The 71,204-nt window shown below is 47.8% G+C and overlaps 1 protein-coding gene and 3 long non-coding RNA genes across 5 annotated transcripts; all 4 read right to left on the reverse strand.

The window, feature by feature from the left end:
• Positions 1 to 9,221: 9,221 nt before the first annotated feature.
• On the reverse strand, positions 9,222 to 13,904 carry LOC143166104 (uncharacterized). The gene is made up of 4 exons (XR_012996366.1): positions 13,845 to 13,904; positions 12,651 to 12,830; positions 12,289 to 12,398; positions 9,222 to 9,451 (listed from the first exon to the last, which is right to left on the reverse strand). It is a non-coding gene; the product is annotated as an uncharacterized LOC143166104 (long non-coding RNA).
• A 654-nt stretch (positions 13,905 to 14,558) lies between these two features.
• Positions 14,559 to 16,187, reverse strand: LOC143166141 (uncharacterized). The gene is made up of 3 exons (XR_012996371.1): positions 16,122 to 16,187; positions 14,941 to 15,128; positions 14,559 to 14,625 (listed from the first exon to the last, which is right to left on the reverse strand). It is a non-coding gene; the product is annotated as an uncharacterized LOC143166141 (long non-coding RNA).
• Positions 16,188 to 18,635: 2,448 nt separating this feature from the next.
• On the reverse strand, positions 18,636 to 38,729 carry LOC143166140 (uncharacterized). 2 transcript variants are annotated; one of them, XR_012996370.1, is made up of 3 exons: positions 38,388 to 38,729; positions 27,008 to 27,148; positions 18,636 to 19,100 (listed from the first exon to the last, which is right to left on the reverse strand). It is a non-coding gene; the product is annotated as an uncharacterized LOC143166140 (long non-coding RNA). The 2 variants fall into 2 exon arrangements; XR_012996369.1 differs by lacking the exon at positions 38,388 to 38,729 and adding an exon at positions 32,744 to 32,808.
• Positions 38,730 to 50,485: 11,756 nt separating this feature from the next.
• Positions 50,486 to 53,385, reverse strand: EGR1 (early growth response 1). The gene is made up of 2 exons (XM_076350022.1): positions 53,088 to 53,385; positions 50,486 to 52,777 (listed from the first exon to the last, which is right to left on the reverse strand). The coding sequence occupies exons 1-2, from the start codon at positions 53,320 to 53,322 to the stop codon at positions 51,480 to 51,482; spliced, it is 1,533 nt and encodes a 510-aa protein (XP_076206137.1). The 5' UTR covers positions 53,323 to 53,385; the 3' UTR covers positions 50,486 to 51,479.
• Between the last annotated feature and the right edge of the window lie 17,819 nt (positions 53,386 to 71,204).

Raw genomic sequence — 71,204 nt, forward strand, 5'->3', positions numbered from 1 at the left:
ACAGAAGTGAAAGAGAAGTGAGGGCAGAGAGGGACTGGGATGCAGAAGAGGGACGACACGGCCCCAAGGGGTCCAGAGCTCTACACAGCTCCTGCTCTTGGAGCTGCGGGAAGAATTTGACAGTTCGGACATGTCCTTCTCTGTGTCCCCCTCTCTCCCTCCTCTGTAGCTCCGGTCACTTGACTGTCCTCCACCTAAGAGAATGTCTTACAGCTCTTACAATATGAGGCTGCCCAGATACATAGCCTCACACGCGCACACACTACTTGGCCATACTGTGCTTTTGGTTATGCATACAGACCCTGTGGTGCACGCTGGTGATCGGATCTGCTGAGGACTACACTAAGAGGAATCCTTCCTCACCCAGAGAGGCAGGCTTTCTCTTGCCTGCAGCAGGAGGCAGCTGCCGGCCAGATGGCCTTTGATTTCTTCTTCTTTACCTTTCTCTGGCCTCTCCAGCTTCAGCCGTGGCAGCTCCTGTCCACAGCCAGTAAGTGCTCCGCCTGTCCCTTTCCGCCCATGCTGCTAGAAGAATGAGGCCAAAGGCAACCCACACAAACCTGAGCCAGCTGCAGTCAACAGCATCCCCAGAGAGGAACCGACAACTGAGCCCTCGGTGCTGCCTCTGGGAGAGGGAAAGAACAACTGTTATCCACAGTGATGACGGTAGCTCTCGTCAAGCAGGAACCCCTCCTTCTGCAGGAGCTGCTAAAGACGGGGGTTGGGGGCAGTCTGTGGCTACGGGACAGGCTTCAGGGGAGGTGCTGGAGCCAGGGGGGGAGCTGCATAGGGTGAGCTGGGCTGGAAGAGTTTTGCTGAGTTGGGGAGGCACCCAGCACCTTTTCCAGGGGGTGGGAAGGCCTCCAAGTATCCAGAGGGGTGGGGGCAGCCATCTCCTGCCCCTCTTCCTCTCCACCAGCTCTCAGAAAATTCCTGGGAGCTGCCCTGATGGGGCCTCACTCCAACTTACCATGAAGCTGTCAGAAACATCCTTGCAGCTCATCAGCATTCTCAGACAGGCATGCCCCAGCAGCACCACCTCCTGGGGCTGCAGCCCTTTTACACAGAGGGGCCATCACCATCAGCCTCACTGGCCCCACCTGGGGCTCCTCCAGCCCCAGCCCACAGCTGCAGCCACAGCCCCTGACACCCACTGCGTAACCTGCTCCCCTGGACTCTCTGACTCTCTGCCCCTCACCAAGTACAAAGGACTACAAACACAGCCATGAGTGCAAAGGAGACAGCAAGTGTTTATTCGTTAATGTGTATAAATCCCAGGAGTGAGTCTGCTCCAGGGTTCGGTGCCTGTACACTCACGCTTCCCCTAGGACAACTCGGCAGTTGTTCCTGGAGCAGCAGGTACAGAGAATGAAAACACAGTGATGGGGAGCAGGACAGAGGAACAGAAAGAGAAAAATAAAATGAGGGAGAAGGACTGAGGAGCAGAGAAAGAAAGGTACAGGGAAAAGGACAGTGAGATGGAGAAATCAATAAAAAAAAGAGATGAGGAGCCCTGCAGCAACATGGTGAAAGAAAAACAGGGTCAGGGAGCAGGACAGAAGGAAAGAGAGAGAAAATGATGAGCGAGGAGCAGAACAGATGGATCGAGAGAGAAATTGAATGAGAGGAATAAGGAAGGAGGGAGGGAGAGAAAAAGGCAGGGGACAAGCAAGAGGGATTGACAGGGCAGGCGAAGAGAGACATAGATCAGGACAAAGAGATGGAGAAAGAAAAACCAGCACTGGGCTGCAGGATGAGAGAAAAGGCCAGGGAGCAGGACAGAGGGGAATAATGGGACAGCGAGCCGGGCAGGGGGATATAGCGAGAAATGATGGGGCAGGCAGTGGTATGGAGATATACGGACAAAAAGTTAGGGGGAGGATGGAGGACAGAGAGAATAAGGGAAAAGGGACAGGGAGCGGGGCAGAGATGGAGAAAGAAACATTCGAGACAGAGAAAGAAGGACAGGTAAGACAACAGATAATTGGAGAAAGAAAGGAAAGGGAACAGCACAGAGGGTCACAGAGAAAAAGAGAGGGATGGCAGAAAGAGAATCATAGAATCATAGAATCATAGAATCATTGAGGTTGGAAAAGACCTCTAAGATCATCGAGTCCAACCGTCAACCCAACACCACCATGCCCACTAAACCATGTCCCTAAGCGCCTCATCTACACGTCTTTTAAAAACCTCCAGGGATGGGGACTCCACCACTTCCCTGGGCAGCCTGTTCCAATGTTTCACCACTCTTTCAGTAAAGAAATTTTTCCTTACATCCAATCTAAACCTCCCCTGCCGCAACTTGAGGCCATTTCCTCTCATCCTATCGCTTGTTACTTCAGAGAAAAGACCAACACCCACCTCGCTACAACCTCCTTTCAGGTAGTTGTAGAGAGCGATGAGGTCTCCCCTCAGCCTCCTTTTCTCCAGGCTGAACAGTCCCAGTTCCCTCAGCCGCTCCTCATCAGACTTGTTCTCCAGACCCCTCACCAGCCTCGTTGCCCTTCTCTGGACACGCTCCAGCACCTCAACGTCCTTCTTGTAGTGAGGGGCCCAAAACTGAACACAGTATTCGAGGTGCGGCCTCACCAGGGCCGAGTACAGGGGCACGATCGCTTCCCTACTCCTACTGGCCACACTATTTCTGATACAGGCCAGGATGCCATTGGCCTTCTTGGCCGCCTGGGCACACTGCCGGCTCATGTTCAGCCGGCTGTCGACCAACACCCCCAGGTCCTTCTCTGCTGGGCAGCTTTCCAGCCACTCTTCCCCAAGCCTGTAGCGCTGCATGGGGTTGTTGTGGCCGAAGTGCAGGACCCGGCACTTGTCCTTGTTGAACCTCATACAGTTGGTCTGGGCCCATCGATCCAGCCTGTCCAGGTCCCTCTGCAGAGCCTTCCTACCCTCGAGCAGATCAACACTCCCACCCAACTTGGTGTCGTCTGCAAACTTACTGAGGGTGCACTCAATCCCCTCATCCAGATCATCAATAAAGATATTAAACAAGACCGGCCCCAGTACTGAGCCCTGGGGAACACCGCTCGTGACCGGCCGCCAAGTGGATGTAACTCCATTCACCACAACTCTCTGGGCCCGGCCATCCAGCCAGTTTTTGACCCAGCGCAGAGTCCACCTGTCTAAGCCGTGAGCCGCCAGCTTCTCTAGGAGAATGCTGTGGGAGACAGTGTCAAAGGCCTTGCTGAAGTCCAGGTAGACCACATCCACAGCCTTTCCCTCATCCACTAGGCGGGTCACCTGGTCATAGAAGGAGATCAGGTTGGTCAAGCAGGACCTGCCTCTCATGAACCCGTGCTGGCTAGGCCGGATCCCCTGGTTGTCCCGCTCATGCCTTGTGAGCGCCCTCAAGATGAGCCGCTCCATAATCTTCCCCGGCACCGAGGTCAGGCTGACAGGCCTGTAGTTCCCCGGATCCTCCTTCCGGCCCTTCTTGTGGATGGGCGTCACATTGGCAAGCCTCCAGTCTTCCGGGACCTCCCCCGTTAACCAGGACTGCTGATAAATGATGGAGAGCGGCTTGGCGAGCACCTCCGCCAGCTCCCTCAGCACTCTCGGGTGGATCCCATCCGGCCCCATAGACTGAAAAAGAAGACAAGGGAAAAGGACTGAGGAGCAGAGAGAAAAAGGTACAGGGAAAAGGACAGAGATGGAGAAAACAAAGACAGACTAGAGGCAGAGCAAAGGGAAAGATTGACAAGGACAGGGAGCCGGACAAAGGGATGGAGGAGGAAAAAAACCAGTGATGGGCAGTGAATAGGATGGAGGAAGAGAGAGAAAAAGAGCAAGAGCAGCAAGAGAAGGAGAATGACAGAAGGATGTAGAGAGAAAGACCAGGACACGTAAAAGGGGGGGGAGGGGGGGGGGGCACACATCAGAAGGGTAGAAAGAAAAAGGGAGGGATGGGGAGCAAGACAGTGTGATAGAGAGGGAAGGAGGGAGTGGGATGCAAGGATACAGAAAAACAGAGGTACAGGGAAGAGGAAAGAATGACAGAGAGAGAAAGGGGAGGATGGGGAGCAGGAGAGAGAATGAAAAACGCAATGGGCAGAAGAACAGAAATACAGAGAATTAAAAAAATACTTCTAGGGAGCAGGACAGAGGGATAGAGCAAGAGGAAAAAATCAACAGGGAGAAGGACGGGTAACACACAGCAGGACACTGGGGGAGTGAGAGGGAGGGGACACAGAGCAGGACAGAGGGATGAAGAGAGAGAAAAAAAATAGGGACAGGAAGAAAAGCAGAGTAACCAAGAGGGGAAAAAGAACCAGGAAGGGAACTGGACAGAGATAAGCAGCAGGACAGAGAGATGGAGAAAGAAAAAACAGGGACAGGGACAGAGAGGTAGAGAGGCAAAGAGAGGGACGGGGACCAGGACAGTGGGATATAAACAGGGAGGGACAGGGAGCACGGGACACAAGGTTGCAGAGAGAGAGGTACAGGGAAGTGGAAAGAATGACAGAGGGAAAAAGAGGGGCAGGGAGCAGGTCAGAGAGCTGGAGAAAGAAAAAGTACTGCTGGGGAGCAGGACAGGAGGATAGAGCCGAAAGAGATGATGCAGACAGAAAAAATAACGATAGGCAACAGGACAGAGGGATTGACAGAGAAGTAAGGGACAGGGAGCAGGACAGAGGAATGGGAGGAAAAAATACTGATGAGCAACAGGACAAAGGGATGCAGGTGAAAAGGAGGGAAACGGAAGGAGGGAGAGAGAGAAAGATGGAGATAGAGCGCGGGACATGGAGAGACCAAAAGCAGGTCAAGGAATGGGACAGAGGAAGTGGGGATGGGGGAGGAGGGAGGGACAGATGCAGATCAAGACAAAGAGATGGAGAAGGGAAAAAAAACGATGATGGGCTGCTGGACAGAGACAGAGGAAGAAAAAGCAGGGCCAGAGAAGGGAAGAGAGAAAGGGAAAAAGGGACAGCTGGCTGGACAGGGGGATATAACTAGAAACAATGAGACAGGCAGTGGGACAGAGGGATAAAGGCAGAATAACCAGGGAGAGGAAGGAGGACAGATGGACAGTGAGAGGAAAAAAGGGACAGGGAGCAGGACCGAGAGATGGAGGAAGAAGCATTAGGGGCAGAGGGATAGAGAGAGGGAAATACAGGTTGGAGGAAGGACAGAGGGACAGAGAGAGAAAGAGAGGGACAGAGAGAGAAAGAGAGTGACAGAACTCAGAGAGCAAGAGAAAGAAAAAACAGTGACAAGCAGCAGGCCAGAGGCAGGGGGCCCAGGGGAAGGAAGGACAGGAGGAAGGAGAGAGGGATACAGAAAACAAGTGGGGGACAAGGGAGCAAGACAAGGTGATACAGAGAGAGAAAAAAAGGGAGAGTGGGGCAGGACGAAATGAAAGGCAAAAATAAGAGACAGGGAGCAGGACAGAGTGACAGAGAACCAAAAAACCAAAGAGGGATCAAGACAGAGAAACAAGGGGAAAGGCAAGGAGGACAGAGAAGCAGAGAGAGGTGGGGGTGGGATAGGGAGCAGGACAAAGGGATGGAAAAAACAGTGGTGGGCTACAGGACAGAGGCAGAGGATGAAATGAAAAAAAGGAGGGAGAGGGAGCAGGACAAAAGCGCAGAGAGAAAAAGAAAAGGGAGCAGTAGAACAGGAGAAAGAGAGGGAGAGAGGAAAAGGGAGCAGGACAGAATAGGGAGAGGCACAAGGAAGCAAAAAAAAAAGAGGTGGGGCCAGGGGCGGGGCAGGGAGGGCCCAGGACTCACCGCAGCTCTCACTCTCGGCGCTGCCAGGAGAATTTGCCAGTGTAGATGTTTCTTTCTCCTTCCCTCCTCCCTTCCTCTTCTGTAACTCCAGTCGCTTGGCTGCCCTCCACCTAAGAGAATACGTGGGTGTCTTACAGCTCTCACAAGATGAGGCTTCCTAGACACGTAGCCTCGCTCGCTTGTGCACTACGTGGCCATACCATGCTGCTGGTGACACATACAGACCCTGCAGTGCACGTTGGCAGCATGACCTGCTGCAGGCTATGAAGAAAGATCCTTCCTCACCCAGAGAGGCAGGCTGTCTCTTGCCTGCAGCGGGAGGCAGCTGCCGGCCAGATGGCCTTTGATTTCTTCTTCTTTACCTTTCTCTGGCCTCTCCAGCTTCAGCTGCAGCAGCTCCTGTCCACAGCCAGTAAGTGCTCCGCCTGTCCCTTTCCACCCATGCTGCTAGGAGAATGAGGCCAAAGGCAACCCACACAAACCTGAGCCAGCAGCAATCAACAGCATCTGCAGAGAGAAACCGACAACTGAGTCCTCAGTGCTGCCTCTGGGAGAGGGAAAGAAGCAACTGTTATCCACAGTGATGACTGTAGCTCTCCTCAGGCACCAACCCCTCCTGCAGGAGCTGCTAAAGACAGGGGTTAGGGGCAGTCCGTGGCTATGGCTTGGCAGCAGCGAGCGCGGTGTAAAGCTCAACTACGCATGTGCAGCGCTTGAGCTGCAGTACCGGCTTTTGATCGCCGGGCGGCAGCAGAGAGTGCGGTGTAACACCCCACTGCGCATGCGCAGTGTCCGTCCTGCAGTACCGGCTTTTGATCGCCGGGCGGCAGCAGCGAGCGTGGCGTAACGCCCAAATGCGCATGCGCCCCGCTCGAGTTGCAGTACCGACACTTGATCGCCGGGCGGCAGCAGCGAGCGTGTCGTAACGCTCAAATGCACATGCGCGGCGCTTGAGCTGCAGTACAGGCTTTCGATCACCGGATGGCAGCAGCGAGCGTGTCGTAACGCTCAAATGCGCATGCGCGGCGCTTGAGCTGCAGTACCGGCTTTTGATCGCCGGGCGGCAGCAGAGAGTGCGGTGTGACACCCCACTGCGCATGCGCAGTGTCCGTCCTGCAGTACCGGCTTTTGATCGCCGGGCGGCAGCAGCGAGCTCAGCGTAACGCCCAAATGCGCATGCGCCCCGCTCGAGTTGCAGTACCGACACTTGATCGCCGGGCGGCAGCAGCGAGCGTGTCGTAACGCTCAAATGCGCATGCGCGGCGCTTGAGCTGCAGTACCGGCTTTCGATCACCGGGCGGCAGCAGCGAGCGTGTCGTAACGCTCAAATGCGCATGCGCAGCGCTTGAGCTGCAGTACCGCCTTTTGATCGCCAGGAGGCGGCAGAGAGCGCGTTGTAACACCCCACTGCGCATGCGCGGAGTCCCTCCTGCAGTACAGACGTTTGATCGCCGGGCGGCGGCAGCGAAAGCGGCGAGAGCTAAAATGCGCATGCGCAGCGCTTGAGCTGCAGTACCGCATTTTGGTCACCCGGCGGCAGCAGAGAGCGCGATATAACACCCCACCGCGCATGAGCGGTGTCCCTCCTGCAGTACCGACATTTGATCGCCGGGCGGCAGCAGCGAGCGCGGCTTAACGCCCAAATGCGCATGCGCGCCTCTTGAGCTGCAGTACTGCATTTTGGTCAACGGGCGGCAGCAGAGAGCAGGCGTAACGCTCAAATGCACATGCGCGGCGCTTGAGCTGCAGTACAGGCTTTTGATCGCCGGGCGGCAGCAGCGAGCTCGGCGTAACGCTCAGATGCGCATGAGCGGTGCTTGAGCTGCAGTACCGCATTTTGGTCACCGGGCAGCAGCAGAGAGTGCGGTGTAACACCCCTCCACCCATGTGCTGCGACCGGACTGCAGTACTAGCTTTTGATCGCCGGGCAACAGCAGCGAGCGCGGCGTAACGCTCAAATGCGCATGCGCAGCGCTTGAGCTGCAGTACCGGCTTTTGATCGCCGGGAGGCGGCAGAGAGCGCGTTGTAACACCCCACCGCGCATGAGCGGTGTCCCTCCTGCAGTACCGACATTTGATCGCCTGGAGGCAGCAGCGAGCGCGGCTTAACGCCCAAATGCGCATGCGCGCCTCTTGAGCTGCAGTACTGCATTTTGGTCACGGGGCGGCAGCAGAGAGCGGGCGTAACGCTCAAATGCACATGCGCGGCGCTTGAGCTGCAGTACAGGCTTTTGATCGCCGGGCGGCAGCAGCGAGCTCAGTGTAACGTTCAGATGCGCATGCGCGCCTCTTGAGCTGCAGTACCGGATTTTTATCACCGGGTGGCGGCAGAGAGCGCGTTGTAACACCCAACTGCGCATGCGCAGAGCCTCTCCTGCAGTACCAGCTTTTGATCACCTGGCGGCAGCAGCGAGCGCGGCGTAACGCTCAGATGCGCATGCGCGGCGCTTGAGCTGCAGTACCGGCTTTCGATCACCGGGCGACAGCAGAGAGCGCGGTGTAACACCCCTCCACCCATGCGCTGCGACCGTACTGCAGTACCAACGTTTGATCGCCGGGCGGCAGCAGCGAGCTCGGCGCAACGCTCAAGTGCGCATGCGCTCTGCTAGTGCGGCAGTACCGCATTTTGGTCGCTGGGCGGCAGCAGCGAGGGCAGGGGCACGCGCTCTCGGGGCGCGGCCGCACGGCTTGTCGGGGACGGGCGCAGCGGAAAGCCCGCAGAAAACTACACGAAACCGGCAACAACACTACACCTCGTGCCGCGCCGCGGGGGGCGCGGCGGTAGCAAGGACTACGCCGCGCCGCACTCGCCCGAGAGCTATCCGGTTGCACGGCAGCCACGTCCGCGAAAACTACACCTCCCGGCACGCACCGGTAGAGATAGCACGGTCGCCCGGCAGCCGAGTGATGGAAGACTACACCTCCCGGCATGCTCCGGGGAACCAACATGGCCGACCGGAAGCTCCGTGCCCCCGGACTACAGCTCCCGGCATGCCGCGGGAGGCAGCTGTCCCTGCCCTCTGACCCTGTGGGGACACCCGTTCTCCCCGGCCGATGCACCCGGAAGCCCCGCCGAGCCCCCAGCGCAGCCCCGCGCAGGCACGGCTGCCCGGCTCCCAAACGGCGCGGCCCCCCCCGCCAGCCTCGCCGCCCACTCCACTCCTCCCTTGGCTCACACCGGCCCTTCCACGGCCACCCGGGGCACGGCAGCCCCACCACCAACCCCACAGCCTGCAGCTACTCTGGCAACGCAGCCCATTTAAAGGGAGGGGCCGTCGCCATCAGCCTCACTGCCCGCCCCTGGGGCTCCTCCAGCCCCACTGCCCGCCCCTGGGGCTCCTCCGGCCCCAGCCCACAACCGGAGCCCAACAGGAACAGGGGGCCATCGCCCGAACCCCACAGTGCGCCACCTCCTCCCCTGGGCTCCATCACAGCCCCTAGCCCGGTGCAAAGGAAGTGCAAACGCAGCCGCGCGGGCAAAGGACACAGGGAATGTTTATTCAGTCACACATATAACAAGTCCTGGGAGCGAGTCTGCTCCAGGGCTTGGAGCCTCCGACACTCCCCCTGCCCCTGGGACACCTCACCAGTCGTTCCCGGAGCCATGCTCGTCGGTCTGGTGGGGAACAGACAGTTGGTCAGTCAGCTCCTGGAGTGATGGGCTGCTGGGCAGAGGCCGCCAAAAATGAGGAGCAGGGCACAGGACACTAGAAGAGAAAAGTGGCAACCAGCTGAACAGTGGGGGTGTAGTGAGAAAGCATGAGGCAGGGAACGGGACAGCGAGAGAAAGATGGGGACAAGGAGGCCAACAGAGATGGAGAAAGAAGCAACAGGGAGAGAGGAAGAGAGGCAGCAGAAAGAGGGAGAAGGAGCAGGACAGAGACTGATAAAGAAGGATGGGGAGCAGGATGGAGATGCAGAAAAAAACAGGGATGGGCAGCATGACAGAGAGGGAGGAAAAAAAAAATAGGGGCAGGGAGCCAGGACAGTGAACAATGGAGGGAAGGGGCAGGGTGAGGGGAACAACACAAAACAAACCACATAGCTACACGCTACAGGGCAGAGAGGGAAGAATTAAGAAACAGGGACAGGGAGCCAGAAAAAAAGAGACCTGGAGAGCAAAAAGAACATCAATGTGTACAGAAAGAAGAGGGGGGGAATTCTAAAATAGGGTCATGGGGGAGCCAGAGACAGTGAGATGGAAAAAGGACAAAAGCGACAGGCTACAGGGCAGAGAGGGAGGAATTAACAAATAAGGACACAGAGCTGGCCAGAGAGAGACAGAGAAAGGCAAAAGATCACACGGGCGACAGGGCAGAGAGGGAGGAATTAGAAAACCAGGGACAGGAGCCGGACAGAGATAGAGGCAGAAATAAGATGGGGAAAAGAGACAGGCCACAGGGCAGAGAGGGAGGCATTGATCAATAGGGACAGGGGACCAGAGAGAGCACGATGGAGAACAGGAAAAAATAGCGGTGGGCTACAGGGAAGAGGGAGGAATTAAAGAACAGGGACTGGGAGCTGGACAGGGAGACATGGAGAAAGAAAAAAAAAAACAACCAGTGATGGGCTACAAGATGGATAGGGAGGAAATAAAAAATAGCAGCAGGGAGCCGGACAGAGAGAGATGGAGAAAGACCAACAAATAGTGTGGGGCTATTTCTGTATGGGATGGAGGAGGAAAAAAATAGTGATGGGGCAGTGAATAGGACAGAGGAAGAGAGAGAAGAAGAGCAAGAAGAGCAAGAGATGGAGAATGACAGAAGGATGTAGAGAGAAAGACCAGGACACATAAAAGGGGGGGCTGGGGGGGGACACACATCAGAAGGGTAAAAAGAAAAAAGAGAGGGATACAGAAAACAAGTGAGGGACAGAGCGTGAGAAAATGGGATACAGAGAAAAAGAGAGGGATGGGGAGCAGGACACTGGGATAGAGAGCGAGAGCAACAGGGAGAATGACAGGGAGATGAAGCCAGAGGAAAAACAGGGACTGAAAGCAGGACAGAGAAATGGAAAAGGAAAATTAGGGATGGGGAGCAGGACAGAGGGATGGAGAGACAATGAGGGATGCAAGGATAATGACAGGGAGGGAGGGAGGGAGGGATAGGGAGCAGCACAGAGGTGTGGAGAAAGAAAGAGAGGGATGGGGAGCGGGGCAGAGAAATGAAGAAAGAAAGTACAGTGATGGGGAGCAGGACAAAGGACTAGAAAGAGAAAAATAAGACAAGGGAGAAGACTGAGGAGCAGAGAGAGAAAGAAAGGTCGAAATAAAAGGTCAGAGAGGTAGAGAAATCAAGAAAAATAGGGACGAGGGGCCCTGCAGAGAGAGAGAGCAAGAAAATGTCAGGTCGGTGAGTAGGACAGAGGGGTGCGGGAGATTGGGGGGGAAGGAGAGGAAGAAGAAAGAAGGGTCAAAGACGGTGACAGGGCGCAGGACACAGAGAGAGAAAAAGGACAGGGAACAGGACAAAGGGATTGAGAAATAAAAAAAAGGGTCAGATCTGTACAAAGAGACCAAGAAGGAAAAGAAGAAAAAAAAAACAGCAATGGGCTAGAGGACAGAGACAGAGGAAGAGAAAAAAGGGCCAAGCAGGGCAGAGGAGGAGAGAAAGGAAAAATGGGAGAGCCGGCTGAATAGGGAGGTATATCAAGAAACAATTGGACAGGCAGCGGGACAGAGAAATAAAGAGAAAAAACAACGACAGGAAGCAGGACAGAGGGACAGTGAGAGGAAACAAGGGGCAGGGAGCAGGACGGTGTGAGGAAACAAGGGGCAGGGAGCAAGACAGAGGTGGAGAAAGAAGCATTGGGGCAGAAGGACAGAAAGAGGAAAAAAAAGGCAGGAAGAAGGATGGGGGATGATAGGGGGAAAAGAAGGACAAGGAGCAGGACACAGATTGTAAGAGAAAGACAGGGACAGGGAGCAAGACAAGGTGATATAGAGAGCGAAAAAAGGGACAGGGAGGCAGGACAAAGTGAAAGACAGGCAAAAATAAGAGAAAGGGAGCAGGACAGAGATGGAGTGAGAAAAAACAATGACAAGGAGCAGGACAGAGTGACAGAGAACCAAAAAACCAAAGAGGGAACAAGACAGAGAAATAAGGGGAAAGTCAAGGAGAAGGACAGAGAAACAGAGAGAGAGAGGTGGGGGAGGATAGGGAGCAGGACAGAGAGATGGAACAAGAAAGGAAAAAAGGACAGGAGGCAGAACAAAGGGAAAGAGAGACAAGGACAGGGAGCAGGACAAAGAGACGAAAAAGGGAAAAACAGCAATGGGCTACAGGACAGAGACAGAGGACGACATGAAAAAAAAAGAGGGAGAGGGAGCAGGACAAAAGCGCAGAGGGGAAAAGAAAAGGGAGCAGTAGAACAGGAGAAAGAGAGGGAGAGAGGAAAAGGGAGCAGGACAAAAGAATAGGGAGAGTTACAGGGAAGCAAAAAAAAAAATCACAGCAGCATGGGAAAGAGAGAGGGCCAGGGGAGGGGCAGGGAGGGTCTGGGATGCAGAAGAGGGGCGACAGGGCCCTGAGGGCCCAGGACTCACCGCAGCTCTCACTCTCGGCGCTGCTGGGAGAATTTGCCAGTTCAGATGCTTCTTTCTCCTCCTCTCCTCCCTTCCTCTTCTGTAACTCCAGTCGCTTGGCTGTCCTCCACCTAAGAGAATACATAGGTGTCTCACAGCTCTTATGAGATGAGGCTTCCTAGACATGTAGCCTCGCTCACTCGCGCACTACACGGCCGTACCATGCTGCTGGTGACACATACAGACCCTGCAGTGCACGTTGGTGGTCTGACCTGCTGCAGACTACGAAGAAGGATCCCTCCTCACTCAGAGAGGCAGGCTCTCTCTTGCCTGCAGCTGGAAGCAGCTGCTGGCTGGCTGGCCTTTGATTTCTTCTTCTTTACCTTTCTCTGTCCTCTCCAGCTTCAGCTGCAGCAGCTCCTGTCCACAGCGCTCCACCTGTCCCTTTTCACCCCCACGCTGTGAGGAGAGCGAGGCTGGGCAGAGACAACCCACACAAGCCTGAGGTGGGTGCAGTCAACAGCATCCCCAGGGAACAGACAACTGCGTCCTCAGCACGGCCTCTGGGAGAGGGAAAGACGAAGCAGCCACCGTTACTACCATAGATAGCCCCTGGCCAGACCCTCTCCTTCCGCAGGGGCTTCTGCAGATGCCGCTCTTTCCCCGCGCTGCTGCTAACGGCACCCGCGTTAAGGGAGAATCAAGCACATTCGACGGCCAGCTTGCGGCCTTCACGACAGGGCTTGGGGCGGCCTGGGGCTACGGGACAGGCTTCAGGGGAGGTGCTGGAGCTGGGGGCAGCTGCACAGGGCGAGCGGGGCTGGGGGAGGCTCAGGGGGAGCCCTGGCAAGTTGGGGAGGCGCCTGGCGTCTGTGCCAGGGTGGGTGTCCGCCTCTTTCCCCTCTCCCCTTCCGTCAGCCCTCGGGTAAGTCCCTGGGGCTGTCCTGACCCAGCTCGCCTGCAGTGGATCGGGAGCCTGCCGCAGCGGGCGGTTTGCAGCTTTTCGTCCCGCCATCCCCGGGGGGCCGGCGGGCAGGAGACACCCCCGCACCTGTTACCGTAAGTCAGCAGACAAAAAACTCTCTAAGACCCAATTTGGAGTTTTAGAAAGCAGGCATTCTTTATTGCGGCACCGGGTGCACAGGGGATCGCTCCACCTAGTGTGCGCACCGGGCTGCTCAACTATGGGAGTTATGTACAATCAGAATATACATATTCATTAAATTTCTAAGAAATGATTAGCATATTCATGTTATTTCTTGGAACTCATTAACATATGCAAAAGTCTTTAACGCATGCACTCTTATGTTCATTGGTGGTCTTCCAGGGTCCTCTGGTAGTCGTCGATAGTCTTCCTCACTGTGTCTGCCAATTGAACTCAGTCTTTTCACCTAGTTGCAGTAGCTGATTTCAGCATAACTTCCTTATCCATTCCACCCCTGTACACACAGCTTCAAGGATTCCTTTTATCTATGGAATGTCCAGTCTGCAGAACATTTAGCTACTTTGCTTCGACAAAGAAAACCGTATGTCTCTTTAGTATTTCGGTATCACACCCGCCGAAGGGCCTCACTCACCTCACCGGTGGCCAGCGAGCCGCCATGCTGCTCCCGGGCACCGCGCATGCGCGGGACGCCGACGGCGCGCCGGAGGGGTCAGAGCCGGCGTGCGAACGCCGGGTTGCAGTACCGCGCTTCGGCCACCAGGCAGCAGCAGCAGCGAGCACCCGCCGGGCGGCGCGTGCACGGGGGCGGCACCGGCGCCGCAGTCCCGCGCTTTGCCGAGCGCCCGCCGACACCGCGCACGTGGGGCGGCACCGGCGCTTCCTTAACAGGAGGCAGCAACGAGCGCGGCATCGCATCGCCGTTACCGGCGGGCGGCAGCGTGGAGCACGGGGACGCCTCCGCGTATGCGCTTTTCCCCAGCTGCAGTGGTGGTGCTTTCGGTGGCCGGGCGGCAGCGTCACCTGAACTGCCCTTTTCTGGGCGTTAGCGGGGTGAGGAACGACTGACGCCTCAGCCCCGTTTACACCGTCCCAGGACGGTCACGGCTGATGGGGGGTACAGGGCTTAAATTCCTCTGCCCTCTTCCCACCTGCGGCCCAGGCAGTAACCTTCGTTGCCTCTGTACCAAAAAGCATCCGAGCGGCTCGGGCACGTCAGTCCTTTGCGTTTGGCTGCTCTAAGTCTGGCAGTTGTTTCTGTCCATGGCCCCCACCCCATTACCTATGGAGGAGATGCAGTACGGGGAACCTGCCGAACACGGCTTTTTATCCCCAGTAGTAAGCCCCAGGGATTGCTGTATGGATCCGCATGTGGCATCAGGGTCGTGGGAGTGATGGCTGCGAGTCAACAGGTGCTGGTGAGAGATTTAAAAAAAATAAGGCAACATAGATGACACCCTGAAGGCAGGAGAGCAGAGACTGAAAGCTGCTTTGTGTGAGAGGGGCAGCTCTGTTTAGCAAGAAACAGCGTGTCCGAGCAGACCAGGTGCAAGTGGCTGATCTGCAAATGAGCAATAGGTATGCTGGTGATCCTTGGGCTTTGTTGTGTTGTTTGCACCTTTCCTCACCTCTGTGCTATCAGTGCTCTGCTCTCCTAACCCTGCATACACACGAGGCTTCCTGTGCAGGGCTTGTCGCTCAGATAAGAGATGCTGCACGATGTTACTTACCACCCTGCCCTCCAGCGCGCAAAGTAATTAAACATGAAGCAGGGAAAGCAAAGAAGCATGTTGGTATATTAGATGTCCTCAGCAGATGACCGCAGAGCCCTGGAGGTTCCATCTTTGCTCTGTACAGAAGCATAGCTCTGGATTCCTTGCCGCTCCTGCCAGTGAGCATGGCAGTCGCACTTTGCTGCCTGCAACACACAATACATGGTAGGCTGGATGGGCTGTTCTGCCAATGTGAAGGGTGAGCAGCTCAGTTCCTTTGGCTGCCTAATTCATCTCCTTAAAACAATCACTTCAACACTCAGTTTCTTTATTTCAGACCCCTCTAAATATCTACTGGCCTGGAAGCCATTCTCAGCTAGCAAACACAGCTCAAATACAGTGCTGATGGAAATCTAGCTGTCATTTTGCTTTGATGCCAAAAGGCTTTTGTAACTTGAACCCCTGATTGTTTTGGCATCAAGACTGCAAGGCAAGAAATACCCCTCTTCTTGAACAAGCAAGACACCTGCCAAATAGCTGTGCACAGTGATACGTGGCTGCCTGTGACTGACACCTTTTTCCTGCTAAAACCAGAGCACGGTTCCCTTGTGAAGAGCCATTGGTGGTGCAGAATGTTCCTCAGCTTTCCCTGCACTGGGTCCCCAGAGAACAGCGTCTTAGTTTGACTGGAGCGTGCAGCAGCCTGTTGTCCTGGCCCCTTGCCCTTGAGAAAGTGGCCACCTGTAGCAGTGGCAGAACAGCTGCTGCCCAAAGGGGAAAGGAATGACTTGGTGTAAAGCTCGCCAGGCTGCCTGTGTCCAGTGCAGAGTCGATGACCTCGGCAGCCTATACACAGGGTGAAGCTAACAATGTGAGAAGGAGTCACAGTGTGTAGCAGTTTCTGCAACAACCATACTTTCCAGCCTAGCTGGACAGAGTAAGAGGTGAGAGAAAGGGGCCTGCTGGGTGCCTTGGGAGGCAGAATTGCTGTAGATTGTGCCATGGCTGTTTCGCTCTTTGTCTTTGGTAGAGTTACTTCCCAGAGGCTGGGAGACAGGTACGTTTGCACGGCATGAGTACTGCTGCTTACAGAGCAAAAGGCACTATACAGCAGCCATGAAGAATAAGGATGGCCAATCAAGATGGTAGGGATAACATGGAGAGCCTAAAGCATTAGCCAGACAGGGCTTGCAACTAACCTTGTGTCATGGTTTAATCCCAGCCGGCAACTAAGCACCACACAAACCGCTCGCTCACTCCCCCCCTGCCCCAGGATGAGGGAGAGAATCAGAAGGGTAAAAGTGAGAAAACTCGTGAGTTGAGATAAAAACATTTCACCACCCACCACCCCCACCCCCCACACACCCACACTTGTAAGGAAAAGAGGAAAACAAAAATAACAAAGAGAAAAATAAAACCCAAGGAAGACAAATGATACAAATGAAAACAAGTGCTCACCACCAATTGACCGATGCCCAGCCAGTCCCCGAGCAGCAGCCCCCCACCAACCTCCCTCCTAGTTTTATTACTGAGCATGATGTCATATGGTCTGGAATATCCCTTTGGTCAGCTGGGGTCAGCTGTCCTGGCTGTATCCCCTCCTAACTTCCTGTGCCCCCCCAGCCTGCTCGCTGGCAGTGCGGTGCGAGGAGCAGAACAGCCCTTGACACTGTGTCAGCACTGCTCAGCAGTAGCTAACTCATCCCTGTGTTATCAACACTGTTTCCAGCACAAATCCAAAACGTAGGAGGAGGGAGAGTGGGGTGGGAGTGGGGTGTAGGGAAGTAGGTGGGGGGGGTGTTGGAGTTTGGGTGGGGGGCAGTGGGCAGGTGGGGGGGTGCAGGCAGCACTCCGGGGATCCCAAATATGGGGGGGTGGAGCAGGGGTGGAGGGGGGAGAGGAGGGAGGGGGGGCATAAGATAGGAGGGCAGGGGATGTGGGGGGCATGTCACAGGGAAAAAACTCACATGGGGGAAAACCTTGCTTAGGGGGATGTTTCAGTGGAAAGCATTTGGGAGGCCGGAGAGACACACAGAGGGGGACGGGGGGGAGGAGATGGACATGAAGGGGGGGACGGACATGGACGGACAAGGGGTATGTGTGGATAGAAAGGTGCATGGGGGGGCATGCGTGGGGATGACCTACACCAGGGGGTCCATCCAGGATAATCCACAGCAGATAACTCACCTGGGATAACCCGCAAGAGGTAATCCACTCCAGATAACTGACCCACACCAGATAATCCACTCCAGATAACCCCCAGCGATGCCCCTCAAACTCCCAGGGTTTCAGCCCAAATTTTCCCCAAATTGGTTTGGGGTTTGGTTGTGGGTTTTTTTTTTTTGCTTTTCCATAATATAAAAATTGGGGTTTTTTTGCTTTTCCAAAATACTCAATTCCGGGTTTTTTTGGTGCTTTTCCACAACATAAAAATTGGTGATTTTTGCTTTTGTGCATGAAAAGGGGAGGGGGTTTTTGTTTTGTTTTTTACTTTCTGGCTGCACACATCCAGGCAGATTTGGCTTTCCCGAGAGCCCCAAATTGAGGTTTTTCCCCCAAAATTGGGGTTTTTTTTCCCCCTTGCTTTTGCAGTATTTTTGTGCTGTGGTGGCGGCTCCTGCTTTGTGTGTGCAGCCCCACAGGGGAAAGTCCCTGTTTGGGGGAATCGGCCCCAAATCAAGATGGGAAAAGAGGGAAAAGGAGAAGGGGGAAGGGGGAGCTTTTGAAAGTGTTTTTGTATCGTCAATATAGATTGGGGGGGGGCAAGTTTTTAAATCCTTTCTATAAATAGGTTTTCTTTGCATTTTGAAAACCTTATATAGCATAGACATTTACACTTACACATCTGTTTACATATATATGTTTAAGGAATATGTTTTATATAATCTATTTATACTTACATAATTATCTGTTTAGACTTATATATTTACACTTTTATATATTTGCACTTACATATTATATCTATTTAGACTATTTACACTTATATAGAATATCTATTTACACTTATAAATCTATTTACACTTATATAGAACATCTATTTAGACTAGCTGTTTAGACTTATATTTTGACATTTTAATATCTTTTTGGACTTAGATATCTACTTACAATTATATCTATTTAGACTATATATACGTGTAAATAGATACCTAATCTCCATTTAGATTACATATATCTACTTAAGACTTACTATGTAACACACAGTAAGTGTAGCTAGCTCTATCTATTCAGATTTTTTCTATTTTAAATTCCTTCATATACCATCTTTTTTTACATTTTAAAGTCCTTTAATTTTTAATTTATAGATACATGAGTTCTTTTTTAATTTTAAAACCCTATATATCTCTATTTAGAATTTTTTATATTCTAAAATCCTTTATATAACATAGTAGATAGAGGGTTGTATTTTAAAATCCTTTTATATATATAAATGAATATTCTTTTTCAATATATATAAAAATGAGAGATTTTTCTCTATTTCAATGCCTCACACCCATATTTACAGTTTTTAATATTTTTTAAAACCTCCCATGAATTTTCACGCATTTTGGGGCTGTGGCCCCCCTTTTTGGGGAGGACTCCCCATCCTCCACTCACCTGCTCCTCTGCTGCATCATCACCCCCCCCAGTGATGTTGGGGTGCCCCAAATGATGTCATCACCCCCCGGCCCACCCCCCCTTTTTATTCACCCAAAAAAAAGGCACAAAACAAGGGAAACAGCCCCGACCAGCAGCTTGTTACTTTAATAACGCCACTTACATATGAACACACACCCCAAAAAAAGGGGAGCTTTGCTAGAAAAATAAAGGGGGGCAGCCCCCCAAACAGTTGCAGCCCCCCCAGCCCCTGTCCTGCAGGCTGGTGGCTGCCCCACGGAGGGGGAGTCTGCCAGAGGATGGTTCCACATCTCCTGCTCAGGCTCTGCTCCGCGATGTTCCCGCTCCGTTCACCCAGTGGGACGGGCTCCCCAGGGCCACCAATGTCCCCAGGCCCTGTCGGCCCCGGACTCTCCCCACCAGACAGCCCTCACCGCCGCACTTGCGGGGCACATGCTGGAGACAGAGCCAGGAGCCTCCAGACACAGGGCTGGCCCCTTACCGTCAGTACGCTTCACGACCAGCAGGCAAACCTGGGCTGGGGAATATCTATTGAGCAACACAAGACGCTTACCACAAGACATCTGAAAAACAAAAATCCCAAATTATATTTCAGCATATTAAAAAAATAGCACAGAAGAAAGTAGAGAAAGTCAGTCAGAATAAGGGACAGGATAGTAGTTGAGCTAAAGGAGGATTCTAGGTAAACAGGTCAGCCCAAAATACAACACATCCTTTAAAAGCTGGAGTGATTTGAACACTTAAAATCAGTATTAAGACTAATTGATACAATTTTGAACACATTCTTAGCATAAAAGTAAACACTCTTGCTGGTGTTGGAGCGTGTCTCGTCCCTTTCTTACAGCGCTGCTGCAGGGAGATAACCCTGCGAGGCTGCAGGACAAGGTTGTACCGTAATCAGAATCTACGCTTACAAATCCACCACAACAGCTACAGCCCTTGCGCTGCTGCTGCACATCTTGCTTGCTTGGTCAATAAAGCTGAAAGTGAAGTGTAAAACTTTAACGAGGAAAATGAAGGGGGGGGGGGAAAAAAAATCTCAGTAATTCACTTTATGCTAAAAAGGCGTGTTTATGTTTATATACATCCAATAAAAATACTTACACTATAAAAGTATTTGATTTTCCTTTTGCATTGGTTAAACTTGCATAGCTGTGAATTGATACCATTAAATTACCTATGTCCAAAATACACAGTTATAATTTGACTGGGGGGGGGCGGGGGGGGTGTTACATAATTAGGAGGGACATCTGGCCAGCTGCATCTGTCCAAGAGAGATGCCACTGCACTGCCAGGGAAACGCGCCATTGAAAGCAAGGCAGAAATAAAGTACTTCAGAGCACTCTGTCAAAATATTAAAAAAATGGGGACAACAAACTAAAGAAACTGAAACAAATAAAATTGAAAAATTGAGAGAGTACCCAACAGACAAGAAAGAATTGAAAAATAGGGACAGGAACTAGATAAAAGCAGACATAGGAAAAAAAAAAAATTAAAAAGCAATAAGATTAAGGAAATAAAGGAAAAGATTAAAAAACAGGAACAGCAAACGAAATAAACAAAGACATAGAAACAAAATTTAAAAAGTGACAGGGTACTGCACAGACCAGAATGAAATAAGAAATAAAGACAGTGAACTGGAGAAAAGTAGATATAGAAAAAAATTTAAAAGCAACGTGACACAGGAAAGACAAAATAATAAAAAAATAGGGTTAGACATCTTGATAAAAGTAGACATAGAAAGATAAAAGCAACGGGGATTAAAGAAATAAGGAAAAATTAAAGAATACCGACAGCGAATTAAAACAAACATAGAAAAGATTTAAAAAGCGATGGCACTAAGAAAAGACAAGAAAAAATTTTTAAAAAGACAGTGGGCTAAAAGTAGACAAGTTTAATAGCAACAGGAATTAAGGAAATCAGGAAAAAAAATTAAAAATAGCAACGGCAAACTAAAATGGAGATGTAGAAAGAAAATTTAGTAAGTGATGGCACTAAGGAAAGACAAGATATAATTTAGAAAAAATAGTGAAGGGAATAAAACTAGGCATAGAAAGAACATTTAAAAAGCGACAGGCATTAGGGAAATAAAGGAAAAAATTATAAAATAGGAACAGCGAACCAAAACAGAGATGTAGAAAGAAAATTTAAAAAGCGATGGAACTAAGGAAAGACAAGAAATAATTAAAAGAAAAGAAAGCGAAATAACAACAGCAAACGGAATAAAAATATACAGAAAATTTTAAAAGCAATGGGGATTAAGGAAATAAAGAAAAAATTAAAAAATAGCGACAGCGAGCTAAAACAGATATGTAGAAAAAAATTAAAAAGCAATGACACTAAGGAAAAACAAGAAAAAAAATTAAAAATAATGACAGCAAATGAGATAAAAGTAGAAAATATTAAAAAATAGTGACAGCGAACTAAAACATAGAAAACATTTTAAAAAGCAACGTCACTAAGGAAGGACAAGAAATAATTTAAAAAAGACAGCGAAGGGAATAAAAGTAGGCATGGAAAGAACACTTTAAAAGCAAGGGGGATTAGGGAAGTAAAGGAAAAAATAAAAAATAGAGACAGCGAACTAAATAAATGGAGACATAGAAAGTAAATTTTTAAAATTATGTGGTACATGACAGGAAAGAATTAAAAAATAGGGATAGGGAGCTTGATAAAAGTAGACATAGAAGGAAAATTTTAAAAGCGATGAGGTACAGGACAGAGAGGAAAGAACTAAAAATAGGGACAGCAAACTAGATAAAAGTAGACATAGAAACAAAATTTGAAAAGCCGAGGGATTAAGAAAGGAAAGAACTAAAAAAATAGCGACAGCAAACTATACAAATGAAGACATAGACAGAAAATATAAAGGTGACAGCACTGAAGAAAGACAAGAAATCACTAAAAATTGAAGACAGCGTACTGGATAAGAGTAGACATAGGAAGAAGATTTTAAAAGTGACAGGGATTAAGAGATGCGTGGTGGTTTGACCCTGTCTGGACGCCAGGTGCCCACCAAGACGCTCTATGACTCTCCCTCCTCAACTGGACAGGGGAGAGAAAAATACAACGAAAGGCTTGTGGGTCGAGATAAGGACAGGGAGATCACTCAGCAATTACTGTCACAGGCACAACCAGACTCTACTCGAGGAAATTAATTTAATTTCTTGCCAATCAAAAGTCAGAGTAGGGTAATGAGAAATAAAACCAAACCTTAAAACACCTTCCCCTCACCCCTCCCTTCTTCCTGGGCTCAACTTCACTCCTGATTTTCTCTACCTCCTCTCCCCTGAGCAGCACAGGGGTACGGGGAATAGGGGTTGCAGTCAGTTTATCACACGTTGTCTCTGCTGCTCCTTCCTCCCCACACTCTTCCCCTGCTCTAGCATGGGGTCCCTTCCTCCACAAACTTCTCCAACGTGGGTCCTTCCCACAGGCTGAAGTTCTTCACGAACTGCTCCAGTGTCGGTCCCTTCGATGGGGTGCAGTCCTTCAGGAACAGACTGTTCCAGCGTGGGTCCCCCATGGGGTCACAAGTCCTGCCAGCAAACCTGCTCCAGTGTGGGCTCCTCTCTCCACGGGGTCACAGGTCCTGCCAGGAGCCTGCTCCAGCGCAGGATCTCCACGGGGGTCACAGCCTCCTTCGGGCACATCCACCTGCTCGGGCGTGGGGTCCTCCACAGGGTGCAGGTGGATATCTGCTCCACCGTGGACCTCCACGGGCTGCAGGGGGACAACCTGCCTCACCATGGTCTTCACCACGGGCTACAGGGGAATCTTTGCCCCAGCGCCTGGAGCACCTCCTCCCCCTCCTTCTTCAACTGACCTTGGTGTCTGCAGAGTTGTTTCTCTCTCATATTCTCACTCCTCTCTTCCGGCTGCTGTTGTGCAGCAGTTTTTTCCCCCTTCTTAAATATGTTATCACAGAGGCGCTACCACCGTCGCTGATGGGCTCAGCTTTGGTGAGCGGCAGGTCCGTCTTGGAGCCAGCTGGCACTGGCTCTGTCGGACTGGACATAGGGGAGGCTTCTGGCATCTTCTCAGAGAAGCCACCCCTATAGATCCCCACTACCAACACCTTGCCATGCAAACCCAATACACCAACACAGACCGAATGCACAAGGGATATGATTCACTCTGTGGCTTGATTTGTGCAGCCTATCTTCCTACCTCTCTGGCCTGTGAGGTCTCTCCAAGCTATCATTCCCACAATATTTCTGATACTTACAACTAAACTACCGTATTTCCCTACTAAACTAACCTCAGACTACCCTCTCCTCCCCATTCCCGTTTAACTCTGAATCACACATTGCCCACTTCAGCCCCATCGTCAATGAAACTTGCGGGCCTCCCATCCGAACATTTTCTGAAAGGCGAGATGCAGCCTATCTTCAACTGGGGACGGGGAAACGGTGACATCAACAGCTAGGTGCATTATGCCACATTTCTTATGACTTCGTTGTCTCTCTCTTCAGCTGCAGTATGACAAGAACCAAAGGCACCTCATCATGACCCAGATTAGAGGGCAAAACCAACCTAAAGACAACCAATGAACCCATCTCCCTTTCCCAGCCATCGCACCACAGTACCAAGAAGTAAGAAACCCCTTGCCTTTTCATGGGCTGTCAAGAGATGGATTCACACTCCTTCCCAACAGTTCCTGTTGTTTAGCTGCCCCCCCGTCCCCAACCTGCTCTTTGGGAGCTCCTCTTCTGAGCTGTGCCCTATCTCCCACAGACACACGCCATCTTCTCTTGTCACACACGCTCCAGGTTCTGCTACATGCCCACATAGTAGATGAATTCTACACAGTTGTAACCTAAAAGCAGCCCTCTATAGTTCCCCAAGGCTCCAGGGACAACAAAGTACCCTGCAAGCAACCTGGAAAGGTGCCAAGCCATTCTGGTCCCTGAAAAAAGCAACTCCTTGTGCACCAGCCGCTTGCTTAGGATGCGAAGAAACTTCGGGTGCAAAAGTAGGGATCATGCTCATCCTGACCCCTACTATGTCCTCTTACTATCAGTCCTACAACAGAAGATGATGCCTCCAGCTTTCATAATTTCTGACAGAACAGGTGAAGGTGAGGAAGCAAGGTCCCTTCCACATCATACTTTATAGTTCCATAAAACACGAACTACATTTAAGAAAACTGGAGCTGCAGTTAAGAGCCATCTCCCACCCCAGAACACCCCATATAAAGTTACTGACCTGAGTTACTGAGGAAGGACTGCGTGCTATAATCGTGCTTTCTGCAATGCACGTTGCTCAGCTTTAACTCATCCTGTGGCTTTTATCTCAAATGGTGAACTTTGCTTCTCTGACCTTGGAAGCACATCTTCCCAGACATCATGGCTAACTTGAGAACTGCTATTCACCAAAGCAAATCCAGGCTACTAATCCCACAGGAGACCACAAACAGAATGAGCTCCCTAGGGTGAGAGCTGCAGTTGATATATGCCCTAGGGTCTGCCCACCACCCTACCCGCAATCCCCTGGGAAAGGGGACGGGTAAACCAGCAGGAGGCATAAAGAGAATGAGCTGGGAAGAAGCAAGTCTGTAACTCTGGCTTAGGTTTGCGGACTGTGGAGCACAGAGGAGAGAAAGGGTTTGTTATTATAGAAGATCATAGAATGGCTTGGGTTGGAAGGGACCTCTAAAGGTCATCTAGTCCAACCCTCCTGCAATGAGCAGGGACATCTTCAGCTAGATCAGGTTGCTCAGAGCCCCGTCCAACCTGACCTTGAATGTTTCCAGGGATGGGGCATCTACCACGTCTCTGAGCAACCTGTTCCAGTGTTTCACCACCCTCAGCGTAAAAAAATTCTTCCTTACATCTAGTCTGAATCTGCCCTCTTTTAGTTTAAAGCTGTTACCTGTTGTCCTATTGCTACAGGCCCTACTAAAAAGTCTGTCCCCATCTTTCTTATAAGCCCCCTTTAAGTATTGAAAGGCCGCAATAAGTTCGCCTGCTGCTCTGTTATTACAACAGAGGCAATGTGAGCACGTAGGTAATTAAGCTCCTTTTACTCTGACAAGCACAAACCTTTGTTTTAAGCTGTAGAAATTACTTGAGGTCACTGTAAGTTAGACGCAGAGCAGCTGATGAAAATTTGAAATGGTATCAGTAGAAGTATAATGCTTTCATTTTCTTTCCAACTTGTTAGAAAGAGAATGCTACACTATTGCCCTTCATTTCTAACCAGCCCTCACGTGTTATCAAAATTATATGGCTTTTACTCAGGTTAGCAGCCTGTTGCAAGCAGGGTCCCCCAGGGATTGATACTGGGTCCCACGCTGTTCAATATCTTCATAAATGACTTAGGTGATGGGACTGAAAGCACTCTCACCTAGTTTGCTGATGATGCTAAACTGGGTGGTGAGGTGAACATGTCAGAAGGGAGTGCCATCGTACAGAGAGACCTGGATGGGCTGGAAGAGTGGGCTAGCAAGAGCTGTATGAAGCTTAACAAAGACAAGTGCAAGGTCCTGCACATGGGTCAGAATAACTAAAGGGCCCAGTACGGGCTAGGATCTGTATGACCGGGGAGCAGCCTTGCCGAAAGGGACCTGGGGTCCTGATGGAAAACGAGCTGAACGTGAGTCAGCAGTGCGCCGCTGCAGCAACAAAGGCAATTCAGATCCTGAGCAGCATCCACAAGGGCATTACTAGCAGAGATAGAGATGTAATCATCCTGCTCTACTTAGTGCTTCGTCAGGCTGCACTTGGAGTACCATGTCCAGTTCTGGTCCCTGCAACTCAAGATGGATGTGGAGAGACTGGAAAGAGGGTCCAAAGGAGGGCCACAAAGATGATCAAAGGGCAGGAGAACCTGCCCCATAAGGAAAGATTGAAGGAGTTAGGTATCTTCTCCCTAGAGAAGAGAAAGCTCAGGGGGGACCGCATCACAGTATTCCGGTACTTAAAAGGGGGCTACAAAGAGGATGGAGGCTCCCTCTTCCCAGGGAGTCACATGGAGAAGACCAGGGGTGACGGGCACAAGTTGCACCGGGAGAGGTTTTATCTCAACCTAAGAAAGATTTTTTTTTACGGTAAGAACAATCAATTCACTGAAACAACCTCCTCAGGATTGTGGTAGGGTCCCCATTGCTAGGGGTTTTCAAAATGCACTTGGACAGGGTGCTAGATCATCTTTCCCCTGAAAGGTTGAACCAGATGATCTTTCGAGGTTCCTTCCAACTTGGACTATTCTATCATTCTTTGATTATACCAGGAGCACATTCTATATATCGCCAAATGAGATAGCAGAAATGTGTCCTGGAAGAAGGGTTGGAACACACAAAAAAATGCATCAGAAACTGTAGTTTACACCTTTGAGAACACCTGAGAGGCTAGAGGACCAATAAATAGAAATAGATAATAAGAAGTGCCACACCAGTGGTGTTCCCTGCCCTTTTTCACTCTTTCCAGTATACAGTGCATTTCTTCTCCATCATGATGTACAGTTATTAATGTGGTTTTGCTTTGTTGTTGTACTTTTTGTAATAAGGCTTTTAAGTGTCCATATTTCAGTAGCTTGTGAAGCAGCGTCAAGTTGATGGAGGAAGGCAGAAGGTCTTGACACAGTGTATAAGACTCCTTTAACAGTGTGTATGAGGTCACTGGGCCTGTAAAATTAAAGTCACATCCAGTGATGTTTACGAAGTTACAAACACATACATCTGATTGCTTGGCTATTTATGGGTAAGTTTTCACAAAGCGTTCTTATACAGACAAGTCTGTTCCCTATATAAACTAGCATAAAGTCAGTTGCTTCTTCAGGGTGGATTTCAAAATGACAGGTACTTTTTTGTGTATCTAAGCAAATATCCTGGGCTTTTATAGTATTGCCTTAGACATGGACAGTTCTACCCTTTTTAGGGACCATGGCGGGTTAAATATGACTTGTTGCTGTCCTGTACGTTTAATAGCATAAGGCCCAGTCGCAAAAATTTGTGGAGATAGCCACATAACAGTTTCATTGGGGATCTCGGAGGTAGTAAAATGCATTGTGTGGGCTAAAGCAGTAAGGGGATAGGTATTAGGATAAATGTCAAGGCTAATCTCTGTTTACCACTGCTGGTCCACCGCAGACACACTACCTCTCTCGGCAACTCATTGGGGGTAAAGTTAGTTACACGTATTGGGTGCTGCCAACGGCATAGTTCTAATTTTTGTTTCTGTCTGATTCAGCATTTTAAGAGTCAGAAGGGTGTTTCTGTTTGTGTAATTTAACACATCACATCTAATAGAGATGTCTCTACCTTGTGGGATAATAAAGTGGTATCTTCCTTTAGCCCCTTTCAGTTTTTTGTTCCTTACTGTATTGTTTGCTAGTGATTGTTACTGTTAAATTTTGTGTCTGGTTTCCTGCTACTCCTGTACTTTCATCAATTTTAAACATGTATGATGCAGAATATACTACAGTTACCGTATTGATTAGCACAAATAAAAGAAGTAAGGGCCTTCACCCCATGCATTGGGCTTGTCGAGGTGTAAACTGGATCTGGTTCATGCTGGCAATGATTACTCCCTTGAGAAGAACTAACATTCCTCCAGTGATCAATCTGATCTCCAAGGGAGGCACTCCGATGTTGTCCTGGGTGTTGCTCCTGAAAGAAAAGATAACACAAGTCTCGGTGGGGGGTTTCCAGACTGGTTACCTCTTTTAGTTATTAGCTAGGATATATCCACCTAGCGCTAATGCGATGTTTAGCTCCACTGAGCTGTAGTGGGTGAATGGTTATAGCCCTGAGGAAGTCTATTACGAGTAAATTGTACCCCATACCAGGTAAAAGCAAATATTCTTTTATCCTCCTTCCGCAGCAGCACCATAAAGAACGTATCTTTTACATCTAGTACTGCCATCCAGGCGTGAGCAGCAGCCTGGAGGGTTGCAGTTAATGTAGCAATGTTCTGGATGGCAGCTGTAAGAGGGGTGGTGTTTGCATTTAACTTTCTGTAGTCTATGGTTAGGTGCCACCTCCCATCTGGTTGTTTTAACTGGCCACACCGGGGAACTACACGGGGAGTGCATTCGGGAGATAATGTGTCTTTTTTTCTAGGTCAGCTATGACCGCGGCAACATCGGTCCGGGCAGCAGCTGAGATAGGATACTGGGGAACATTAGTTATTTTTGAGTCAGGCAGGGCAGGTGCAGCTCGCAGTAAGCAAACTATGCCAGTTAACTGATGCCCACAGGTAGCTGTTAATTTTAGCTCAGCTAAACAAGGCCACTTTGGGTGGCCAAAAGACCAAACACTACCATCCACCAATTTCCAGACTCGTCCTTGTAATACATCAAAGCCTAACACACTTTCTTTCGCTGAAACTACTGCTAACTGGTGTTTTGATATCCTTTTCTCCCCTGGCCATAACAAGTTTACTTTAGCTACAGGGCATGTTTTACCTTTGCCGGTAAATCCTGTTATTTTAACCCTTCATCAGCCAGGCTTACCTTAAGTTCTTTGGGCATCCAAACTTTAGATTATTGAAATCTGAGCTCCTGTGTCAATTAAAAATTTTACTAGCTGTCTTTGGGGGCTGACAGGGACATAAATGTGAGGGCCGTCTGTGTTATCCCATTGATAAGCTTCAATCCTCCGGACAGGCAGCCCAAGTTGCCATCTGGGACTCACTCATTTTTTGGCTTCAAGATTTGCAATTCCTCCCCAAGAAGTCTAAAAGGGTTATTCACAGGGTCTTTGGGGGCAGATGGCTGGTTGGTTTGTTCCAGATTCCCTGAGACCCCTTGTTTTTGAAAAGCCTGGATCACACTTAGTCCCAGTCAGTTGGCCCTGTATAGCTACTCAAGGTATGCCTAGCACTAAGGCTTTCTGCCACAGTTCATTACACCTTTTTGGGGGGTCCAATACCTCACCAGGGGGTTTATGAGATCAGCAAAAGTGTTGGGGATTCTGGGCAATCTGTTTTACTTGCCGGATCCATCTGCTTTAGATCAGAATGGCCCTGCTAGTGTCGGTTCGTCCCACCCCATCTCTCGACCATGATTGACAATGCACCAAGTTCTGCCCAGGTCAGGATGCGTCAAGGGCGGAGTTGGCCATCCTGACCCTCCTGGGCGTTATGTTCTATGTTTTGTCTTATTTTGTCCCTTTTTGCAATGAGTTATGGTTTTAAAACAGCAGGGGCTCCCCTTATAAGTGGCTTAATGGCTTGGGGGTCTATGGGGCAGAGATAGGGTAATTACCATACGCACCCCTGTCATTCGTTGCCTGAAGGCAGGCAGCTTTTGCGACGGTAGTGGAAAGTTAGCTTAACTGTTTAATTGGTATAGCAGTGAGCCCCCCTATCCCGAGGGTCTGTGACCTCTGCCCAATACGCTACTCGGCACATGATAGAGTGTGGTTCAGTTCCAATCCTCCAGTTAAGGAAACATGCCACATTCAATCTTGCTTTTGCCAGGCTTCTGCCCATATTTTTCTTGTGGATTGGCCAGTTGAAAGGAGCCCCAGAAAATGGTCCTTGTGGCATTTCTCTGGTTGCCCCCCTGGGGTCCAGCAGATACCTCAGTTTAATAATAGGGGCTACCTTAAATTCTAATTCATCTAACTCACTCTCATAGAATCATACAGGTTGGAAAAGACCTTTAAGATCATCCAGTCCAACCATTAACCTAGCACTGCCAAGTCCACCACTAAACCATGTCCCTAAGTGCCACATCTACACGTCTTTTCAATACCTCCAGGGATGGTGACTCAACCACTTCCCTGGGCAGCCTGTTCCAGTGCTTGACAACCCTTTTGGTGAAGAAATTTTTCCTAACGTCCAATCTAAACCTCCCCTGGCACAACTTGAGGCTGTTTCCTCTCGTCCTATCGCTTAGTTACCCGGGAGGAGAGACCAACACCCACCTCGCTACAACCTCCTTTCAGGTGGTTGTAGAGAGCAATAAGGTCTCACCTGAGCCTCCTTTTCTCCAGACTAAACAACCCCAGTTCCCTCAGCTGCTCCTCATAAGACTTGTGCTCTAGACCCTTCACCAGCTTCGTTGCCCTTCTTTGGACATGCTAAGTTCTTGGTTGAGGTACTTCCAAATATCTTCATCCCAATATTCCGAGGACACGATTAGTTTATGGATTTTTACAGTATCTGGGAGGTTGGGGGCCCGAGTTATCAGGAGTTCTAGTTTATCATCTACCTTCCTGCGTTTTTCCTCTTCCTCCCCCAGTTGTTTCTGCAATTGTTCTATTTGCAGATAACAGTATTTCTTGTCGCTTTCTTTATTCAACCTTGTCTTGTAACATTCTCATTTCCTGTTCTTTGCGTTCCTTATACTGACATGTTGCTTCTAAATACATGCACCAAAGGCAAATGGAGGGGTCCTGAGGGGATCACAGGGAAAACTGGGAATTTAGTGGGATGAGAGTACAAACACAGGAGTCTTGATGCTACCAGAGGGCCCACAGAGCTCAAAAAGCAAGCAGAGTAATTTTGCAGGCACTAGAGTGAAACAGAGGCTTCTGAGGGAACAAGAGGACAAGTGAAAGGAGTGGGGGGGGGTTCAAAGGGCAAACAGAGTGCCCCAGGGCGCACATAAAGTCAAATGAATGGGTCCTGAGGTGACATGAGGGCAAACTGCAGGCTGCTTACCCCTGCGTAATCATCTTTCACTTTCCATCCACAGACAGCTGTAGTATCAGCTCAGCACACAACTTGAGGGTACCTGCCCAGGCAGTCGTGATCCACACCACCATGTGCACAGAACAGTTCTCAGGAAGTTATGTAGTTTTGTAACTTGAATATTGTCACCTGGGGACAACCATGCCTGGTTCCACCACAGGTGGGAAACAGCCTCTGTTCCGACCTGGGAAAAACTGAGGATACTGTTATGAAAATTCCCTTCCCTAATTATTATATCAATCAGTCTTTATAGTATGAAAGTGTATTAACTTTGTTAATATATATATTAGTTCACATTATACACTGTAATGTAATGAGGTGGTGGAATTTTACTAGAGACTTTGGCATTGTTCATGCTTAAGTAAAACAAACTAAAGGACAGCCCGGCCCTGGAAATAAGGACTTTGCTTCTTGGAAGCTTTGAGCTGTCCATGAAGGAGAAAGGATACCCCAGGACAACCAAGATAACACCAGCATCCTAGCTCCTCTAATATGTCTTTGAAACCCTCCCAGCGTCGTTTGGCATCATAGAGAAGTAACTATAGTAAGACTGACTCCAGGGACATCTGGATCAATAGACGAGCAGCAAGAATGCTGCAGAAATATAGTTGCTTTGCAAAGTTTTACTATGATTAGTAATCAGTAGTGTGGGTGTTAGTGATTAGTCAAATAGTGTGGTACCTGAATGTTTGAAATGTTAGAAATTCTCATTCCCTAACTATTGTACCAATTAGTCTTTATAGTATAAAATTGTATGAACTTTCTTAAGAGAGAGAGAGAGAGAGATTTTACATTGTATACTGCATAGTCATGGTTAAGTAAACATGACTAAAGGACCCCAGCTCATTGCAAGGAGGAGAAGAACAGCCCCCACTCTGAAGATAAGGACCTTTGTTGCTTGGAATCTTAAAGCCGTCCATGAAAAATAAAGGATACCCCTGGCCTACCGAAATAACACCAGCATCCTAGTCCCTCTAACACCTCTGTGAAACCCTCCCTTTATCTGGCATCATAGGTTAAGTCGCTGTAGCAAGACCGACCCCAGGGACGTCTCGATAAAGAAAGAAGAAGATGGATGATGATGCCATAGAATTATAGTAGCTTTTCAAAACAGTAATATGTGTGTATTAAGTAATGACTGGTCAAATCATGTCGTACCCAAATGCTTGAAAGGTATTAGAACCACATGTAAAACAGCATTCAGGATGGCCCAATCTGAATGGGACACCTCATCTGTGTGAGTAAAGAATTACTCTTGTAATTCTATACTTTGCGTCCTAGCCTCTCTCCTTGGTTGGCACAGGCCAGTTGTGAAATTTTCGTCACAGAAGGGTATAAGAACCACATGTAAAACCACATCTGGGGTGCCCCAATTTGGCTGGGACACCTCATGCATATGAATAAATATTCACCCTTGTAATTCTATACTTTGTGACCTAGCCTCTCTCCTTGGTTGGTACATGCCAGTTGCAAACTCGTCACAATACCCCACTGTCCCTGACAGTCAACAGCAACTCTCACGTAAGTGACATATTTCCAGTAACGAATGGACATGCCAAGCCCCTGCCATGGGGCAGAGGCTGCATGGGCACCAGGAACCACAGCTCCCAGTTTCCACAAAGTGCAACATAGCCCACCTGAACTCTGCTAGCGGAAGACTACACCCCCCGGCACGTCGCGGGGCACAACACAGCCGCCCGGAAGCACGGTGCCTGAAGACAATGCCTCCCGGCATGCCCGGCAAAATAACATGGCTACTCGGCAGCCCAGTGACGAAAAACTACAACTCCCGGCAAGCCCGGCAAAACAAGAGGGCCTTAGGGAAACTCGGTGCCGGAAGACTACAGGTCCCGGCATGCCCCGCGGACGAATATGGTCGTCCGGCAGCCCGGTACCAGAAAACTGTAGTTCCCGGCATGCCCAGCGGACATGTCCGCCCGGAAGCCGTGACGGAAGACTTCAACTCCCAGCAAGCCGCGGGCCGCAGCGTTCCGTGAGTTTTAACCCTATAGGGACGCCATCCTTTCCGCCCGCCCGCTCACCCAACGAGACCCGGAAGTCTCCGCCGAGCCCCGACCTCGGCCCCGCGAACTCTAACGCTGGCCCAGGGCTCCCCGCGATCGGCTCTGGTGCAGCTCCGACACCGCCGCAGCCGGCACACACGCTCCCCCGCTACGTGTCCGGCGCCGCCCCACTCTCCTGGCGCGGCCCCGACCCAACGCAGTCCCCCCCGCACACGTTCCGGAAGTTCCGTAGGGCTACCTTTTCCTATGGATTCCCTCCCTCGGTACGTCCGCGACCTGACTCGGGTCGCTCCGCAGCACTACAACGGCCCCATGGCACCCTCCACCCCGACCCAAACCCCCTCCAGCTGGTCCCTACGCCCGGGCAGCCCTGCACGCCTGGGAGCGGCCTCCGCGCTGCCCCCGTGTGCCACCTTCCCCCACCACGGCCCCGAGCAACCAGGTGCGGCTCCCCTCTCCTCGAGCATCATCCCGGTAGGATGCCCCTGCATGTGCAGGGCCTGCAGCTCTGAGGACAGACCTTCCCCAGTCCCCGCTCACCTTCTCCATGGTTGCAATCTTGGTCAGTGATGCTCGGCAGAGGCTCCGTTATCCCAGACTGCCTGCAGTACAGGCCCATCCGGCACGCCCTCTGCGAGCAGCATAGCCTTCCACCCTCAGCCACAACCCCTCCCACCTGCCCTGTCACCCACAGCTGAAGTCCATGGGGATCACAGAGCCACCACCACTAGCCCCATTGGGGACGGCTGGGGCTACCTAGGTAGCAGAGGTGTGCTCCAGCTCCTGAGAGCAGCTTGCTGAAAGCAAAAGGGAGAGCCCTTGGGTGCACAAAAAGGGAAAAGAGATAGTATTAAACAGTAATTAAGAGAACAAATGGAGAGCTCTGCTGAGCAACAAAAGGAAAAAAAGAAAAACACCAGGGGATGACAGGGAAACGGAGGACTCCGGGGGCACAGAAAGGTAAAGGGAGTGGCCTGGGGCACACTGAAAGGAAAACAATGGAGCACTAAAAAGTACCTGGAAAAGTCTTGGGACAGGGGAGAAGGCTAAACGGAAAACTTTGTGGCATACTGCAAGACAAACCCATGGGTCAGGGGCATGCAGAGGCCTTGGGGGCAACCTGAAATGCGAATTGAGGGCTTCAGAGGGCAAACAGAAGGCTCTGGGGAACACCAAAAGGGCCATAAGGCATGCTGCGGGCATCAATGTGGCTGATGGGAAGCTGAGTGCAGGCACACCCTGTCCCTGTGGAAACACCATCTCTCGGCACCACCGACATAGGCCTCAGCCCCAGGCACACTGAGGACATCTCGGGTTGCCGCAGGCAAACTCAGGAGCAGCCTGCAGGCCTCGCACAGGCCTGGAGGGGCCCTGGCTACCCCCACAGCAATGGGAAATGCCACCAAGAGCCCCGAGTGTTCACAGCAACGCAAAGAAAATCCCCCACAGCCATGTGAATGGCAGTGGGGTTCTCTGGGAACCCCCAGGGACCTCAAAAGGTTCCAAGAGACCTAGGCACCAGCCCTCACCCCTTCAGACCCAATGGATAACCTCCTTCTCTCAGGAATTGTCTTCTGGCACTTTCAAGTCTAAAGGGACTGTAGGAACCACAACCAAGAGTGCAAAGAATAAAGCAATTGTTTATTATTTAATGCACATAAAAAACACCTGGGAGTAAGTCTACTGTAGGGCTCAGTGCCCTCTTCTCTTTCAACACCTTAAGAGTCATTACCAGATCAGCACTCATTAGTCTGGTGGGCAAGGATGGACTCCTGCCACTGCCTTTGAAGTAGCAAGTTACTGAGCAGCTGCCAGCCTCCCTCGGCGTTTTCCTTCAGGGATAGGATTCAGATCTTATGTTTGAGAGGAAAATCCTGCTCTTGCATGTCTGTGCTTCTGCCCCACCCCTAAGGCCACAGCCCTGCAAGAAACTTTCACTGCTCTTAGGTCACCCGCCACCTCAGCAGTCTAACTGAAGAGGTCACGCTTCCACTTTATCAAACCTTGGAACCCAAATGGTCATTGGGGATTTGAAGTTTACAGATGAGGTTAGATTTTAAATCCTGTGCCCTGATCAGTAAATGAGTAAACTGCAAACCCTGACTGGTAAATAATGAGCCCCACAAAACAGAGTAATAAACCACAGCTCCTGAGTGAGAAACCTTCAAGAACAAATTCCAAACAATAAACCGTAAGTGAAAAATACTGAACCTTCAGTTTTTAAACACGAGTAGAATCCATTTATGGATCCAAAGCTATATCACTAATTCAGTACTGAGGCATGGTCAACACCCGCTGCAAGATCCTGGGCTCCCTTTCCCACCAGATCTGTGCATTCCTAATCCTTAACTGCACAGGGGTCTTATTCTCACCCCGATTCCCTGGTGGCCTACCCAGTGCTCCACTCCCTTACCTTCACCCACCTCCAGAACATACCCCTGCATACATCTTTGTGTTCTGATTTTGGCCAGGACTCGAGCTTACCAACTTCCTGGCACCTTCTCTCTCTCAAAGTCATTGATCCCTACACTGGTCCCCTGCCCTCGTAAGCAAGGTCAGACTTTTTTTTCTTCTGCTCAGAAGAAATGACTGTCCAGTGTTACGTGGCCAACTCATCTGTGAGAAAACACACATGCAGAGCACATCCCAAGACACCCTGCTGTACAAATGTTGAAAATGCTGAAATGTTGCACCTCAGTAAGAGTGTCGTTGAAACTTTTCTAATGAGGCAATGGTTTTATATAGATACTGCATATAACACGTTAAACAAAAGTGATGGCCATCCCAACAGAGCACTTAGAACAAAAAGCGTCCTCATCATGCCAAATTGCATCAGCATTAGAAGCTTACTGCCTCACACCTTTCTCTGGACTCCTATAGCAGCATCAGGTGGCTCAGTAGAAGTTATTTTTGTACACACACATCAGGACATTCGAAACTGCTGTATTTGTCAGGGTAGCCGTTAACTTACGCACACCGTTGTGTGCACTTATGCTGGATTGCTAAACATACAGAAAAAACTTCCACATGCTCTTAAAGCAGCAAGTTAGGGACAGATCTGCTACCAGGCACCATATGTTTAGGCTTGTCAATGTGACGCCCATCTACAAGAAGGGCCGGAAGGAGGATCCGGGGAACTACAGGCCTGTCAGCCTGACCTCAGTGCTGGGGAAGATTATGGAGCAGTTCATCTTGAGGGCGCTCACAAGGCATGTGTGGGACCACCAGGGGATAAGGCCCAGCCAGCACAGGTTCATGAAAGGCAGGTCCTGCTTGACCAAACTGATCTCCTTCTATGACCAGGTGACCCGCCTACTGGATGAGGGAAAGGCTGTGGATGTGGTCTACCTGGACTTCAGTAAAGCCTTTGACACCATCTCCCACAGCATTCTCCTGGAGAAACTGGCGGCTCATGGCTTAGACAGGTGTACTCTGCGCTGGGTCAAAAACTGGCTGGATGGCCGGGCCCAGAGAGTTGTGATGAATGGAGTTAAATCCAGTTGGCGGCCAGTCATGAGTGGTGTTCCCCAGGGCTCAGTTTTGGGGCCAGTCTTTTCAATATCTTTATCAATGATCTGGATGAGGGGATTGAGCGCACCCTCAGTAAGTTTGCAGACGACACCAAGTTGGGCGGGAGCGTTGATCTGCTCGAGGGTAGGAAGGCTCTGCAGAGGGATCTGGACAGGCTGGATCGACAGGACAAGGCCAACTGCATGAGATTCAACGAGGCCAAGTGCCGGGTCCTGCACTTCAGCCACAACACCACCATGCAACGCTACAGGCTTGGGGAAGAGTGGCTGGAAAGCTGCCTGTCGGAAAAGGACCTGGGGGTGCTGGTTGACAGCTGGCTGAACATGAGCCGGCAGTGTGCCCAGGCGGCCAAGAAGGCCAATGGCATCCTGGCCTGTATCAGAAATAGTGTGGCCAGCAGGAGTAGGGAAGTGATCGTGCCCCTGTACTCGGCACTGGTGAGGCCGCACCTTGAACAGTGTGTGTTCAGTTTTGGGCGCCTCACTACAAGAAGGACATTGAGGTACTGGAGCGTGTCCAGAGAACGGCAACAAAGCAGGCGAGGGGTCTGGAGAACAAGTCTTATGAGGAGCGGCTGAGGGAACTGGGGTTGTTTAGCCTGGAGAAAAGGAGGCTGAGGGGAGACCTCATCGCTCTCTACAACTCCCTGAAAGGAGGTTGTAGTGAGGTGGGTGTTGGTCTCTTCTCCCAAGTAACTAGCAATAGGATGAGAGGAAATGGCCTCAAGTTGTGCCAGGGGAGGTTTAGATTGGACACGAGGAAAAATTTCTTTACTGAAAGAGTGGTTAAACATTGGAACAGGCTGCCCAGGGAAGTGGTTGAGTCCCCATCCCTGGAGGTATTTAGAAGACGTGTAGATGAGGTGCTTAGGGACATGGTTTAGTGGGCATGGTGGTGTTGGGTTGACGGTTGGACTCAATGATCTTAGAGGTCTTTTCCAACCTTAATGATTCTATGATTCTATGTTCATTTCATGTTTTATTTGTTTGGAAAAGGTGCTCACAAGTGTTAATTCATTGTTTTGAACTACTTCCTAAAAGGGAAGAAATTATTAAAAATTCGTATGCTCATTATGCTTTGAAGAATGAAGCTGATGGAGAAATGCATAGAAGAATTCAACTTGGGAAGAATTAATACAAAAGAAGAAGTCAATACAAAAATCATTACAAAAAGAACATTGGAAAATAATTTTTAAGTGTTCCTTTCCTTTTCTCTTCCCTGGATTCAAAGCTTCTCATTACAAACACAAGGTTTAATACTCCTGAGTCTATTTGGGAGCATATTCCTAGAAGGTCCATATATGACTGCAGGGCAGCATCAAGGTAAAACAAGAGTTAGATGTTAAAATGTATATACTTCTTTGAATTTTGAAGCAGTGGCATTTATATGTTGGTTAATCAAATTGACACAACACATGATGACAAAAGCTGGAATAAAAAAACCCGTTAACTTCCCTTTTGAATAAGGCAGAAGATAGAAAATGACCTTTGGGTTGAGGCAGTAATCGAGCTTTCTTTTAAAAAAAAAAAATGGCTAGCTGTTACTTCCTTTATCCCCAGCCTTAGCCCCTAGCCTTTACAACTCTCATCTATTACTATCAAGAGGTGTTTGGCTCTCCTAACTGCAATAATATGAGTATTTGTAATTAGAAAAAAAAAAAATTATTTCTCATCTAAGATCTTGCCTACAGAAACTCTTCATAATGAAACAAGGAACCCCCTGGTATTAATACAGGCTGGGGGATGAAGGGATTGAGAGCAGCCCTGCCGAGAAAGACTTGGGGAACTGGTGGATGAAAAGCTGGAGCCTGCAGTGTGCACTCACAACCCAGAAAGACAACCGTATCCTGGGCTGCATCAAAAGAAGCGTGGCCAGCAGGTCAAGGGAGGTGATTCTGCACTTCTACTCCGCTCTGGTGAGACCCCCCCTTGCAGTACTGCATCCAGCTCTGGAGCCCTCAGCATAAGACAGACACGAACCTGTTGGAGCAGGTCCAGAGGAGGGCCACAAAAATGATCAGAGGGATGGAACACCTCTCCTATGAGGAAAGGCTGAGAGTTGGGGTTATTAAGCCTGGAGAGGAGAAGGCTCTGGGGAGACCTTATTGCAGTCTTTCAGTATTTAAAGGGGGCTTATAAGAAAGATGGGGACAGACTTTTTAGTAGGGCCTGTAGCAATAGGACAAGGGGTAATGGTTTTAAACTAAAAGAGGGTAGATTCAGACTAGATGTAAGGAAGAATTTTTTTACGCTGAGGGTGGTGAAACACTGGAACAGGTTGCTCAGAGACGTGGTAGATGCCCCATCCCTGGAAACATTCAAGGTCAGGTTGGACGGGGCTCTGAGCAACCTGATCTAGCTGAAGATGTCCCTGCTCATTGCAGGAGGGTTGGACTAGATGACCTTTAGAGGTCCCTTCCAACCCAAACCATTCTATGATTGTAACTGACAGCAGACCAAACAGTCAAGAGCCACCAAATAATGCTGATAACATCTTTTCAACAGGCATCATCCGAGTTCTTCAGCATTTGAAAAACAGAAATTGTTTTCATCCTTCCTCAGCCATGCTGCAGATTTTTCAGTAAAAACAGGAGGATGAAAATTTACTGCCTGTACCCAAACTTTTTTTTTTAAATAATGTTTCCATACAATACCTTGTACGGTGCCATTCTGTGTCACAGTTAGGGCTTCCATATACTGTAGCACTGCCAAAGCTTCTAAGTGCAAACCAGGTCTCTATACAGAGCTGTTATCTCTTCAAGAGCTGTCCCCTTCACCGACTACTATCTGCAAAATACAGTAAAAATAGTTTGTTTTGAAGCCTCCCCCCCGCTTTCTCTTTAACTTTGCTGCACTGCTACTACAGGAGGACTGTGAGCAATATTAGCTCCTCAGTTTGGAAGTCTTATGACAAGGCTCTAAAGCACCATGGCTGGCTTGAACATGACAAACAGTAACACCAAATTCTGAGTTACTAGATCAATTTACTATAAATTGCTGAAAACTCAAACTTTAAAAACACAAGTATCATCTATGAATGTGAAAACAATGCAGAACTTCAAATTAAAATCTGATTTACCAAAAAAAAAAATCCTGGTCTTTTTACTGATTTTTCACCTGGTATCAAATCTTTATCATTGTATCCCGAGCTATGGTTATGTATATATGCAGTTCAACATGGAGAAAAGCTTCTATGAATGCCCTCATGTTTTCTCCACTGCATAAGGACGCACTTAACGCACAGGCTACTAGATCTCAGTGCAAGATGAAGAAATCAAAGGAAAAAAGCCAAAGTTTTAATTCCCTTCTTTTCCATTTTCTAGGATTAAAATTCATAGCTTTAAGCTAAAAATCAAGACTCTGAATACAACTTTTCTTCACAGAAACTGGACTTAAAATTATTTAGCATTGTCCGTGTATATTAAGCACAGGTGTGTACAGTTCACCACACAGCAATTCTGCCTGAAACAGAACTAGTTATTAGTTTATCCATCGCAAATGTTTAAATCATCTAGCAGAAGGAATTCAGAGAATTCCAAGGTAAACTCTTAAATGCTACAAATGTACAACTGTACAATGACAGCAGCGCTATTTTCACTTTATAACAGTTTAGGTGGTGCATAAGCCTTATGCAGGCTTGTCCTCCTCTACCTCAGAGTGGATTCCATCATTCAGGATAAGCTTTCATTACAGGACAGCTAGAACATCTGGCAACGCACCACAGGAAGTTGTAGCAAATGCAGTATGATCATACAGTGTTTCATGTCTGGAGTAATTTAAAAGCGGGGCAGGGGGTGGGGGTGTCCCACAAAAACAGCTTTCTACTCCTTGCGAGTTCAGGGAGGAATTGGGAAGGAGGAATAAATACACACACAAAAATGGGGGGGGGGGGGGGGGGGGAAGGAGGGGTGAAGAACCCAAACAAACCCAAAAAACAACCAAGAGCCTTAGTCTCAGATTCCTAAAGGAAAGCAAAGGAACCCAAACTGCATAACTTTACATGATTGTTTTCATACTCAAGACTAGACCTACAGTTACAAGGTCATTATACATTACACATTATTAACATAGGTATTTCCTAGTAAGAACATCCCAGTTGTTTTTGTTTCTAAACATAAGGTGGCAGCATACGGACACTAGTATCTAAAGCCTATTAGCGCCATCTCCGAAAAAGCCAAATAGCTCAGTTACACGAGTATGACACAAGCTGCTCTCTCTTAGTTGAGAGATTATCAGAAACCTCTAAAGCCTGCACAAAAGAACTTTGAGCATAACTCTTTCATCTACTACCACTTGGCTATGCCTGCCCTCAAAAGCAATCATAAGCTACCACCATCCTAGAGGAAAAGTGCAAAATCCCTGGCACTTCCTGTCCTGCCAGTCACTGCAGTTAGGTAGCCAGCCTTCCAACTCTGTGAACAGACGGTGTGCATTAGAACGACTTTCCTTCGCCTCTCTTAGAACTGCAATAGCCCCTGAAAAGATATAAAAAGCAGCCCTAAAAAAAACCCCAACAAACAAAAAACCAACAAATACCACCTCCGGAAGACCTTTCTTTCTGTCCAGCATTCCTGCTTCAGAAAAGGAAGCATGTTCCCTGCTTCTGAGCATTTGTCTCCTTCAGACAGAAGAGCTTATAAAACCCAACTTGCAAGAATACTGCGTGGTTTGATATTTCTAATGGAACCTATATGCATTTATGTCCTGTCAAATTCTGTTTAAGCAAGAGAGCATCCTCTGGTAGATCAAGAAACATAATAGCAAAATGGCAAAATGTGTAGCTAGCTAATTGGAGGAGGCATTCAGTTTTCACTATCTCTTCTAGCTTACTTTACTCATTCTGGGTAGAGCCAGCTTTGTTCTCTTCTAGAGCTGATTTCTGTTTTAAAAAAAAGCAGATTTCTTTATTATTTTTTATATATATTTTATAAACCCATCCACCTTCTTTGACAATTATGGGCAAAACCTTAACTGTGCTGACAAACTTCCATTATCATAGCTTGATCATCTAAATGACTTTGATGCAAGACAGACACCTGTGCAACGGGGAAAAAAATGGGTATTACAACTCCCAGTATCGCCTCCATCACATCACATCAAATGGATTCAAAATCCATTGCACCAACAGTTGTAGAATTACCAGCCCCAAGGGCACAGGACACAGGCAGTGCAGGATCCTCATGGAAAAAGTCTGGATCTTGAGGCCAAGGAACTCTGGGAGACTGTTCAATGACATCTTCGGTGACAGCAGCTTAAGCTGGCAACACCTGTACTGTGAAAGAGGAAGAAAGTCCTGTGGTAAGAAAGTGCAAGCCTGATGACAGGGAACGATTCTGGGGCAGAGCCTCCTCAGGAGGCAAAGGCTTTATCGCTGAGGATACCACCTGAGGGCAGGGATCCTATCATAAGGGAGACAGAGGTAGGCTGCAGTGACATGCAATGTGATTATCAGCAGTATGACTACCTAAGATTATGACTTGTCAGCCAAGTGCAGAAAATAGAAACTGAAGAGGAGTTTGGGCAGACTTTTTAGAAATGCTATGGAAGCTGCATTAGTCTTTATTTGTGTGGATACAAACGGGTGGAAAAAAAGGGGACAGTTTCTGGAAAGAAAGCTTAGTCCGTTTAAAAAAAAAAATTGTCAGGGAGGCCTTAGTCTTCAATTTCATATTTTGGCTAAGGCCTCCCTGACAGTTTTTGCTTGTTGTTTGTTTGGGGTTTTTTATGCTCTCACTACCAGAGGACCAGAAATGCAGAGTGACCATGCATGGCTAGAAAAAATGGTGCAAGAAAGAGGGATTCAGAATCACTAGGAACTACAGAAATCTTTAAAATAGAAGGACCCTATACAGGAGGCACGCCCTTCATCATAAGCCACGTGCAACCAGGATGCTGACATTTACAATAAAAAAAAAAAGGCACAGGAAAGTTTAACCTAAAAATCACAGAAAAGCCAACAAGTGTTAAAAAGCACATGGTTTGGGGTGATACACACAAACTTTTCTCTTTTCCTAAGTAAAGCATAGAACAGCATTCATCAAAACACAAGAACAGTTCAACGTCCTTGCAAGAGCAACAAAACCCAGATATCTACTACAATGGGGCATAGTTTCAAAAAGGGAGTTAACAAACTTCTTTACTTTTAAATAAAGAGAAAGTAGTGGTGCATCTAGAAAAGTAAAAATATTTTCTAGTGACAGGAAAACTATCTGAAGACATCATATCAGCAATCGTGCTTTATTGCCCGTTAGGAAAGGCTAAGAACCAATCCAAAATAATTATTTTGACATGGGGGGGGAAGAACGACATCCCTCAAAAAGCAGAAGTTATGCTGAAATGCAGAAAATAGATGTGGTCACAAACTGTCGTATTAAAACACAGTATGGCAGGCCAGAAATACGGCTTGGGGAAAACAACTTGCAGACAGGAAGAGAACTGATGACTCCTTTCTTAGCTGCATCAGGGACTGTGAAACTATCAGAGAGTTCATAAGGCCAACTGATGGTCAAAACATAAGGAGTGCACCAAAAGTGATTTTTGCAGTCATTTTGTTTCAGACAAACTTGGAAAAGTTCCTGTGCCAAAAATTTCCTTTACAGGAGTTGCGTTACAGAATATTTTAAACTGAATTGTCTGTAGGATAGTTTACAGAAGGGAATAAGCCATCAAAATGAATAACAACAAGTCATTACACCATATGGTATCCCTTCAAGTGGCTTGAGGATGAAATAACAAGCATAATAGCTGTGGTGTTCTACCTCAGTATCAGGAGACTGGATGGTACCATACATAACATGAATTTTTATAAAGGTTTCAGAAAGCTTCAGGCTTATAAATCCTATGTCCATTCCAGACATGGTAGTAGAAGCATACCAGTAGAAGCTAGCTAGAAGAATTCGTGGGTACATGAGTAAGTAGTAAATGTAGATAAAACGTCAGCACGGTTTTGGTAAAGGAAATTCATGCCTGACAAATCCTTTAGAATTATTTGGAATAATCAATGAACATGTGGACATGAGACATGCACCCAATGAACTGTATTTGGATTTCCAGAAACTGTTCAGTACAGACCCTTGCCAAAGGCTCTTAAGCTATGTTGTGTGGGACAACAGGAGCAGTTCTCCCCCAGAGAAGCAACTCGTTAAAAAGGCTGAAAGAACTGGAATAAATGGTCAGTTCATAGTTGGGCAAAACTTGCCAGCAGACTTGTGCAGAGATCTCTGCTTAGCCCTAGGAAACCATACTTACGGAGGATTTGAAAAAGTCAGGTGAATAGTGAGGCGACAAGAGATTTCTAACAATGTCCCTCTGTGTAGTTAAAAATTGCTCCTGTAGAGTTGCTGCAAGGGCTAACAATAATGTGGGAACAGACAGTAAAGCTGCAGATGAATTTCAGTGTGGATAATGCAAAAAAAAAAAAAAAAAAGCCCGAACAAACAGGCATAGGGGATGGGGGTTCAAAGTTTGAACATTATACATTGTATGATGGTCTCTGAGAGAACTGTTATGACCCAAAGAAGATCTTGATAATTAATAAGTTTAAAAGCTCATTGCTCAAAAGCCAGATAGAAGGTTTGGAAATACTTGGAAAAGAAGAGAAAACATAGAAGGGAAAAAAAAAATTACATCACAACTAATGCACATCGTTCCTCCATCTTAAATATGGTGTATGGTGCAGGCCTCTACCTCTCAGAAACGAGAGAGCAGTATGACAAAAGGTACATAAAAGGATGATATGAGATACAGATCACCTGCTGTACAAAACAGACTCTCCTCCTTCAACCAGAAAGAGACAAACTGGGAAAGGACTGACAGTTCTGTAGCTATCGTGGAAGTGGTATTATTCACCGCCTTCTGTAATAGAAGTCTTAAGAGGCATCAAATGAAGTTATGAAGTAGCAAGTTTAAACACACACACCCCTCTCTCCATGCAGCACCTGGATATGCTAAAATTCACTTTTCCATCAGATATTGTGAATGCTAAAACTTTGTATAGCTTAATAAATCACTTGGACAAAGTTAGATAAATGTGCAAAGACACGGGCTCTAGCTCATGAAATTTATCAGCCACAGGTCACAATCACCAGAAGAATATTCCAGGGCTACCTCAGACAATAGACTAGAGACTGAACTTCTTTTGATTGAGTATGACAGTTCCTTTAACAAATGTCATCAATGTTTCCTTGCTTATTAACTACTGTATTTTAATGTAGGCATGCTTTTTAAAAAAGATCATCATGTGTTCACTTTATGACCCCAGAGATCTCTGACATATTACAACCACAGTTACAACACCTAAGGTGGCCTGGTTTTGTCCACAAAAGGCCCTCCTCCTTGAGGAAAAACATGAGATATGTGGACAGCTTCTGCCATTAAATTCAATGCCTCACAGCTGCTTTCCAGTTCATTTGAATGCACCTGGAGTTTCTTATAATTCTCAAGCTTATTTACACAAATAGAAGTTAAGAACCATGGCCAAGATCTTTAATCACAAGAATCTTCAGATCAAAATGCTGCTGTTGTACATTTCCTTCAACTTTGTGTCAGATTTCCAACTATATGTAAAGATATTTCCAAGTTCAGTTCTCCAGCTAATTAGGAAGAAACCTTTTAGACAGTATTCTAAGAACCACTGTTGATGTTTTGTTCTAGGAAATCTGTAATAAGATTTACTCAAGTCTGTCCGTTCATTTCTTCATGCTCCAGTGTTTTTTCAGGTATTCCAAAGACAAACGTAGTCAAAACTATTAAAAGTGGTAAAACTAAACTCATTCACTCCAGAACATTCATTTTCCAGGACTTAATCACATTTCTTTGACCAATGTTTAGGTTTTACTAAGGTGTGTTTACAGTATTTTGAAGGTTCCCCAAGGCTGCCGTGACTAGAATTGCTGTATATGCAGACAAACCTGGAAGCATAGTTCCAGTTCACACTCTCAGCCCACAGAACACCACAGAATGCACCAGGCAGCTCAGTGACTTAGTACACAGCTGGGCACATTCAGGTAGATAACCTGAGGGCTACCCACAGCTGTGCAGTCAAAGGAGCACAGCAATTGGGATAAACACATTTTAGATGTTCATTACCTAACATGTTTTCAAGGGCTTCTAAAGTCATCCCCAACCAATCTTGTCAGATTGAAGAATAGCCACCACCAGATAACAAGTAATGCTCAGTCTGCTTAAAAGTTTTAACTGCATCTTCACAAGAGGCTGAAGGCATTCACCACCTTTTAAAGGTCAAATCAAACTTCTGTCTCTCTGTCCCTCCAACTCTGAGGTCCGCAGGTCTATTTGTGACCAACAGTTGTATCGTTACAGGGGAAGCCCATTATCACAGTAGTCAGAATAACAGAAGTCAGGTCATATTACTCAGGTCAACCTTACAGAGGACACTGGATAGCAGAACTTTTAGCTATTGACATTTTTACTGGTAGTGTCATTGTGTATCATCATTTGTGTTCGGAGATATAAAAAAAGTAGTATGAAAAGCTCACAGAACAAAAAGATAAGCCTATATGCTTATTAAAAAAAATAGTTCAAGAAGGATGCTTTAATAATGCTTTTTGTAGTTATGTAGTTACTTCTGCCTAACTACCCATCATTTTCACTATGGCAGTGCCAAAGAATGATCAGAAATTGAATCCTGCAAAGTGCTAGACACTATGTATAAGCATCAGCCTATTATTTAAGAGGAGAGAGCTTCATTAATCAAGTAGAGACCATAAATCATTAAAGTCTATCAGTCAAGGTTGGATTTTTAAGAACAAAATCACTTTGATTACAGTAGAACAACTTAACTATTTAAAAAGTTCTTGTTCTTTAGCTACAGCTCATATTTCATCCTAGAGTCTCAATGTACTTTAAAACACACAACCTTCCTTCTAGGTCTAACTAGTACTTATTAGAGTTACATTCAAATAATGTACACAGGTAAAAACATGGAATGTTTAGCTCAAGAATCAGCCAAGCTCTCTTCATAATTATATTATGTCCACTCATAACTCTTGAGAATTCTAGAGTCTACTGGGCCACAAATAGAAAAATTTTGAAAGGAACAGCCACTTATACCAAAAAGGTCAACCAATACCCTGGACCCAGTTAACAGTTTGCTTTAGAAGGGGCCAAAGACATTCCTCATGAGCCAGCCTTCAACTGCTCCACCCAGCTTTAGTCAAACTCGACAATGGTAAGGGCGTGCTTGGGGGCAGGTCTTCTAAGGGCATCAACTGCAGCTCAGATCACCTTCAGCCCCCAGCTACCAGTTTAGAGTCTACAAACTTATTTTTCTTAGGGTTCCTTGAGGTCTTACTTGGATGCACACAATCAGTCCCTGTGGTCCAGACATGTACCAGTGAAAGCCCCAGAGGAAAGAAAGGCCTGTGATCGCATACCTCTTCACTCCAAAGTCTCTGTCTACAGCTCTCTATTCTCCTTGTTAAGTCTCATCTCTTCAGTCAGCCAGGGCCCATGACCTACTTGGTAAGAGCAATTCACAGTTGCAACAGAAATAGCTTTAACAGTTGCATTTCACCAGTTTTATATGGATTCTCCAGTAGCATTTCCAGAACACAACAGGACACAATGCAACAGGCCACACAGCATACCACAGGTGATACCAGGCTCTTTAAGTATGCCTGAGCTAATTTTTATCTCCTTATTTCTAAAGGGAAAGAAAAATGAAGAATCAGTTTTTCTAGAGTAATTAAAGCACAAAACAGCCACTTAGGCAAGGATTGTCCACGCTTCCCCACGCAAACAGCAGCTCATGGAAAGGCTCTACAGAGAAGCCTGGGTGGACAAGGGCACTGGCCTCTTCAGCATTCCCCAGGTCAAACTGCATCCTACCTACTTCGGAGGCGTGTAGACAGAGCGACTCAGTCCCTATTAAAGAAACCGCAACGGCACCCAGCAGCGAGGGAACGCTAGAGGCCTGCCTGCCCTCCAACGGTCCTTGGGAGCGCAGGCACTCCGACGGCAGCGCCCAGCCGCGGCGCGAGCGGGCGTCCGAAAGGCCCCAGGCCTGCCGCTCGGCCCTGGGCGGTGCGGAGGCTTCCCTCGCCCGGAGCCGTCAGCCGGGCCGCCCGTGGCTAGCGCGGGACCCGGGCCGGCCCCAGCGCGCGGCCCGCCAGGGCACCCCGGGGAGGGGAGGGGAGGGGAGGGGAGGGGAGGGGAGGGGAGGGGAGGGGAGGGGAGGGGAGGGGAGGGGAGGGGGTCAGCTCCGCGGCGGGCTCCCGGCAGCTCCGCGGCGCAGCCCCGGGAATGCGTGAGCAGGAAACGCCTTTTTTGGGCCTCGGAAGTGCCATAAAAGGCGCGGAGGAAACGCCAAATATGGTCGGCACGGTTCCGGCCGCCGCGGGAGCGGCGTTTCCGCTCGGCCTTGGCCGCCCCGCGGCCGCGTGATGGGGCCCCGCCCGCTGGCGCGCTCCCGGCCCTCCGCCACGGCGGCGGCGTGTCCCCGCGGTGCCCCCCGCGACCAGCTGGGCTGCCGCCAGCGGTGACGCACGGCCTGTCCCGTCGCTAGTGGTCAGATCTGAAGCTGGGCTTCAAATCACAAACAGCCGAGGTTTAGTTCAGGCAAATGGATTTTCCGCCAGTGACTGGAAAAGCAAGAGGCCTTTGCTTCCTTCCCCCCGCGGCACATCCTGCGCGGCTTCGGGCCTTTATCTGCACGGAAGGCGAGGGGTTTCCCCGGCCAATGGCAACATCTGCTGTTTCCCTGGGAACAGCCTCCTTGAGGCTCCCAGTTAGACTAGGGGCAAACTTTTTGAGAATCAGAAATCCTGCCTTCTTCAGGCCAACGGCAAACGAAAAGATCTCGTAGAAAATGTACAGTCGATGCTTTCTCAACCCTGAAATCTGCTTTGATTTTATGGGACGAAGGCCATGGAAAGAGTAGGAGCAAAAGACCCCATGCATTTTCTTTTCTTTATGTTATAAACAGGGACGGCAAATGCAAAGCACAAGTCGCTGCAATTTAGACCAAATGCCAAAGCTTAAATTATGAGTGCTTTCTAGGAAGTTACACCAAAGGGTATCTGCATGAAAGTGGCCCTGTTTAGCATATGTCAACAGTTTTTACACTTTTTTTTTTTCCCCCCAAACCAGAGGCTCCATGGTACTGGGGAGCTTCCTGCAATGAGATGCAACTGTGACAAGTGACCCCCCAGCTGGACGGGAAGCGTCATTTGCCAGCTTGCAGGCCATGACAGGCAAGCTACAGTGCACAGGAACTGAGCCCTTCCCTCAGAACACTGCTGGCTTGCACTACTCAGCTATGCTGCTTTTTGAATCAGGGGCCAACGGTAACCCTACACACCTGGTTCAGTGCCTCTGAACATCCCTGCAGTTGGACACTGCTACCTGCGGAGTGCCAGTGACCAATGCCCACAGCTGTAAGAGGACAGAATTCTTCCATTTAAAGGAAGACTGCAACACCCTCAAAAGAAGGCCTAAGGAGGTGACCGGGCAGGGGGGAGAGGATTAGGGTGGATTTCTGGAGGCCTCCACAAGTTGAAAGGATCTACCTTCACAAAGTAGAGAAAGCACGGAGCAAGTAGGACCAGCGTTTCTTTGAGCTAGAGCAGCCTTGCATCATCTCCCTTGCACTGCTGCCTTGGCACCCACAGGCCAGTCTTGTGTGCAGAGGTGGCTAGCCAGACATCAGAGACATGCCCTGCTGCTAGAAAGGGTGCTCTGGTCTTCATTCCTGTATAGCCCTGCAACACTGCCTGACTCGGTCCACTTTGCACACGATGCACCAAAAAGCACCTATCTTCTTTGCTGCCCCTTTAGGTGTGGCAATTACCACCACTGCTCATTTCTGTACAAAGCGCTCTGGAGAACCTGGGGCACCCTCAGGCTCATCAGGCATTGCTTGAGAGCCCACTTGGTCAGCACAATCACAATTCCAGAAGGCTAGACCAGGAGTTAGTGGAGCCCAGCTTGAAAAGATAGCAACATCTACAGCTTCCTGAGGAGCGGAGGTGGAGAGGAGGGGGTGCTGATCTCTTCTCCCTCATATCCAGTGACAGGACAGGACACATGGGACTGCTTCAAATGTGCCAGGGGATGTTCAGGCTTGACGTTAGGAAGCATTTCTTTACTGAGAGGGTGGTCAAATGGAACAGGCTTCCCAGAGAGGTGATCAATGCCCCATGCCTGTCAGTGTTTAAGAGGTATTTGGACAGTGCCCTTAATAACATGCTTTAACTTTTGATCAGCCCTGAAGTGGTCAGGCAGTTGGACTAGATGATCGTTGTAGGTCCCTTCCAACTGAAATATTCTATTCTGTTCTGTTCTATTCTATTCTATTCTAAATATCTGAGCAGAGCAGTGCCCACAGATCAGAATGGGCTTGGGCTGAGTCCAACTGTTTATTTTGCCATTGACTTTGGGAACCGGAGGTGGGGAAAAAATGTTGTGGTTACCTTTACATAATATTGTTTGCTTCGTTCTTTGAAGCATCACATTTGAAGGCCCTTCTTCATTGTCTCATCTCCCATAAGTGGATTTCTGTGGCTTCTGACATGGGTTACGTGCTCAGACAGTGTGAAGCCACATATTCAGCTTGCCCAGTCAATCTGTGTTGGCCGGAGGCTGGAGCCCCTTGGGTTGAAAAGAGCTAGTGCTTTTCTCCGAAAAGGTCCAGCAGGGCCAGCTGCAAAGTCACCGTTAGCAGTTTGCAGACCACACCTGGCACTGCAGGCACAAACCAGCAGAGAGACAAAGCAGCACAGGCCCTTCCTCACAGCTTGTCCCAGCCCGCTGAGGACAGTCCTGCCTGAGAGACAACAGACTGGGATTTACCGACTGCTCAGCTCTTAGGTACCTTCCAGAATTGCTGCCATTTGCCAGGGTGGGCTGCATCCCCAAGAAGGAGGACTAGCCCAGGGGCTTCAGCAGGTTGCCCTTCCTAGCCAGTGGGGTCAATTTTGGCAAGCATTAGGGCATGCTGTGTCCGACAGAGACTGCTTGCCAGTTTACACTGTGCCGGGTGCATTCACCAAGGGCTAGATCTGCATCCCAGCTCCTCACAACCCTAAACATTAGTGATTTGTAGAGGGCCCACCTGAAAGGTCTGACACCAGAACCCTCCCCTGCACCTGCACCACCAATTCTCATGGGTGCAAATTCCTCTGAACTCGCTCTGCAGAAAGTTCACATACTCCCTGAAATGTATTTGAAACCACCATGTAAGGAAGTGCTTTCCTCCTATAAATGCTGAAACATCTGTACTGAAGGCTATCAGGCCCGCGCACTTATATGCCGTATGTTGTGTCAAGGGGGAACTTATGACAGCCCCCAGCTAGGCAGGGCTACCTTCCATCAGCCAGCCATTTGGACTGAGCTTATTGTATTTCCAGCCTAGAAACTGCTCTATTATCTTGCCATCCAGTAAGATTTCTGACTACCTATGAACACACAGTTGAGATTCTTATTTTCAAACCTCATTTTCAGCACTGGGAGAATTGTTTTTCTTCCTAAGAATAGCTCACATGCTTCTGGAGAAGCCAGAAAACAGGAATTGTGGCTACTTCAAAAGAACAGGTGATACACCTAATGCAAGGACCTGCATGCTCCCTCCATGCCTTTGCAACTGTACTTAGGAGTGATTGGTCTCCCCTCCTTTCTTTAAGTGGGTATTTCTCCAGGAGACAAGCACCACTTGTTACTTCCCAGCCACTCAAGGAGTTAGGGTTGCTGCAGCACAGTCTTCCTATGTAGCAACTTAAAGGAAAATGTGGAAGTCTGCAGGATTTGATATTTTATTTATTTTTTTCTGAAGGGTATTGTACACCAAATATCCCATTGGCAGGAAAGCGCATTCGATGTGTTTAGAAGCCAAACAGTCACTTTCATTTTAACAAACACAATTACAAAGTAAAAATAAACCACAAAATAATGAACCGCATGTTCATAACATACAAAAATTGCTGCCTACTCAGTAGGTAACTACAACATTCCAACTCCTGAATATATATATATATATATATAAATTTACATTTTTGTAACAAAAATAGACTTTGAGAGGTGTGGGGGTTTTTTTTGCTTACATTCCGTCCCCCAGGGCTTTCTCGTGCTCCCCTCCCCACCCATTCCCTGCTTTCCCTTACATTCTTTGAGTAACATCCCTTTCACTTTAAGGCAAGATGCAAAGCATCCATTCACACAAATGCATGACGTCAGCAAGGCTTCACAAAAAGGCACCAAGACTTCTAACTTTAAAAACAAAACTTCTGCCACATGTGAGTGTCTCATCAGGTGATATTTACATAGCATCACTCTAACATGCTCAAATACAGTAAGTGCTGCTCCCAAAGAAGTTTGAAACTCATTACAGCATTGTCACTGAAATAGAATTAACATTTACAAAATATGGCCCTGCAAATTCCAAATAATACAATATGGATATGCAAAGATTTTTCACATCAATAGTACCTAAAGGAAAGCAAAACCATGGCACATGTACAATTTACATCGGCTACATACTTAATGAAAAGTCCTTTCTTCCTAATAAAAGACTATTGTTTACAGGGAAAATTATACTGAACTTATATCCACAATCCATGCAAATTAAGTCATTCAACAGAGGTGGAAAACTTAAATGGCAGTTGTTTCAGGCAGCTGAAGTTTAAAGAAAAGTTAAATAGCCTTGCAACGTATGGTGTTGGGGGAGTAGTTGGAGACTCCATGTCTGATAGTACCAATGGAAAAGGTGAATTCTCCTGTTCCAGAAGACAATCTCAGCAAATCTCAATTGTCCTTGGAGAAAAGGCTGATGTCATGTCTGAAAGTGCTGAGGTCACCTGTGAGCTGAAATTGTTGGTGACCCCTGGAGATGAGAAGGAGGTGGCCACTTGGGTCTGAAAAGTGGCAGTGCCAGAGGGGTAAGTGGTTGCTATAGAAGGAGATGGGAATGTGGTGTGTGCAGGGGAGGGGTAGGAAGAGGGTGCAGGGGAGGAATACACTGTGCGCACTGGTGAGGGGTAAGTGGTAACGATGGAGGAAGGGTAGGATGTAGTCACAGAGGATGAGTAGGCAGGAATTGGGGAAGCAGTTGAGACCGGAGCTGCCTTTTCCACTTTCTTATCCTTCTGCCTAAGGTGGATTTTAGTGTGTCTCTTCCTCTCATCACTTCTGGCAAACTTTCTGCCACAAATGTCACAGGCAAATGGCTTCTCTCCTGTGTGTGTGCGGATGTGTGTAGTCAAGTGGTCACTCCTGCTGAAGTTCCGCATGCAAATACGGCACTGGAAAGGTTTCTGTCCCGTGTGGATGCGGATGTGCCGCGTTAGCTCATCGGACCGTGAAAACCTCCGGTCACAGGACTCCACTGGGCAGGCATAGGGTCGCTCGTGAGGAGGGGTCTTGCTGGGACGGTTTGGGTATTTCCGCATCCTGCTGGGCTTGATCAGCTGGGACTGATAGTTAGTGTTGAGGGTCTTCAACTCTTGGGAGCCAGTCTGAGTAGCAAATGCCTTAATAGTGGACAGCGGTGTGAGGGAAGGTTGCTGTGCTCTGGTCTCAAGGGCTGGGAAGGGCTTCTGATCAGCCGGAACAAGACTGAGCTCACCCTGTTGCTGAGGGAACAGGTAATCCGGGATCATTGGCACCTGAAAGTTGGTCTTAGCAGTCGGATAAGCTGGAGGTGGATACTGGATGGGGGCTCCAGAGGGGTTGGGAAAGGACTGGGTCTGCGGTTCAGGGAAAATGTCAGAGCTGGAATTGGGGAAAGTTGGTGCAGCCGAATAAATCGGACTGTTCTCGCTGGCTTGGACAGAACAGCTCAGAGGGGGGCTCTGCGAGGAGGAGGATGGTGACGATGAAGAAGGCGTAGAGGTGGGAGGTGCATTAGCCATGCCCACCAGCCCACTGACGAGGCTGAAGAGGGGCTCTGGCCATAAGGTGTTGCTACTGTTGGGGGCCGGCTCTAGGGAGAAGCGCCCCGTGTAGGTTATCGGTGGCAGTCGCGTCGTTTGGTTGGGATAGCTGGTTTCTGGCAGGGTTTTCTCATTGTTCAGGGAGATGTCGGGAAAAGTGTCTGAAAAGAGAGGAATAGCGATTACTTCCAGCAGCTGCTGCAGCTGCTGCCAGTGCTTCACGAGCCATCCCCACACAGCGCAGCCCCAGATCCTTGCTTCTGGTTAATTAATAATTGAGTGTAACATATTGCAGCGCCGCTGGCAGGTCTCCAGCAGCAGCTAGCCCGGAGCCGCTGACGCACACAGGAGAATCCCCCCGCGCAGCCGCCGGGACAGGGGCGCCGCTGCAGCGCGGAGCCCCCGCAAGCGCCGCTGCGCCCGCGGCGGACCGGGACTCCCCGCCCGCCCGGGCGAGGCCAGCGCGCTTACCTGCCGCGAGGTGCTCGAAGTGCTGCTCCCCGGGCTCCCCGGCGGCGCCGAAGCCCGCGCTCTCGGGCGCCCCGGGGGGGGCAAGGAACTGCGGGCCCCCGCCGCTGAGCAGCATCATCTCCTCCAGCTTGGGGTAGTGAGTGTCCATGGCGGGGGGCGAGTGCGGGAAGGCGCCGAAGGGGTCGGAGATCTGCAGCGGTGGCAGGAGCTGCATCTCTGCCTTGGCCGCGGCCATGAGGGCGCCGGGCTCGGGCTCCGACGGGTGGTGGCGGCGCCGCCGCCGCGGGCCCGGCGGACGGGCCGGCTGTGGCGAGGCCGTCGCCTGCTGCGTGCCCTGCGCCGCGGTCGCCCCGGCGCTGCCCGCTGGAAGCGCTCGGCTCCCCGCCCGCCCGCCCGGGGCTCCCCCCGGCTCTGCCCGCTGGAAGCGCTCGGCTCCCCGCCCGCCCCGGAGCCGCCTCTATATATCGGGTCCCACCGGCCGCAGCCCGCCCCGGCCCTGACGTACATGGCCATATATGGAAAGCAGGAAGCCCTTATATGGATGCGGGCTGGAGGACCCCGCCTGGCGTCAGCGCCTGGCACCGGGGAAAGCCGGGCCGTGGGGGCCCCGTCCGCCCCGGGCTGGGAGCCCCGCGCCCGTTGCGGGCCTGTCCCCCGTCGCGGGCAGCGCCGCCGCAGCGCTGCCGCAGCGCCGCCGGCCCCGGGGCGCGGGGTCCCTGGCCCCCGCCCGCCCCGGCCAGCCCGCCGGAAGCCCCCGCCGCACTTTCCATATTAGGAAACAACCTTATAAGTCTCGGTTCCGGCGGAGGCTTCCCGCTCCTTATATGGCGATTCCGGCCCCGGGTAGGGGGGGCGCGGGGAGCCCGTGCGCGGGAGCCAGGTTGCCGCCGGGCCGCGCGCCCGCCCCCGGGCCGCGGGAGCGCGCGGCTGCTGCCCGGGCAGGCGGCACGGCGGTCGCGGGGAGCGCCCGGCAGACTCCAACACCGCCGCCGTGGTCTCGCGGGCAGAGCTCCCCCTCGCCCCCACCCCGTTTGCTCGGCTCGCACTATTCGCCTCCTCCCGTCCCCGCGGAGGGGCCGCGCGCCGGCCGCTCACGGTCAGCGGCGCCGCGCGCCCGGCAGCCTCGACGCGGAGGCGTTTTCTGGGCGCTGGCAGCGCGCCTCGGGCGGGGGCTGCCTTGCTCCCGGAAAGGGAGAATCTCTGGGACTCCGGAGGCCTGCCGGGAGCGCCTCGCTCCGCCCGCTCCCGCCGAAGGCGGAGGAGCTCTGCCCGCAGCGCCGGACCCAGGCTCTGCGTGCCTCCCTCACGCGGCGGAGAACGGGGCGCTGCTAAAACCGGAGCCCCGGGTACCGCACGGCCGCGGCCACCACTGACTTCGGCGCGACGGAAAATGACAGCGCTCGGGACTCTGCTCTCGCGCCCTTAGGGTTGTCCCTTGACGCAGCCGCAGCTCCTTCCTGCCTGCCCTCCCCGCAGACGCGGGCTGCTCCCACCACCGGCTCCGCACGGAACCGGCGGCCGCGCCCGGAGGCGCCGGGAGCCCCGGCTCCCCGCCCGAGGCAGCATACGCAGCGCGGAGCCGCAGGAGAGCGCTTCCCGGGCCAGGGGGAGCCTCCCGCGCTATAAATAGGCGCTCGACGCGGCCGCCGCCCCGCCCCGCCCGGGCCGCCCGGCTGCCGGCACGCCGCGGCGCGGGGCTCCCCTGGCGCCGGGCCAGACGGCACCGGCGACGCAGTGCGGCCGCAGTGCGCGTGCGCGGCCGCCGCCGCCGCGGCGGCGAGGGCTTCCCCGCAGTGCGCGGGGCTCCGTGGGCGGCGCCAGGAGCAGCGGCCGCAGGCCCCGCCGCGCGACGCTGGCGGGAGCGGCCTGGGTGGGCCGTGCCAGGGGCTCCGCCGGGGCCCCCGCAGCTCCGTGCTCGGGCGGGCCCGATCCAGTTGAGCCGGGCCTCGAGCCTCGCGGCGCGCGGCCGCCCGTGCTCGGCTGCTGCGCGGAGCTTGCCGAGGTCCCGACTCGCCGCCGCCCGCGGCTCCGTGCCCTGCCGCGGACGGCGCTCCCTTCGCCGCAGAGATGGGGGGAACGACGTTGTTCCTGTTCACGGCGCGGGTTTCCTGGCCGGCTCCGCGGGCAGGCGCTTGCTCGGGGCATCGCCCGCGTCCCGGCAGGGGGACGCAGCACTGCGCGCCCCGTCCGCGCCTCGCGGCCGGCTGCAGGGCTGGTCTTTCCCGCGGAAATCCTGGCGCAAAGCCGGGCCACACACCTCGGGTGCCAGGCGGTCCCCTTTTGCCGTGGGAAGGCAGTTGTATAAACGACGCTACTGGGCTCTGCCGCCGTTGTGATTTATATTCAAGTTGCGAGGAACGGCAGTGCTCCGTCTGCCCACTTTTGTAGAAGTTTTAAACCTCTTGTCGTGTACTGTTTTAACTGAGTTGCTATATCTAGGGCTGTGTCTTGTCAGTAACACTGTGCGGTGCCTCCCGCACTGATGCACGTCCACCCTAAAATGAGTTACGTGTTGCGGCCTCAAACTGCCTCCAGGAGACATGTAGAAAGCTCCCGCTTATTGGCAGCCTGTATTACTCCATGGCAGCTAATATGCATCTGTTCTTTGATACTTTTTATGGAGAGAAATCATACTGGTTTTCAAATGTCAGCACACTAGGCCAAAGCCCTACTTTGAAAATGTGATTTGGTGCTTTTCCTTTTTTTAACAAATTCAAGTATCTGCTGCAGGTTTTGAGAAGTCCCATACATAATGATTACAGCTAGTCTCTGATTTCCACCAGTCTGTCACAATTTGGAGACCTGTTAGAAAGGGCAGAGTAGCAGAACTTGACTCTTTCTACAAACACTGTAGTTTGTTTTGGCTCCTCAGCATCTTACTGACATTGCAGAAGCCATTGCGTCCTCCTCTCCCTCTTTTTTTCCCCTTCTCTTTCAAGACCAGAAGGAACTTTATTTCAACTAGTGCCTGATTCCCAAAGAATTTCACTCATACACCCTGCGTATGTTAGACCCAATATTTCTTTTTAACTGAAGTACAAAATTAAAAGCTTTTTTTTTCCTCCAAAATCTGAAATCACGAAGAGATGGAAAAATCTATTGCTTGCTTTCTTTTCAGTTACCTTGATTTTTATCAATGTAATTCTAATTTAACAATTCATATAAGAGAAAACAAGAGACCTGCTTCAGAGTTGCAGACAGAGCAGTGTAACTAGCTTGAACGGCGCATAAATTATAGTAATAAAGATTGTTTTACAACATGTCCTCCACCATTGTGGTGAGGCTTCCTGGCTTCAGTGAAGTACTGGAGAGGCAGCAATACACACAGATGACTTACAACCTGGACACTGAGCTAGGAAATTGCCTGCTGTCATTCACGCACTGGGACAGACAACATCTGCTAGTTTTCTGAACTCATGTTCTGTGTTCCATTTTCTTTTTCTGAATACAACGTTAGGTCTGTAGGAACTACATTAAAAGAGTTAGATTTTTACTACTGAAAATCGAGATCTGTTTAGTTCAGCCAGCCAGCCATTTATTAGACTGAGGGATGTTGTGGTCAGACTGGAAGTTGTGAATGGAAGTTTTTGTAGTAAGTGGAGCCTCTAGCTATTAGAATAAGATAGTATCTGTGTTTTGTTTTCTAGGTAGCATAATTTGAATGTCCAAAGAATTTGCTATTATAGGTCAGTATTTTAAAAAGAATATCTTTCCAAAACGGCAGTATTTTAATAAATGTGTAACACTTCACTTAATGCTCCTAGTGAAAGCACAGAAGTGTTAGACATTGCCACTGGATCAGTTACAATTTTATTTGAAAGTTTAATAATTTTGGTTGTGATTGTCTAATGAATAAACACATGCGATACTCTGGGTCTCCTTGAAAGTCCATCGTCATCAAATATGCTTGTTGTCTCTCAATACATTTCAGTGGGAGGAATGCTATTCCAAGGACACAGAGTGAAGAATGCTATGGGGTGAGGGAAAGAGAAGAGAGAATGGGGTATTGAGCTCCATGAATAAACCACCCATCTCAAGTCACTGGAAAATGCCAGTCTCTACTTCAAGTTTACAGAACAGTACAAAAAAATCTACACTAGTAGATTTCTCCTTTTTTCTCTTTTTAATTTGATGTTGTAATACTTGTGTTCTTTTCTGTTTTCTGATTCATGGATAATTTTTTTCAGCAGCATTTCTTTTCTGCACTTAAACAAGAAATTATTGATAATATAGCTACATGAATACTGCTGTGGCAGTGGCATCAGCCAATTTGACAGATTAAAATTCCCCAGTCAATAAAATTTATTGAAAGGCTCAATTTTTTTCTACATATTTGTTCAAACACTTTTTCTCTCTTTTTCTCTAGAATGTATCATATCAGCATATGCATTAGCCAATTGTTTTAAGATTCTTGCATGCAAGTTACCTGTGACAGTTTTCTTAAAAATACCTATTCATAATAGAAGTTTTCTATCATCTTTCCTACCTCCCAATAGCCTAGAAAGCACTACATCATGCTTTGAGAAACAACTTCAACCTGCTTCTTTGCAAATTCACAGCAAACATATTCATTGGGCTTTTATGCCTTTTCTGCATTGTATTAATAATTTATTACCTTCAGCTAGTGATGGACCCATACCACGATTAGGATGTCTTTTGCATTGGTGTATTTATATGTGTCTTCCTAAGTCACTCTCCAGCCACAGAGTTTGTTTGTCTGTTGTAATTTTTTTCTTCTAACAGAAATGTGTTGGTAGGCTTTTAATTTTTTTTTTTACTTCTTTTCTGTTTTTATTGTTATTCTTGATAGTGATTTCATTTCATTTCTTAAGTGGGATGAGCTTTTAGCCACAGTAGTCCTTTTATGTCATTGATTACTTTTTGCTATCTGTCTGGTAACCATTTTTGAAATAACTTTTCATTTTCATTCACTTTTGTTTGTCTAAACTTTGCCTTTCCCTTAAATATTACAAACTATTTTCTTCAGTGCCAGGAAATTATTCCTGTTTTTTGAGGCTCCAGTCATATTGCTGAATATATCTGATTTCTGCTTGCTCATACCAACTGTAATCAGGTCATGATCCCTAAGTAACCATGGAAGTCCAGCTCCTGCAGGTAAATTACTTGTCTCCCCTTGGCACAACAAGGCCATTCACCTATGGAGTATGTTATCTTTTATCTTTAAAAAGCCCAACAAACCAAACAAAAAAACCAGTCACACCTTTAAATTTTAGTAGTTTTAAGTACTGGCAGCATGAGACCTCCTGAACTGGACTCAATGATAATACCAGTGCAGATTTAGCAAAGAGACACAATGAGCTGTGACCTTTCTGTCTACAAGCGTTACCTCAACTAAAATGCCCATTGCAATATGATGCACAGCACTTACATGACTGCACAGCCCCATGTTCAGATCAGAGCTGTACCTGTCCATGATTACACAAATTTCCATTCGCTACAGGTATGAGATTAAAGAACAATTTATTCCTTTTTGTTTGACATAGTTGCCTGTGGTGGATCTTGCATAATGTTGTTACCTTGCCCTAGTCTTTACTGCGTACCACACTAATCCATAGGCATTCAAGATCATTCACATCTGTTACCAGTCATGCTACAGCAAGTAATGGGTAGCAGTTAGTTTCTTTGATAGGCTGAACACTTTGGGATCCAGCTCTTTTATCTACATTGCTCTTCCTGAATGAGTGGTACTTGTGCGCTTAGCATTCTTAAGATACAGGAAGAACATTTCCATTAAAAGTGGTATACAGAACTGAAATTAGGAAAAAAATTACAGTTCAGTAGATAGCCGTGCTTAGTTCTATTATTAAGGAATTTCAACATTGGTTCATCTTGTGCCTGACTGAGGGGGAAAAAAAAAAAGCTTGTTTATTTATTCTACTAGAAGGTGAACAGAAAGTACGTGGGGGGGTGTCACATGATCTGAGTTTATCTGGCTGAAAATTAGACATCTTGAGTAAGTCAGTTTTTGAGGTTCTCGCTATTGTCAATGGAGCAAGGCAGGACCTGCAGAAGCCAATTCATCCTACCTCATTTATATACCTGCCCTGAATGAGCTGGATTCCTCTCTGTAGACGTGTCTCACAGGTGACTACAGAAAGATTCTGCATAATTTTTTCTGCATCCATATGCAATCTTTTTGACGGTTAAAAATTAGCTGAGATGAATCCTGGGTTTTGTTTTGCTTGCTTTCTTAGTAGAAGCTGATACAAATTATTTTATATTCAGCTCCAGTGTAACTTTCAATGTTTAATTTTTTTAACTGTTTTTTCATTCAAACTAATTTGTTGTGTTATTGTGCTAGTAAAAACATCATGGTGCCTTTACAAAATATGCTTCCACATAATTACAGCTTTGTCTTTAAGTTATTTTTCATAACTGCTGCTTTCATGACTGCAGCTTACTTCCAGGTCTTGCCAACCTGTACTGTGATTAAAAGTAAAGCAGTCGCTGTTCCTGTTGGCACTGGATATAACTGAGTTGAACTCTCAATGCAAGAAAAGTTAACCAACTTTCCTACCTTTGTAACTTGTCTAGTGTTCTAATATACATTTTGTTTTAATTAGATGCACTTTTCACTTATCCACAAACATAATTTCCATGTGTCTGGAATGCCCATTGACTTTTGGCAAAATTCAGTCAAATTTTTTCAGAGATGTTGGTTTTGCCTGGATATGTAATAATAACAGCAGCAATCATAATTTCTCTAGGTCTCTGACTAGTTGTTCAAATACACACACCTTCGATTGTCTTTATCCCAAACCTCCAATTACCTCATTCTATTCCCTCCTCTATTTCCCCTGGATACTGTTTTTAATATTCCAGACTATAAAACAAGTTTACATAGATATCCCTTTTAAAAGTTTTATCATTCTCTATTTATTACCTTGTATTATTCTGTAAGCCTGAAGAGTTAGAAACAAGAGGGGGTATTCCAGCTTTTTAAAGAAATGCTGTAGGGTTCTTTCTTCCCTCTCAGCCCCCCAGAACCAAGGCATCTGACTTAAAAAGCTGTGACATTTTTATGTACTGTAGGATGTTCTACAGATATTTTAAACTTATTTATCATTAATTTTGCTTTCTGTGCAGTTATGTTCATTACAATCAAAGTCTCGCTTTTAGATGGGGGCATAGAGGGAACAGATACAAATGCACTCATAATTTAAAATGAAAACAACCTTAAATTTAAGCAGCCTTTTCAGTCCTGTGAGGAGTGAGAAGCATATTTTCATCAGCATTTTTTGAATGCGTGGCTTTGCTCTGATGACTGAGATGGACGTCCCCGTGTTTGCTGCGAAATTCTTACCCCATTCCGGTACGTGACTCCCTTCGTTCTGTAACAGGCCTGGAGCGCGTTACACGCATTGTTTGCAGCGGTATTGTCTGACCGCAAGAGGGAACTCTTCCCTGGGATTACTTCAGGAGCTGGGCGCGGTCTACAAAAATTAAATAGAGCATGGGTTGTGTAAGAATCAGGTTGCTTGTTTGTTTTTTTTTTTTTTTCTTGGTCTCAGACATTGTAAGTGAGCAGAAAGGTGACGTCAGCGATTTTCCTCAGAAATCTAAGGCAGCTGAGGGTTTTTGCCTCAGGCTTTCATGCTCCGATTTAAACAAATCCTTTAAAAATACTTCATTTGGGATGCATGACTTAATAGACTTCAAAAGCCTGTAAAGGTTGTGTCATTGCAAAGAAGAGTTGCTATACACTACTTGAAGTATTCAGACATTTCCCTTAGTGCCTAGAGTACCTCTGCCCTGGTGAACTCTCATACCCAGTTTAGATAATTTGGCTGCGGTTGCTAAGAGACAATGCTTACCTTGGTTCATTGTTAGCCCTGTGACAAATGGTATTAGGTCTCCTATGATATCAGGATGAGTAAGACGATTAACCATATATAAGGCTGTCCTCTATTGTCCCTGCAGAATTATTATATGAGAAATATTAGAAAGGTAGAGGTAAGTAGTGGAAGAAAGGCAAAGCAGATAACACCTGTTGAATGCTCACAGTTGTTATCAATGAACAAAGATGACAAATGCCTCTACCAGTGTTGGGATCTCACTACTACTGTGACACAAACACTAATTTTCCTCCTTCAGTAGTAATAATTTCACATGTTCACATGCTTCTTCAGGACAAAAATCACTGATGCCATCCATTTTGTGTGTATGTGTCTTCAGAGATGAAGGGCTATTTAAGATGCCAGGCAGACTCAGTGTACTAAAGCTAAGGAAGGCTTCTGACATTAGATTAACATTTCATTTTGGGGAGTGGGGGAGCGGGTAAGGAAATAGAAATTATAAGCAGACATTGTCTTGCCAAAGAAGACTGAGGCCTAGTAAGACCATCAACATCTGTACCATAGCACCCTGGATGAACATGTATGTGGAATTGTTATTTACGTGAAAGAAAAGACCATAGGGATTTTATTACTCAGTAGGACTATGAACAACTTACTTTCAGAGACATTACAGTTACTTTCTGAATGAATCCTGGCTCTGTAGTTTGACTTAGGAAAAAACAATAAAGCAAAAAAAGAAAAAAAACCCAACACTGATTTCAAAGCCAGATTGGACAGACTGTTACGATTCTGTAATCAGACCCTGTGTGTACCAGTGGCCAGAGATCTTTATCCAGGACTTACATAAGAAATGTAAACTTTATACATGAATATGAGCTGCACTATAAAGATTAACTGAATGCAATGTAAGGGATGTAAAAAAACACCGGACGTACTCTTTGGAAGCAAGGGAATGAGAAAATAAGCAAGAGCATTGGTGCCTTTTCTTGAGATTTGTTGTCTGCGTCAGGGTATCAGCTAGGATAGCTAATATCAAGGCATGTGACACGTAAATTCCTCATCGTTTTAATGGCAGAGGAGACTGATTTTCAGGCATACCAATAGACAGGAAGTCCTACTTGAATCTGAGCTATTCTAGATTAGCTCAGTTAGATGGATTGTCTAGGTTACTGTACCCCAGCACTTTGTCATTAACAACTACTGCCCAGATAAAACTGTAGCCTCTGATGTAGGCCTTGTATTGTGTAGGGGAAGCTGGGCTGGTGCTAGTGACAGAAAGAAAAATGTTGTGAAAGAGCAACTTCATTGTATGTTTATAGCACAGTACTAGAAAAAACCATGAAACTACATAGACTGACCTTTTTGTGTTGCGCACAACACAAAATTTTATTGTCTATTATGCCCAAAAACCTTTTTGGCAGAAACATATTCAGCATTGTGGAGCTGCCACATGCCCCTTTAGACACCCTATTCCTGTGACCAGGAGGCTATCTCCAAGCTATCAAGACAGCAGATACCTGTACAGCCATGTCCCATCTTCTTTGCACCCAGGTGCTTAACATTACACAGCCCACTACTTCATTGGCAATGAATCTTTCATATGGTGCCCATGTATTTAGAACTGTGGCCTGATGTGTGTGGCAGAGCTCACACTGATATTACCTTCGTTCACTCAAACCTGACGCAGCTTCTGTCCGTACATGTCTTGTTTGCCTGTATGTGCCCCAATGACCCCTTTTGACTTCAGCAGTGCAACTCTTATCTTACTGCTCTGGCTCAGGTGTGTTTGGCAGGAGATATTGATTGACTCTTCAGAGCTCCTCCCATGCTCCTGAAAGATATGCCATGCTGGCATATGCTTGTAGGCAAGGGTCCAGACTATCCATAGGCCCTATAAACCCTTGGTGAATGGTAATTCTCCCTTTCCAAAATAACTTGGATACACTGTGCCACACTCCTGTGTTTACATAGGAGGTCCTCTTGTCTCTTTCTAAACTTCAAACTCACTCATAGCATCTTCACCTTGCTGAAGGCTAGTGGCCAGCGGTACCAATCAAGGCACAAGTGTTGGGAACAGCCAGGATATAGGACTCTCCCTCAGATGATGCTGTAGACTCCAAAAAGAAAAATTCTAAGCAATTTAAGATCTGGTAGTGTCTCAAGACATGTAACAGAATGAACTATTGGCCAGACTCAGCCTGCTAAGACATCTGGACTCTAACAGCACATTTCACACTTTTATGTAAACACATAGTCTAGATTCATTGCTTTGTAGTTCGTTTGCAGGAAATGCTCTATCTATGGATTGTAGAACCACAGAGTTGAGTTCAATCAGTGCTTTGAGTGCATACTTTCAACAGACAGAGGAGTGAGGGATGTGGGTGGAATGTGGTATCCCTGTGACTTAGCAAATCAGTGACTTTAGCAAAAGGGATAGAATTAAGGGATACAACACGGGAGAACCAGGTATGGGTTGGGACAGCAAGAGGAAGTAAAGGTTCCCTCTTGTTGTGGAAGGAAAAACAATAGCAATCATGCCTAACATGTTTCTAGGACTCCACAAAATGTTTGCACTCCAAATATAAACACTGTACCACTTTGAAAGTGCTCCCATTGCAGATGGTCTGTCTAGTGGGGCAGGAGGGACGGACTGTGTAATGAGCCATCTGCAAATGCTTGAGAATGTGGTGATTCCTAGAAACCATGTGCATGCTCCTGTGCTATGATCAGGGGGCTGCTGTTCAGTCTAAACTGTCTCACCTCATTTTCTGTGGAGTAGTGCGAGATAGACAGGCTGTAAATATGTTAAGACAGAAAATGAGCCCCAGAAAAAGCCATTCTGCATGCCTTACGTACTTTGACAATGAGCTGGAAGTCCTCTGCCCCTCTGTGTCTGTCCTTGGTGGCTTCACACTGCTTCTGGCAACACGCGCATGCAAGTGAAAAATAAGGGCAGACTGCTTGGGAGCCTTCCAGAGGCATTTTCTATAAGAAAAGGGTGAAAACCTGTGCAGTGAAGCAAGGTGCAAGAGGCCTACCAGGATTCTTCTGGAGAACAAAAAGAGCCAAGGATTTCTGGCAGCAGTGTAACCTCTCTCACACTGATGTCAGCCACAATCACTGGCACAAGGAGTCTCTCTTACAATTTATTGTTTTTAAAACCAGGCTTTGTTTATTAAAAACCTAATCTGAATAGGGGACTACTCACTCTGAGCTATTTGTTGGAACCTTGAGACCAGAGGGAAAGTCTGGAACAAGGAAGACACTTGTGTTGGAGGAGGATCAGGTTAGAGAGCACTTAAACTGGACGTATATAAGACCATGGGGCCTGATGGGCCCCACCCGTGAGTACTGAGGGAGCTGGCTGATGTCACTGTGAGGCCACTCTTGATTATCTTTCAAAGGTCGTGGCAATCAGGAGAGGTTTCTGAAGAATGGAAGAGAGCAAACGTCACTTCTATCTTCAAGAAGGACAAGAAGGAAGAGCTGGGGAACTACGGGCAAGTCAGCTTCACCTCAATCTCTGAAAAAGTGATGGGTAAAATCCTCTTGGAAAGCATTTTCAAACACATGAAGGACCAGAAGGTGACTGGGAGTAGTCTGTGTGGATTTATGAAGGGGAAATCACGCTTAACCAACCTGCTAGCCTTTTATAATGAGGTAACTACCTTGATGGATGAGGGGAGAACAGTTGATGTTGTTTACCTTGACTTCAGGTAAGGTAACCTCTTCATTAATAACCTAGACTGCACCCTCAGCAAGTTTACAGACTATACAAAACTAGAAGGAATGGCTGATACACCAGATGGTTGTGCTGCTATTCAGAGGGACCTGGACAGGCTGGAGAATTGGTCCAAGAGGAATCTTGTGATGTTCAGCAAGGGGAAATGTAAAGTCCCGCACCTCTGGAGGAATAACACCCTGCAGCAGTACATGCTGGGGGGGCGGCCGGCTGGAAAGTAGCTTTGCCTGGAAGGAGCTTGGGGTCCCGGTGGACAAGGAGGTGACTGTGAGCCAAGAACGCGTCCTCACGACAAAGAAGGGCAGCGGTATCCTGGGCTGCATTAGGAAGAACGTTGTCAGCAGGTCGAGGGAGGTGATCCTTCCCCTCTACTCGGCACTGGTAGAGGCCACACCTGGAGTGCTGTGTCCAGTTCTGGGCTCCCCAGTACAAGAAAGACATGGACTTACTGGAGCAGGTCCAGCGAAGGGCCACAAAGATGATTAAGGGACTGGAGCATCTTTCATATGAAGAGAGGCTGAGAGAGCTGGGACTGTTCAGCCTAGAGACGAGAAGGCTTGGGGGAGTGTGGGGAGGAAATCTTATCAATGTGTATAAATACCTGATGAGATGGAATGAGGAAGAGGGAGCCAGACTCTTCTCAGCAGTGCCCACTGACAGGACAAGAGGCAATGGGCACAAATTAAAAACCAGGAAGTTCAACCTGAACACAAGAAAACACTTTTTTTTAGTGTGAGGGTGGTCAAACATGAACTGGTTGCCCAGAGAGTTTGTGGAGTCTCCCCAAAGCCCAGCTAAATGGGCTAATAATATATCAATTCACATGCTCAAACTGAAGTATGTACTTGAGTGCTTTTCTAAATTACAGCCTGTATGAGGCAAGTTTGCAGCATTTATTTTTAAATAACGTAACAGAAAGGCAAATGGGAGTTGCATGAAGACAATTACTGTCTGTCATGCAAATATTGAAGTACTGTGATTCAGCCAAGACACAAAGCCGTAAGAGAGAAGACCTCACTACTTATATTGCTTAAGAAGGACTTCATTAACGTAAGACCCTACTTGGTGGTTTTAACTAAGTGCCATCTGTGGACTGTTTCTCTTCTGCATTAAGGCAAGTGTCTCAGGGAAATGGCAGCACATAGGCAATAACAATTTGTAGCCTGAAGTGAAAGGGACAACAAAAGAAGAGCATGCCTAATCTTTTTCTTCCATGAGCTTCAGTACTCCAGTTGGCAAATTTAGTGATCTGACAATGCAGTTTTAAATGACATTTCCTACTTTCTGTAGCACAGTGCTACAAGTTGTGTTTATTTACAAGACATCACAAGAACACAGAGGCAAACCAGCCTGACAGCAAAAGATTTGAGAGTTAGACAACAAAACACTAGGAATTCATCATGGAAATACCTATGAGCTCTTAACTATAATGCTTTTCTGCTTAACCTGGAATATCTATGCAGAATACTCTCTCTCTTGCTATGATGGTTCACTAACAGAACAAAAACAATCTGCTGCTGCATACTCAGGATGTTATAGCAAGGATGGCAGCTTATTGTTCTGATGATTTGTCTTACAATTCTCAAACCCCATGGGTTTTTTTTTTCCCCACTCTCACTGCAGTGCTGGATAGGAAGTAGCTTGAAAAAATGGTTGTGTTATTACAGCAATCTATCTCATATTCTCTCCAGCCTGTAACAAGAATTCAGGAGATGGGAGTTTCTTCTTCGGTGACATTGGCCAATAACCAAGTCATAGTACTCAAGGGAGATTCTACCTCCTTCCTCCTTCTGCAGAGGCAATTAATTGGCTTCCACTTCACAACAGCAACCCCCCCAGCCACAGACACGGTACCCTCCCACATGCACTTGTGTTTGAAAATTGTCTCTTGCTTGTACTTGTGCACAGGTATCTTTTCTTTTCCATTAGTTAGCTTCCTATCTCATGCTAGCACATGCTGAAGTGTTACAGGTGTAATCATGCACACATGTACATACACCACAGTATATCACTATATATATATTTTTCTAATTGACTAAACATAGCCAAAGCACATGAACAATTCAAAGGCAGATCTCTAACCTACTCAGTGTATGGTGGCAAAGGGCAGCAGAAAACTGCAGGACACCATGCAGTGACCACAATAGCCCCAGCCACTCTGGCAAATAAAGGAGGCCAAGGCCCCTCTTCTCTCTGGAGAGCAAGTGGCATGGCACTTGGTACGTGTACATGCTCCTCCACCTCCACCCCCTGTTCTCCCTCTAAAGGGAAACAAGATGGATTTGTCCAGGCTGTTACAGAGACCAGTCCCTTTGCTGCTTGACTCACCTGAACTGTGCCTGGGCCCACAGGAACATTCTGAGGAGCAAGCTAACAACTCTGAAGTGTGGACAGCCACGGAGCTGTGCCAAGTGCATGACCCAGCTGATAATTGTCTTAACCATATTGGAGTACTATGTCTTCTTTGTAATATCTAAAAAGTGAAGAAGAGGAATAATTTTTTAATCCATTTAAAGTTCCTGGATGCATTTCCTAAGAGATTAAGTCTGTCACTTAGAGAATAGTCGCTTTCAATTCCTAAAAATAGCATTTTTTTTTCTTCATTTTTGGCTCTTCCCAGAACAAATATGGTTTTTATTTTGCTGTGTTTGCCTATGGAGCTGGCCAGGATATATAAATACCATTTTAAATAAGTCAGTACGAGAGGTTAATGGGAGTTTAAAATAAGATCAATAAGAATACACCTTTTGCGGATTTCTTGAATAGGAGCAACAGGTCACAGATCAAGTATTGAAGACTATATTGTTCAGAAACATTCCCAGTTATACTGCTTTTCTTCGTGGATGTTATCAGTGTTCATCCTGTATTTGATGGACTGGTACATGGACTAAGTAAGGTGGTAAGTTTTCCCAAATTTCTATTCTACAGCAATTAAAAATACAGTGCTAGATACTACTTTGAATCAAAAGGGATTTAAAAATGCACATAATTGCCAAATATCTTTCTTCCTCTCACTTATCTTAATGTTTTTAATTAGAGTCCACCACCTATCACTATGTCTGGCAGTTAACTTCTGAGTAGGAACTATAATTTGGCTTTTCTGTATTATATTTTTAATTGGCAGATAGAACACTTTTTTCCCCCAGTTTGCTTTCATGAGTGCTAATATACACGTTGCTGCAATCACCTGGGTGAACAACAGCTATGTTGAAACCACCTACAGCCCTGCACTAGAACAGGTACTCTGCTCTTACTACATCCTTGGTTATAAATCTGTCCTTCCAGAGACCTTGCCGTCATCCTCAGTGATTGTCGGAAGCTCAATAGGCTACAGCCTTTTTCTTCCGCTAGTTTTAATATACTTTGTTTTATTCCTAATTGTAGCTTAAAGTTGTGCAAATCCCTTGTATTTCTTGTACACAATTTTCTAGGTAAGGGGATAGTATTTTTTTTCCTCCACCCATTCCTCAAATGTCCATTTGCCTCTTTTCCTTTAAAAATATGGAATAGAGACCTCGGGGGGGGGGGGGGGGGGGGGGGAGAGAGCGAGAGAGAGCGAGAAAGAACCCTCCTTAGGAACCAAGCTGTAGCGAAACTAAGCTTGCATTTCCTGTGAGTGTCAGTGCTGCTTCTGGCTCAGTATCCATGGAAACCTGATTTCCCATCCTGCTGCAGGAATTAATTGAAGATCCCAACCCCCTTGCTCAGGGAATCACTATGATATTAATTCACATCAGGCTATCAGGCTCACTTTATTATCTCAGATACTCTTTTCATTACTTTTCATCAGAACAAAAGGTTGAATTAGCTTTCACCAACTTAACAAAAAAAAAGGCCATCTAAATCTTTACCTCCTCAAAACTAGGGCACAGCACATAGAGACTACATCTTAGAAAACAGTGATTTCAAATGGAGCTTGGCCAAAATGTCAATAACAGGAGATGGCGCACAGTTGGGAGTGCTCTATCCAAATCTCCTTTCCCGTGTCATATACTCAGCTCTATTTTTCACCTATGCCACTAGCTGGGTTATCTTGGGGGAAAAAGACACTGTCCAGCCTTCAGTATCAGAACATACCTTCCTCTTCCACATTTCATTCTGTCCTAGGATATAACATGCAAAACTTCAAAGAGAATAAGCCAAAAGGGACTTTTGCTAGGGAATATTGTTTCCAGACTTCTCTTTGAAGGCTTTTCATTAATTACAAACATAAGCATGTCAAGTTCCCATGGGGTCTGCTCCTGGATCACCCATCTCTGGATATCTATCTTTGAACTTTCTTTTCTCTTGCTTTTACCTCCTGCTTAATTCCCTAGTTGCTGTCCTCATTCCCTTTATTTCTCCCTGACTACCAAGTCATCTTATCTACTCTGCGTCTTTTCTGCTTGGACATTGATTTTCTCCGTTTTCATCTTTCTGATATTTTGTATTTAGCAGCTGGTCCTTTTGTAACCATGACAACTACATCATGATGACAGCAAAGGATCTCACTACTATCTGAGGAACTGGATCTCATTAAATGCCAGGGATGCTGCTTGAGCTGACGTTTAGTGTCCTGTACCCAGGGGAGGAGTTTTGTTTGGAGTCTTCTATATTTTGTCTGTGAGCAAGGAAATGCCAATTTCTTATGTTAGCCAGTATTCTTCAGACAATTGCCCTTCTCCATCTCTAGTTTGCGCTATTGAGATATAGTCCCTCCCACAGATGTGGACTGTTCAAGGAGCATTATCACAGGAAAGATGGCAGGGATGTTATCATAGGCCAATCATACAGTCCTTGGGTTTGATCCAAGAAGTTATGCTGTGTTGCTCTGTTACATCTCAAACACTGACAGTTTATGAGAAGAAACTGATTGGTCTCAAGCCGTAATCCCAGGTGCTGCAAAAGCTGCATATACTTCCTATAGAATAATTTTGGATTCATGGACAAAGCTAAGCAGCACTGTTTTCTCTGACTGATAAATGCAGGCAGGGGAAAAGTGAAAGTAAGTCAAAGTAATATTTTGAACTGACTTAGTGGCAACTCAAAACAAGTTAGACGAATAATTAGGAGAATGAAGAAATACCACAGACCAGTGAAAGACTGTACTGGAGTACAAGGACACCAACATTCTTAAGGGAAATAATTTTTTCTTCTAGCTGGATTTACAAGTTACATGTTGTGTTATATTGTTACTTACCACCAAGACTGAGAACCCCATCGGTGATTAACCACTCCTCAATCTCAGGCTGCAATGTCCCAGCATCAGACTCTTTAGGCATCTAGGGATTCAAATGCTGTCAGAGATAAGAGTTGGCCAAATGTAGACTTCCAGGGAGAAGAGAAATTAGTAGGCAAGCACCTACTTCCCACCCATAGCAAAACTAGACCTTCTCTGTGTTCCTCTTCTCCCACTGTAAAAACACCAACTCACTTGTACTTCCTTCCTCTTTCTCCTCACATTCATAAAGACCATCAGGTGCTGTGAATCTAAAGTCCTGGGATAAAGTAACATCTCAGTGAAAACACCTGCTTTATGTTCAGCTGCAGTAAGAACACCACTTGTTTTTACTCTAAGAAAGTGCTGACAGAAACTGTAATGAAAATAATGCAATTTCATTATACAACCTCTTCTGTCTTTCTTCACTCACTTCAGGCTACTTAGACTTCAAAAAGAACCTTAAAAAAAAAAGGTGAAGCTACCAAATACAATTTGATGTGGGCTTAGAATGAAAGGGTGAACACAATGAAGCAATGAGGCAGCAAGTCTAGAACAAGTAAGCAAAAGTACTTTTCTGTAGCAATACACAATGGAACTCAATGCTGGATGATGCTGTACAGGCCATAAGTACAAAATGGACTACATAAACTAATGAAAGATAGATCTATTGGTGGCTATTAAACATAATGTAAAGAAGCAGCCTCTGGCTCAGGAATCACCTAATGGTATATTGGACAATGGGGGCAGGAGAAAGAAAAATCACTCTGTGCTTGCTTTGTTTGTTATATATTATCAGTACCCATTATTGGAAACTCACAGCCAAGAATTAGATGGGTTAAGGAGACCTGATCTGTCAGTTTTTCCAAAGGCGAAGCTCAATTGAGACAGAAAAATTCTGAAAAAGTTCCAAAGTCTTGCTTTTACAAAAGGAGTAATTAAGATGCAACACAACTATAAAAAAAAAAAAGGGCTAAATATATAATCTCTCAGAATATAAAAGTAGGAACACCGCGAAACAAAAAGGAAATACATTTTTACACAGTACCTAACCCATGGAACTGTCATGAAAGACCATGGGGACATATATTCAGCAGATGCAGAAAACATTCGAGCACTACACTGGTTAACAACATGTTTTAACCTGGATTTATTTTAAAGAGAGACTCTTTCCTCTCCCACCATCACTGCTCCTTCATATCATAATCCAAATTAAATCTTGTTAACTAGTAAACAGAAGCATCATTAACCAGGTCAAGACAGTTAACATTCCTTGCAATCATCTACCTTTGAATCACTCAGTACCATCAGAGAGATGAACCTGGGTTGGCTAGACCACATATCTGAAGTAATTCAGCAGT

The sequence above is a fragment of the Aptenodytes patagonicus genome, chromosome 12 (assembly GCF_965638725.1).
Source record: "Aptenodytes patagonicus chromosome 12, bAptPat1.pri.cur, whole genome shotgun sequence".
Classification (NCBI taxonomy): domain Eukaryota; kingdom Metazoa; phylum Chordata; class Aves; order Sphenisciformes; family Spheniscidae; genus Aptenodytes; species Aptenodytes patagonicus.

What these genes read in the sequence shown, in the direction of transcription:
- EGR1 (XM_076350022.1), bottom strand. Translation starts at nt 53,322, where the DNA reads ATGGCCGCGGCCAAGGCAGAGATGCAGCTCCTGCCACCGCTGCAGATC. An exon ending in CTTCGAGCACCTCGCGGCAG is followed by an intron (nt 52,778 to 53,087) that starts GTAAGCGCGCTG and finishes CTCTCTTTTCAG; the next exon opens with ACACTTTTCCCGACATCTCC.